Genomic DNA, 72,089 nt, shown 5'->3' with positions numbered 1-72,089 from the left:
CAACACCGGAATGTTACCCTTAAAATACCCTACAGCTGGATACTAGACATCACCTTCTAACCTTTACCTGACCCTTCCTATCATGCAAAGGCGAATCCCTTAGTCCTGGAACTGTTTAAACTGTTAATACTCGCTGATGTGGTGTAGGGGAACTATGTGTACAAAATGCACTATTTGGGTTAAATATGTAATGTTCTAATAACCCTCTACGCGCTCACAAACTCCGCCGTAAATACCCATACCACGCGCATGATCGCAGGAGTGATCCTACGCAAATTGCAGATATGTGCACGCACGGCGGAATAAGTGCATGCGCAGTTGGCATGTGTATGGGGTTAGTACATGGTGTATGCATTTACAATATTTTTCGACTTTGGCAGTCAACAATAACTGCAACTATCTAAACATTAAACAGAAAAATATACAATACAATATCTACAGATGATTGGATAAAAATATACAATACATTATCCACAGATGATTGGATGGTAGGAGGAGAGGTGTAGGTGGGAAATGTATGACCTAGTGGGATAGTAAAAGCATGTATGTATGAAATCCATGTCTGAGGGGCATGTATCATCGTGCCGTATATGTTCTAGATAAGCTTCGAGGTATTGCGAAGTATACATTAAATCCTTCTTATCCCGTATTAAGGGTCTGTAAGTGGGCCAACAAACACTACCGAGCTCTTTTCGGCTTCTTGTTCCAACAAATGGTGTGCACGTTTAGTTGATGATACATGGAGGGGGAACACATGTGAATGCTAATATGTGGATATCACCTGTCGACTATGTGTGTCACTACCTGAAGGTTGTAGAGATGAAGATAAGAAACATATCGAAAATACATTCACATAACATTTGCGTAATCATTCTTGGGTGTTGATTGAAGTCTTCTCCGGATGGGTGTATTTTTGCTGAGGGAAAACAAAGGAGAAACAGGTGAAAGAAACGGACCGTGGAATCACGTCTTATCACAACATTGTCTCTATTGATGAGTCATAAATTAAATCAGTTGCTGTACCAATGCCCCCGCTCCTCAAACTCATCACTTTGGTACTGCGCTTGCGCCGCGTTAAAATTCGAGCACACCTAAATATCAAGCCAATCATTATGACAACTCCCAGGATACAAAGGAGAAACTTTCCTACACTCACGATAACATTTTGAGCCCATTCTCCTAAACCTGAGAACCAATTGCGTGGGTTCAACCATGAGACCCAGCCGGTCAGTTCATTACTCACAGCAGTAAGGGTAAGGTTGTGTCTCCTCCGGAACTCCCACTTCAACTGCAAGATATCGTCCATCTTTTGATCTATGACCTCGGTTGGGTCATCAGTGCTGTTTGTAATGTACGTGCAGCACTTCACACCATACTGAGTTGCCAAAGTGACACAGTACCCGCCTGTCACCGCTGTGATATAATTGAGGACCATCCTGTGCTGGATCAGTTCCATTTTGTAAGCTTGCAACTCCCTCCCTGTATACCTGAAGGTGTCATCATACATCTCGGTGATATTATCTATTAGGTTCGCTAGCGCGTGGATATACCTATAATTTATAATTCCTCTGGCGGTACGGGTGATGTCTAACGCGAGTAGGAATTGAATCCCGGTGGATTCGTGGATCAAATCAGAGGCTGCGTGCTCTGTCCTATCTATAAGGTGTCTCTTAACGATGTGTTCATAGTGAGTATGAGTGTAGGGAGCTTGAGCATTGCGGTGAACGTCTTTCATCTTATCATGGGTTATGGTCATAACCTCTGGCAACACTCTTCCAATGTAACACAATCCGTCTGAGTTTGGGGCAAGCCACTTATACGCCTTCCTCCCGCATATGAAATAGGCATCATCGGGGAGAACATATGGGACAGAATATGACATTACCATATTGCAAACCTTCCAAGTGAAAAATCCTATCCCTAACTCTCTCATCTGTTCAGTACACGTATCAGGCTGTATGATATGCGCACAGTACCCTGGTGATACTTCTCCAAACCGCATGGTCCTACTTCCTAGAGTATACCTATACCGAAAATACCTTCCACCGTCGGCTATTTGGCGTATAAGTTCAGAGTGTACGGGTATTCTGTCGGCTCTGTGTGAAAACGCCATGGTTTGGTTATTCCATGTCACCTCCCAATTTCCCGGCTTTCGGGAATTGGAAATGTTGAAACATACTAAGGATCTATCTACATGGTACTGGTGGAGCTTCAAACTAGGGGGCCTAGAAATATTAAATATCTTGTCCTCCGGTCTCCCACCCCGTAATTCAAGTACCTCATCTATTGTTAAAGGGTATGGTACTAGTCCTGACTTGCTCTGACCTTGAGGTACTTGTGAGCACACCCAGCATTCTGTTTGGTTTAAAACCTTACCCACTAATGAGTGATAATCACTCAATGGATGACGGTCCATGTTGATATTAAGGCTGGACTGACATCTCTGGATGCACCCGTCCTCAACTATGTTTTCACAGTTTCTACAAATACAATTTTCCTCAGCCAATAACCCTTCACAGTGTCTCCTAGTTTTCTGACTACCAGATCGTTTTCTGATACTCGCCTTTGCTCGGTGGATGTGTTGCTCCTGGAATTCTACAAATCCGTCCTTGTCATCAGAACCCATTCCAGATCCTTTCTCGACCTGTCTGGTACTCTCACCGAAACAGACTGCTCTGGTCAACAACAGGGTCAACAGGAAAACCCAGAACGCAGTCTCTTGGGGTAAGTCCATCTTGTTAAGGGGAGAGAAAAAGGAGCAAGAAAGGGGGGAGAGGAAGGTAATGGGAGATGGAGAAAATAATAAAAGGAAAAAGAAAAATTGGTTCGACAACCACCTCTGGTCTTGTAGTTCTCCGTGCTCAGGTGTCGTGAATACAGTCCTGCCTCTCAACCTTCCCGGAACAGGCACTCCAGTGATACGATTTCCTCTACACTCTGCTCTTTGTCACGGGTTTTCTCTGGGTCAGCGACCTTCTTACAGTGGGACGAGTGGACCCAAGTCTCTCTTTCGGCAACCTTTAATGTTGTCGTGCTGGTTAGTAAGACTTGGTACGGTCCTTCCCACCTGTCAATGAGGCAACCTGAGCGTAGAAAATTTCGAATCATTACATAATCCCCAGGTTCAATGTCATGACAATTACTGTTTGGTAGGTCAGGAATCACCAGTTTTAGATTTCTGTTTTGATTCCCCAACTGCTGGCTCGTCTTAACCATATATTTTACAGTCACCTCATTATTGCATTTCAAATCATCCTGGGGGTCAATCATTACATGGGGTTGTCGACCAAAAAGAATCTCAATGGGTGATAGGTTAAGGGGGGACCTGGGAGTGGTTCTGATGCTGTACAATACAAGTGGCAAAGCTTCTGGCCATAACAATCCAGTTTCAGCCATCACTTTGCTCAACTTGTTCTTAATAGTGCTGTTTACTCTTTCCACTTTCGCACTCGCCTGTGGGCGGTACGGAGTATGCAGCTTACTATTAATTCCCATCAGTTTGCACATAACCTGAAAAACTTCACCTGTAAAATGGGTACCCCTATCGCTTTCAATTATCCTAGGGATACCATATCTGCACACAAATTCCTGCACAATTTTCTTTGCAGTAAACGTAGCAGTATTTGTGGCAGCGGGGAACGTTTCTACCCAATTTGAAAACACATCAATACAAACTAACACATATTTTAAATTTCTGCAGGGTGGCAACTGTATGAAATCAATCTGTATTACCTAAAAAGGGCCGTCGGTTGGCGGGATATGGGATGGTTCTGTTGGTATTGACTTTCCAATATTCTTCCTCAAGCAGATAAGACATGTCATTGCTCTCTTACCCGCATGAGAAGAGAATCCTGGCGCACACCAGTAGGCTCTCACCAACTTACACATACCCTCTTTGCCCAGATGAGTCAGACCATGTGCCGCCTCAGCTAAGCTTGGAAGATATGCTCTGGGGGCTACTGGCTTACCTTGTCCATCTGTCCAGAGTCCTGAGGACTCCTGGCCATATCCTTTTGACCTCCAGACTGCCTTTTCCTGTGGAGAACACAAATTTTGCATTTCACTTAATTTTTGTGTGTTGACGGTATTGAATACCATCAGTTGTGTGATATCTGTCTGTATGGGGGTGCTGGCTGCTGATTTAGCAGCTTCGTCTGCCCGGCTGTTACCAAGTGACACTGGGTCTTGACTGTAAGTGTGTGCTTTGCACTTGATAACAGCCACTCTGTCAGGTTCCTGTATCGCTGTTAGAAGCCTTTTTATATGGGATGCATGCGCTACAGGTGTGCCAGCTGCCGTCATGAAATTTCTGAGGCGCCATAGGGCCCCAAAATCATGCACTACTCCAAAGGCATACCTAGAATCTGTATATATATTGGCTGACTTACCCTTAGCCAATTCACACGCTCTGGTTAGGGCGACCAGCTCAGCAACTTGTGCTGAGTGCGGTGGGCCCAGGGGTTCAGCTTCTATGATACCTCTGTCATCTACGACTGCGTATCCAGTACACAAGTCTCCCGAGTCCGTCTGTCTGTGGCAACTACCGTCAGTGTAAAAAGTAAAATCTACGCCTTCCAGTGGGTTGTCACTAATGTCGGGTCTTGCAGTGAAAGTTTGGTTCAGATATTCCATACAATCATGTGTGTCAGTGTCTATACTAAATCCTCCTTCACCATAATTCTCATCCTCCACCCTTTGTGCCTGTCCAGGCACAACCGGGAGATAAGTTGCAGGATTTAGTGCGCTGCATCTCTTTATGGTGATGTTTACAGGGGCCATTAGTGCTAATTCCCACCTTGTAAACCGTGCTGATGAGACATGTCTGGTTTGGGCAGAGTTCAGTAAGGCTGACACTGCATGAGGTGTATAGATGGACAGGTTGTGTCCTAACACTACGTCTTCGCTTTTACTCACTAGCAAAGCTATCGCTGCAACACTTCGCAAGCATGTGGGGAGAGACCGTGCTATGGTGTCCAACTGTGCACTGTAGTAAGCTACCGGCCTGCTGGCATCACCATATCTCTGGGTTAGGACACCTGCCGCACACCCAGCACTTTCCGTACCGTACAACTCAAAGGGTTTCCCATAATCTGGCATGCCTAATGCAGGTGCCTGTGATAGGCATTGTTTAAGTCTCTCAAATGCCAGTTCGGACTCATCTGTGTGAGAGATCCGATCTGGTTTGTTCGAGGAGACCATTTCCTGCAAAGGTAAAGCCAGTATGGAGAACCCTGGGATCCAGTTTCGGCAGTACCCACACATTCCAAGGAAAGTGCGGATCTGCTGCTGGGTTTGTGGCAGAGTCATGTCGCGAATCGCCTGTATTCTATCAGCGGTGAGGTGTCTAAGTCCTTGTGTCAAGCAATGTCCCAAATATTTTACCTTGGTCTGGCACAACTGTAACTTATCCTTTGAAACCTTGTGTCCCGTATTAGAAAGGTGAAACAGAAGCTGTTTTGTGTCTTTCAAGGACGACTCGAGTGAATCTGAACACAGCAGTAAGTCATCTACATACTGTATTAAAACTGATCCGCTCTCAGGTTGAAAGGATTGTAAACAATCATGCAAAGCCTGGGAGAAAATACTTAGGCTGTCAATGAAACCTTGGGGTAGTCGAGTCCAGGTGCATTGTACTCCCCTGTATGTAAATGCAAACAAATATTGGCTGTCAGGGTGCAGAGGGACCGAAAAGCAAGCAGAACAGAGGTCAATGACAGTGAAAAATTTCGGAGTAGGGGGAATTTGCATGAGGATGACAGCTGGATTTGGCACTACGGGGAATTGGCTCTCAACTATCTTGTTTATCCCCCTTAGATCCTGCACTAGCCTGTAACCCCTCCCCCCACTCTTTTTCACAGGGAAGATGGGACTATTTGTAGTGCTGGACATCCTAACTAGGATGCCCTGTTGTAGCAAGCGCTCTATGACTGGGTACACTCCTAATTCCACCTCTGGCTTCAGAGGATACTGTGGGATTTTTGGAGCTATCCTACCATCTTTTACTTGCACTACTACAGGAGCTACATTTGCCATCAATCCAGTGTCTTGTCCATCTTTGGTCCAGAGGGATTCCGGTATCTGGGAGATCATTTCCTCTACCTTGGATGGACACTTGTCTATAACAGTAGAGTGTGACATTAACCTTTGTGGGGTGTCTAACATATCCTGCACTTCCTGAACGTGATTCTTGGGTATATCTAAGAAGACACCCTCAGGAGTACAATATATGACACACCTCATCTTACACAATAAATCTCTCCCAAGTAGATTAGTCGGAGCCGATGCAGCCAGCATAAAGGAGTGCTTGGTCTGCAAAGGCCCTATCGTAATCTCTGCTGGTCTACTTAAAGGGTAGTGTTGCACTACTCCTGTTACCCCCATTGCTGAAATTGTTTTACCCGTGGTTTTTATACCTACCATTGAATTTAACACTGACCTGGCCGCCCCTGTATCTACAAGGAAAGGTAGTGATCTACCAGCTACATCAACTGTGACCTCAGGTTCACTTCCAAGGCTAGCAATCAACTTCACTGGCTGCAGACTACAGGTGTGGCCTAACCCCTATTGTATGTTGTGACCCTCCCACAGCACGCTGGCAGCTACAATATGTGAGGGGGGTAGCTGAGAATTTCCAGAGGTCTGCCAGTCCCTCCTAGGTGGGTACCTCCTTGTTTCCCCTGCGTGTGGCTCATAATTCCTCCTATGCGATCCCTGATCCCAATTACGTGTGTTATGCTGTGAGTCATGTTCTGGTCTAGGGGGTCGATATACGTTATGTGTGCCTTTATAATTACAGCTCCGTGCGTAATGTCCTTCCCTCTGGCAATTATAACATTTTACTACATACGACTTACCATCAGGGGTCTGGGGTTTTGGCTGATGTGGCTTCATTGTCATGATAAAGCTAAATATTTATCGTGTATATAACCCTTTATGAGGTCTAAGAACACTGTACGCTATCTACGTAAGAAGTACCGTAAGGGTAGGCAAGTAGCGTATCGATCGCTTAGCCGTGATGGAGACGCTCAGGCGTCACGTTCACTCACGGCCAAGTGATCGCAGGCAGGCAGACTATTGGCTGTTGACTTATCGTAATGATTCGCTATAGCGTAGCAGCGCTCGGGACCACGAGGAGATCACCAGCGATGCAGACGCTCACAACGTTAAACCTTTATATCTATACCTCTAACAATGAAATACACAGTAAACCTTAGTGTAGAGACAAAGTGTAAGTGCAACCTTGTGTAACCTGATTAACTACAAAGCTGCTTGAGCGTCACCGACGCTCAGAGAATACTTAACACTATAAAGAATACACAGATACCTGGGCTTAGGGTCCGAAACCTATTATGTGTATTATGACTATTACTTGCAAAAAGAATCACAGTACAAAGCATACACTACAGTATAACATAAACCAACTAACCAGATAAACTACACAGGAAATAAAATACAATACAATTTAAGGAAAATACGAGAGAAAGAGTAGAGAGAGAGGGAGAGATAGAGAGAGAGAGAGAGATGGCTCACAGTAAGACAATATGATTACGGAGAAAACTTACGCACAAGGGGAACGATCGCATGCGCCTCGATATCCAGCTCCCGATTATCAGCAATGAGAACCGTTGAAGAGAGTGGAGTTGGATATGGTCGGCCCGCTATTTATGCCCCACACACAATACAATTCAATGGTCCCTACAATCTCATTGTTCATTGGACACAGGAATTCGGCTTCGCATTATAACAAAAGGTCATAGGTTGATTCATACAGGTGGGCTGTGACTATTTCCAACTGCTCAGGTGGGAGGGAAACTGGGTTTCCCGCCGCATGGGTAATAAAGTGCAAATAAAGTAAATGTTCATAAACTTCTTATGTCCATAACTATTCGCACGAGCGATTGATCTGCTTCAAACCAACACCGGAATATTGCTAATTAAATACTCTTCCGATGGATACTAAACACCACTGTATTACTCCTATCTGACCCTTCGTATCAAACAAAGAGGGATTCCTCTGTTCATGAACATTCTATATTAACCAAACTTTCAGATTCTATCAAAGGGACCATAATCTACAAAATACATTATTAGTGAAAATATGTAATGATTGAGTCGCACGCTACAACCACATAAACTCTTTACCGTAAATACGCATACCGATGCGAGCGGGTGCACGCATCAGCGGGTATGCGCTATCACGGGAAAGCGCACGCATGCGCAGCGCGGACCTGTGTGAGGTGCAAATATGGTAGTGTGCATAGAGATATTTTTCTGACTTTGACAGTCCACCCTTTGGCAGTCAATAATAACTGCCACTTCCTGAAAACATTTCAAAAGGAGAAAAATATATGTCAGGGGTTAATTCATTTCCATGGTTGGGTGAGGGAGGAGAGAGGAGTAGGTGTGAAGAGGGTATGACCTAGTGTGATAGCAGAAGCATGTGTGTATGAGTCCATGTTTGGGGGGTCATGTATCATCGTGCCGTACGTGTTGTAAATCAAGCTTCGAGGTATTGCGAAGTATACATTTGAATTCCTTCTTATCCCGTGGTACAGGTCTGTGGATGGGCTGTCAAACTTTACCGAGCTCTTTTCGGATTTTGAACAAAATGGGGAGCACATTTTAGTTGATGATACATGAATGGGGGAATATGTGATTGCTGATATCTGTGCCTGTATTCCCTATACTATGTGTGTCATTACCTGAGGGTTGTAGAAATGAAGAAAAGACATAATTACGGTAAATGCGGTGGTATTCTATGTCAGGTTAATGTACATCTGTCGGTTGAAGTTTTGTTCGGTATCAGTTGAAAGTCGTCTTCTTTGCGCTGTTTTGCTCATTAAGCGTGAGCATTAAGCTTTGTCAATGCCATTAGATTTACAAAAAATGTTGGGCTAGCGTAAATTTAAGAATACTAGGGAAACTGGGGATCCATGGCAAAGTTCATCAAATGTCCATTTCTCAAGTGGTCAAAACTTCGTCTTTGGTCTATCCGTTGTCTGTATAGCGTCTCATCAACTTCCTCGTCCAAGGGGGTCTTGTTATCTTGGAGAAAAACCAGAAAAACAGGTGAAAGAAACGGACCGTAGAAATCGCATTTTCATCACATCATTGTTTCTATCGTTGGGTCGTAAATCAAATCCAGGTTAATTACAGTTTCCTCACTCCTCAAACTCATCACTCTGGTACTTTGTTTGCACCTCATTAAAGCCTGCCCGCATCTAAATATCAATCCAATCGATATAACGACACCTAAGATACATAGTAGAAACTTCCCAACATCCATTATGACTCCTTGAGCCCAGTCTCCCAAACCGGAGAACCAATTTCGCGGGTTCAACCATGACACCCAACCAGTCAGCTCATTACCTACAGCAGCAAGAGTGAGATTGTGTTTTCGGCGAAATTCCCACTTCAATTGGAGAATATCGTCCATCTTTTGGTCTATGACCTCGACCGGATCCTCGGTGCTATTCGTGATATACGTGCAACACTTCACGCCGTACTGTGTTGCCAATGTAACACAATATCCGCCTGTCACTGCTGTGAGGTAATTAAGAACCATTCTATGCTGTACCAGTTCTGTTTTATAAGCTTGGAGTTCTCTTCCAGTGTATCTAAACGTGTCATCATACATTTCAGTGATATTATCTAACAAATTGGCGAGTGCGGAAATGTATCTATAATTCATCACTCCTCGAGCGGTGCGAGTGAAATCTAACGCCACCAGAACCTGAATCCCGGTGGATTCATGGATTAGATCAGAGGCCGGATGCTCTAACCTTTCTGACAGTTGTCTTTTAACGAGGTGCTCGTAATGAGTGTGAGTATAAGGAGCTTGGGCACCACGGTGTATGTCTTTCATTTTATCATGTGTTACAGTCATCACTTCAGGCAATACTCTTCCAATATAACACAATCCTTCAGAGTTTGGGGCAAGCCACTTGTACGCCTTTCTCCCGCATATGAAATATGCATTATCGGGGAGAACATATGGGACGGAGAAAGACATTACCATATTACAAACCTTCCAGGTGAAATCTCCTAGCCCTAATTCTTCCATCTGCTTAATGCACGTATCAGGTTGTACGATATGTGCACAGTATCCTGGTGATACTTCTCCAACTCTAGTAATCCTATTTCCTAGGGTGTATCTATACCGGAAAGATTTTCCTCTACTGGCTATGTGGCGTACAAGCTCTGTATCTGTAGGCATTCTATCTGCTTTATGTGAAAAGGTCATGGTGTGGTTACTCCATGATACTTCCCAATTTCCCGGCTTTCTGGGATTGGAGATGTTAAAACATAATAGGGACCTATCCACGTGGTATTGGTGGAGCTTCAAACTAGGAGGGCTGGAGATATTAAACCTCCGGTCCACCGGTCTCCCACCATTTAACTCAAGTACCTCCCCTATCGTTAAAGGAAATGGTACTAGCCCTGATTTGCTATGACCCTGAGGTACTTGAGAGCATACCCAACAATCTGTTTTGTTTAATACATTACCCACTAAGGAGTGATAATCACTCAATGGATGTCGGTCCATATGGATATTAAAACTGGATTGGCATTTCTTAATGCACCCATCTTCAATGACATTGTTACAGAGCCTACAGATACAATTTTCTTCAGCTAACAATCCGTCACAATTTCTTCTATGGTCAATGCTATCGGATCGTTTTCTGATACTCGCCTTTGCTTGTTGGTTAGGTTGATCTTGGAAAACTACGCCTCCATCTTTATCATCAGAACTCATTCCAGAACCTCTATCGACCTCCATGGTACTCTCGCCGGAACAGACTGCTCTGGTCAACATCATGGTCAACAGGAAAATCCGGATCACAGTCTCTTGGGGCAAGTCCATCTTTGAGGAGGAGACGAAGAAGAATGAGAAGGAGGAAAAATACATTTGAGGGAGAGGGGATGGGAAGTGGAGAAAAAAACAATAAAAGGGAGTGGGGAGTCGACAACAGCTCTCGGTCTTCAAGGCTCAGGTGCCGCCTCAGTCCTCCTGGAACAGACACTCCAGTGATACAACCTCTACCGTCTGTTCCTTATCACGGGACTTCTCTGGATCAGCAACCTTCTTGCAGTGGGATGAATGGACCCAAGTCTCTCTCTCAGCAACCTTCAATGCCGTAGTGCTAGTCAATAAGACCTGGTATGGTCCTTCCCATCTGTCAATAAGGCAACCTGAGCGTAGAAAATTCCGTATCATTACATAATCCCCAGGTTCAATGTCATGACAATTACTATCAGGTAGATCAGGAATCACCAACTTCAGATTATCATTTTGATTCCTTAACTGTTTACTCATGTTAATCGAGTACTTTACAGTTACTTCATTGTTACATTTCAAATCATCCTGAGGGTTAATCATGACATGCGGTTGTCGACCAAATAAGATTTCAAAGGGGGACAGATTAAGAGGGGACCTGGGAGTGGTTCTGATACTGTACAATACAATGGGTAAAGCTTCTGGCCATGTCAATCCTGTCTCTGCCATCACTTTACTCAATTTATTTTTAATAGTGCTGTTCACTCTTTCGACCTTCGCACTCGCCTGTGGACGGTACGGAGTGTGCAGCTTGCTATCAATTCCCATCAACTTACACATTCCTTGAAAGACATCACCTGTAAAATGGGTACCCCTATCACTTTCGATTATTCTAGGGATACCATATCTACATACAAATTCCTGCACAATTTTCTTAGCAGTAAACATAGCGGTATTTGTAGCTGCAGGAAATGCTTCGACCCAATTTGAGAAAACATCTATACAAACAAGTACATATTTCAAATTCCGACAAGGGGGTAATTGAATGAAGTCAATTTGTATTACCTGGAAAGGGCCGCCGGCAGGTGGGATATGGGATGGTTCTGTAGGTATTGCCTTTCCAATATTCTTTCTCAAACAGGTAAGGCATGACATTGCTCTTTTACTCGCATGAGAGGAGAATCCTGGGGCGCACCAATAGGCTCTTACCAATTTACACATCCCCTCCTTGCCTAGATGAGTCAGCCCGTGAGCTGCTTCAGCCAGACATGGAAGATATGCTCTGGGGGCCACTGGTTTACCATGTCCATCCGTCCAGAGTCCTGAGGACTCTTGGCCACATCCCTTTGCCTTCCAGACTGCCTTTTCCTGTGTGGAACACAAATTTTGCATTTCACACAACTTCTGTGTGTTAATGGTATTAAATACCATCAGTTGTGTGGTGTCTGTCGGTATGGGGGTAGCAGCTGCTAACTTAGCAGCTTCGTCTGCTCGGCTGTTACCAAGTGATACCGGGTCTTGGCTATATGTGTGTGCTTTACATTTGATAACAGCCACTCTGTCGGGTTCCTGTATCGCTGTTAGAAGCCTTTTTATGTGAGCTGCATGCGCTACCGGTGTACCAGCTGCCGTCATGAAATTTCTGAGGCGCCATAGGGCTCCGAAATCATGGACTACCCCGAATGCGTATCTAGAATCGGTGTAGATATTGGCTGACTTACCCTTAGCCAATTCACATGCTCTGGTTAGGGCGACCAGTTCAGCAACCTGAGCTGAGTGAGGTGGGCCTAGCGGTTCCGCTTCTATGGTGTCTTGGTCATCTACGACTGCGTATCCAGTACACAAGTCTCCCGAGTCTGACTGTCTGTGACAACTACCGTCCGTGTAGAACGTGAGTTCTGCATCTTCCAGTGGGTTGTCACTGATGTCAGGCCTTGCGGTAAAATTTTGGGTCAAATATTCCATACAATCATGTGTATCTTCCTTTGTATTAAATCCTCCTTCCCCAGCACTCTCACCTTCCACCCTTTGTGCCTGACCAGGCACACCTGGGAGATATGTTGCAGGATTTAATGCACTGCATCTCCTTATGGTGATGTTTACGGGGGCCATTAGTGCCAATTCCCATCTTGTAAACCTCGCTGATGAGACGTGTCTGGTTTGGGCAGAATTCAATAAGGCTGATACTGCATGTGGCGTATGGATTGTGAGGTTGTGGCCTAGCACGACATCTTCGCTTTTTGTCACTAGCAATGCTATCGCAGCAACGCTTCGCAAGCATGTGGGGAGGGATCGCGCTACCGTATCTAGCTGAGCGCTGTAGTATGCAACTGGCCTGCTGGCATCACCGTGTTTTTGGGTTAATACACCTGCTGCGCAACCAGCACTTTCTGTTCCGTATAGTTCAAAGGGTTTCCCATAGTCTGGCATACCTAGCGCTGGCGCCTGCGTTAGGCACTGTTTGAGTCTCTCAAATGCTGTTTCGGATTCGTCTGTATGCAAAATCCTATCAGGTTTGTTTGAGGAGACCATTTCCTGCAAAGGTAGCGCCAATATGGAAAACCCTGGGATCCAATTACGGCAATACCCACACATTCCTAAAAACGTTCTGATCTGTTGCTGGGTTTGTGGTAGAGTCATGTCTCTAATTGCTTGGATTCTATCAGCGGTCAGGTGTCTCAGTCCTTGTGTTAGACAGTGTCCCAAATATTTTACCTTAGTTTGGCATAATTGCAACTTGTCTTTGGAAACCTTGTGACCTGTGTCTGAAAGATGAAACAGGAGCTGTTTCGTATCCTTCAGAGATGCTTCCAGTGAATCTGAACACAGTAATAAATCGTCCACATACTGTATCAATACTGATCTACTGTCTGGTTGAAAAGACTGTAAACAATCATGCAAAGCCTGAGAAAATATACTTGGACTATCTATGAAACCTTGGGGTAATCGAGTCCACGTGTATTGGACTCCTCTGTATGTGAATGCAAACAAATATTGGCTGTCAGGGTGCAGAGGTACCAAAAAGAAAGCGGAGCAGAGGTCAATAACAGTGAAAAATTTGGCAGTGGGAGGGATTTGCATTAGGATGACAGCTGGATTTGGCACTACGGGGAACTGACTCTCAACTATTTTGTTAATCCCCCTTAGATCCTGCACTAGCCTGTAACCCCTCCCCCCACTCTTCTTAACAGGGAAGATGGGACTATTGGCAGTGCTGGACGTTCTTACCAGAATGCCCTGTTGTAGCAAGCGCTCTATTACTGGGTAAACTCCTAACTCCACCTCTGGCTTCAGAGGATACTGTGGGATTTTTGGAGCTACCCTACCATCTTTTACCTGTACAACTACTGGAGCTACGTTTGCCATTAATCCAGTGTCCTGTCCGTCTTTTGTCCAAAGTGACTCTGGTATCTGAGATGTCATCTCTTCTATTTGGGATGGATTCCTATTTGTCATAATGGTATGTGACATTAATTTTGATGGGGAGTCTAACATGTCTCGCACTTCCTGAGCGTGTTTCTCAGGTATGTCCAAGAATACACCTTCAGGAGTACAATAAATGACGCACCCCATTTTACACAGTAAGTCTCTTCCCAGGAGATTGGTTGGTGCCGATGCAGCCAGCAAAAAGGAATGCTTGGTATGCAAAGGCCCTATTGTAATCTCGGCTGGTTTGCTAACAGGGTAGTGCTGGACTACTCCTGTTACTCCCATGGCTGGAATTGTCCTACCAGTGGTTCTCATGCCCACTGTCGAATTTATCACTGACTTGGCCGCCCCTGTGTCTACAAGAAAGTTTAAAGTTTTACCAGCTACATTGATTGCGACCTCGGGTTCACTTTCAAGGTTGGCAATCAATTTCACTGGCTGCAGATTACAGGTATGGCCACACCCCTATTGGGTATGGTGACCTCCCTGAATCCCGCTGGCAGCAACTATTTGTGAGGGAGATAGTTGGGAACTACCAGAGGCATGCCAGTCTCTGTTTGGGGGATATCTTTTTGTTTCCCCTGTATGTGGCTCATAACTCCGTTTCTGCGGACCTTGCTCCCAATGTCGTGTGTCGTGTCGTTGTCTAGGGGGTTGGTATGTGTTTCGTGAATTCTTTACTCTACAATCTCGTGCCATGTGTCCCTGTTTGTGACAAGAATAACAAGTAACCATACTTGACTTACCCACAGGATTTGGTGATACAAACAAAGGCTGCCTTGTGGTCAGAGCCTGTATACTTACTGACATTAATTTGTCACCTTGTTGTTCCCTGTGTCTGGTGATGTTTCTGTCGTGATCAATAGCAGCCTCTCTCAAAGTAGCCACAGACAGACCTCGCCAACATGGTTGCGTGGTCTGTACCCTAGTCTTCAATGACTCTTTTAAACCATCCATCAGTACCGATACTGCTACTTCCCGATGGTTTGTGTCTGTTTTAATGTCCTCTATACCTGTGTATTTTGCCATTTCTAATAATGCTCTGTGAAAGTACTCTGCAGCTGTCTCTGACTCCTTCTGTTTAATGGAGAATATCTTATTCCATTTAGCTACTGCTGGGAAATACTCTTTTAGCTGCAAGTTTATTCTTTTCACATTATCTTGGTTGTACACATCTGTAAGAGGTACATCATGATCTAGTCCGCAATCAGCTAAAAATTGAGTTGCGTCGACATTTGAGGGTAAACATGCTCTCAGCAATATCTGCCAGTCTTTATTGTTGGGCTCTACAGTGTTACCTAAGTCTCTGATGTATTTTTGACTGGCAACTAAGTCTTTTCTAGGGTCAGGAAATTCAGACACTATGGTCCTTAATTCCATTCGGGAAAATGGAGTGTACATGGCAATGTTCCTAATGGGAGTGGCTCCTGATGCGTCTGTTTTCCCATTTGGCACTGCTATTACTCTAACAGGTGTAATTCTAACAACCTCATTCTGTGTAGATTCTACAGGCTGTGGTGAAATAGTCTCAGCATAATGCATGGTGCCGTACTTACCAGTTGATACGACCTCACCTATCCCTCCGCTAGGGGCCTTTACTAATCTCGTGGGTGGAGCTGTGCCTACTGTGGTCTCTGCTATGGTGGCTGCTAGAGAGAGCGCTGAAATCGTTGCCGCTTCGTCCTCTTGATCACACTCCTGAGGAAAGTTCAAAACAGGGTACAACTTGCACGGGTTAATACTTGCATGGGTTAATGGGTTAACATTATCATTAACATTTACACAGTTACTAAGTGATTTTGTGTTACACCTTAGTGCGTCTTTCTCCGTAATCAACTTCTCTCCTGATATATATGGTGGCGGCGGGGCCGTGGCAATTAGTTTTCTGTTAGAGCCAGATCCCGCCGCCTGAGCCAAACCTCTCTGTATCTCACCTTCCTGTTGCCACAACTGTAAATAATCATAATGCTGAATTCGTCTCTTTGTTGATTTTATGAGACATATCCTCCTCCTTAAATTTTGTAACACCTCTGAGCTGAAGCTCCCTATTCTTGGGAATTTCTCCCCGTCATGCACAGTCATTCTCTCCCATTCATCACATAAAGTTTCTGTGTGACTTCCATATTTCTCACACATGATATACCTGGCCGACCCAATTGGCCGGACCACTGAATCAACCCGAACCGAGGTTGATCGCCCCCTACCTGAACAAGTGGCCCCCATAGTTCGAAAGTGTTGCTTTATTTAGCCAACCCTTTACGAAAAACCAAATGCCAACAATAGGCTGACGGTGGCGGTTTACCGAGTACCCCACTCACTCGCCCACGCCGACCTATACGACCTGATCACACCGATATGGTGCTGGCGTACTCGACCTAGGGCCCCTGCGACCTGAACCTCTATTTACTGGAACCTGTGAGGGTTATCCGAAGAACACTTACTCTTTCCAGTAACTATTGGTTGCTGGATAGTTCCTGAGTGAGCAGCGAACTTCCCTTAAAATAAAAAAATTACACAAATCACGTTAGAGTGTACAGATAGCGTTTGTGACCCCTTTACTCTAATGGTACTAGGTCAGATTACTAACTACTGCACACACTTACGTGCGGTCCAGTCGTTCAGTACACAAACAACTAAGCTTATGTACGGAAAGACCAATGGAATCGAAACTTACGACTGCGAATTCCTTCAGCCAGAGCTTATATGGCCTATATGGGTGTTGCACCAACCCTTTTCGGTGTTGTGCCTGTGAACTGTATAGCGGACTTCCTTGTCGGCTGTACCTGGACCTCCTGGTCTGTTATGACCTCCTGGTCTTGTTACAGTACGACCTCCTGGTCTTGTTACAGTATGACCTCCTGGTCTGCTATACTCTAATGCTCAAAATTGTATATTTAACCAGAGATGCCTCCCTAGCCACCGTGCACGTCACTTACACGCATGTACCTCACGAGTACTCGACTTTTCTTGTGGTTCAACCTTTAAAAATTGTAAAAACACTCACTCATCACATGTACACTTTTGTTTCTATTTCTATTTCTGCGCAGAAATTTTCTTTAGCCCAGCTGTGTTACCAATTAGGAGCAGGATCTGTTAAACTAAATTTCAGACTTTCCAAAAATAGACTTGCGTTATTTATCGCCTTTTGCGCTATTTACCGCTTAGCGCTAACTATCGCCTTTGCGTTAATTATCGCTTTGCGCTAAAATTCAACTTTTCGTGATTTGAGCTACGTGGGCGTAACCGGACGCTCCGTTGCGTAATGTACGCTGCGTGCGTCGGCCTTTGGATTGCGTACGCTAGTCTTTGTTAGAGACACGTGTACGCAATGCAAAGATCCACCGTAACACAATATACTTTTATCAATGTAGACGATCCCTGATCATCTACCGCGTACCCCACTGGCTTTGCCTTATCTCCCAGGCAAACCTGTGTGTTTCTCTACACTTTTAACTATTACCTCTATTCTTAAACTATGAAATAACAGCAAGTCTCTTTTAGCACTTTTCTATCAACTATAAAATTGGCAAACAGGATAGTGATATACGAAAATGAAAAAGAAAAAGAAATGCAGATATATATGTATGCGTGCGTGTTTACGCAAGACAGAAAAAATACAGTTTTAAAAGACACTAGCGTTTTGTTCTTACCTCCGGTTCCCGGATTCCTTCAGCACTCTTTATCTAAGCGAAGCAGACGCTTATCCCGTCAGCACTGCGAGACAACCTCCCACCCTTTGCTGGGGGATAATGTCTGCTGATCTACCTAGTGCAGATATGTGAAGGACAGGACGAGCCGCCAATTGATAAAGCTAAATATTTATCGTGTATATAACCCTTTATGAGGTCTAAGAACACTGTACGCTATCTACGTAAGAAGTACCGTAAGGGTACGCAAGTAGCGTATCGATCGCTTAGCCGTGATCGAGACGCTCAGGCGTCACGTTCACTCACGGCCAAGTGATCGCAGGCAGGCAGACTATTGGCTGTTGACTTATCGTAATGATTCGCTATAGCGTAGCAGCGCTCGGGACCACGAGGAGATCACCAGCGATGCAGACGCTCACAACGTTAAACCTTTATATCTATACCTCTAACAATGAAATACACAGTAAACCTTAGTGTAGAGACAAAGTGTAAGTGCAACCTTGTGTAACCTGATTAACTACAAAGCTGCTTGAGCGTCACCGACGCTCAGAGAATACTTAACACTATAAAGAATACACAGATACCTGGGCTTAGGGTCCGAAACCTATTATGTGTATTATGACTATTACTTGCAAAAAGAATCACAGTACAAAGCATACACTACAGTATAACATAAACCAACTAACCAGATAAACTACACAGGAAATAAAATACAATACAATTTAAGGAAAATACGAGAGAAAGAGTAGAGAGAGAGGGAGAGATAGAGAGAGAGAGAGAGATGGCTCACAGTAAGACAATATGATTACGGAGAAAACTTACGCACAAGGGGAACGATCGCATGCGCCTCGATATCCAGCTCCCGATTATCAGCAGTGAGAACCGTTGAAGAGAGTGGAGTTGGATATGGTCGGCCCGCTATTTATGCCCCACACACAATACAATTCAATGGTCCCTACAATCTCATTGTTCATTGGACACAGGAATTCGGCTTCGCATTATAACAAAAGGTCATAGGTTGATTCATACAGGTGGGCTGTGACTATTTCCAACTGCTCAGGTGGGAGGGAAACTGGGTTTCCCGCCGCATGGGTAATAAAGTGCAAATAAAGTAAATGTTCATAAACTTCTTATGTCCATAACTATTCGCACGAGCGATTGATCTGCTTCAAACCAACACCGGAATATTGCTAATTAAATACTCTTCCGATGGATACTAAACACCACTGTATTACTCCTATCTGACCCTTCGTATCAAACAAAGAGGGATTCCTCTGTTCATGAACATTCTATATTAACCAAACTTTCAGATTCTATCAAAGGGACCATAATCTACAAAATACATTATTAGTGAAAATATGTAATGATTGAGTCGCACGCTACAACCACATAAACTCTTTACCGTAAATACGCATACCGATGCGAGCGGGTGCACGCATCAGCGGGTATGCGCTATCACGGGAAGGCGCACGCATGCGCAGCGCGGACCTGTGTGAGGTGCAAATATGGTAGTGTGCATAGAGATATTTTTCTGACTTTGACAGTCAGGGCTTTTATACTTACTGTCATCAGCTTATCCCCCTGTGACTCCCTGTGCTTGATGATGTTCCGATCGTGCTCGATAGCGGACTTTCTTAATGCAGCCACCGAAATACCTCTCCAGTTAGGTTGAGTGGTTTGTACCCTTGTTCTCAACGTTTCTTTTAAGCCGTCCATTAATACTGACACAGCTACCTCTCTATGATGTACATTTTCCTTAATGTCCTCGACCCCAGTGTATCTAGCCATTTCCTGCAGTGCTCGATGGAAATATTCAGAAGCAGTTTCACCTTCTTTTTGTCTTATGGAAAAGATTTTATTCCACTTGACAACAGTAGGGAAATATACTCCTAATTGTAGATTGATCTGTCGTACATTCTCCTGAGTGTATTCATCAGTGAGAGGTACTTCTACGTCTAATTTACAATCAGCAATGAATTTCACAGGGTCAATATTGGAGGGCAAACATGCCCGTAGCACTGTCCGCCAATCTTTGTTTGTGGGTTCGGTGGCATTACCTAATTCTCTAATAAACCTCTGACATGCGGCTAGATCCTTTCTGGGATCGGGAAATTCAGACATAATTGTCCTCAATTCTGTCCGGGACCAAGGACAATGCATAGCAATGTTCCTGACGGGAGTGACTCCCTGAGCGTCAGTCTTCCCATTGGGGACTGCGATCACCCTGACAGGATTTAGTTCAATTACATCATTCTGAGTTGCTTCTACAACGTGAGGTGCAATTGTCTCTGCATAATGTACTGTATCGTACTTACCTGTGGACACGACCTCACCTGTCCCTCCGCTAGGGGCCTTTGCTACTGCTCTTACTGGTTGGGCCGTGCCCACTTGTGTGTCTTGTATGGTGGCTGCTAGAGAGAGTGCCGATATCGTGCTGGGCTCATCTTCTTGGTCGCAGTCCTGAGGGAAGTTTAAGATGGGATACAACTTGCACAGGTTAGCATTAATACATTTATCAAGTTCACTCTTATCATATATTAGTATGCCATTGTCTGTAGCCACTTTCTCCCCTGTAATATACGGTGGTGGTGGTGCATTTGCTATCAGTTTCCTGCTAGGGTTGGAACCGGCTGCGTGAGCTAGTTCCCTCTGCATATCACCCTCTTGTTGCCATAAATGTAAACAGTTTGCGTGTCTGACAATTTGTTTTCGGGATTTTAACAGACATATCCTAATCCTTAAATTCTGCAACACCTCTGGATTAAAACTGCCTACCTTAGGGAATGGTTCCCTATCTTCCGCAGTCATACGTTCCCATTCATTGCATAAAACCTCTGTGTGTGATCCATACTTTTCACACATTATGTACCTCGCTGACCCCTTGCGCCGAGGAACATCAACCTGTACCCTGGTTGAACGTCCCTTACTTGAGCAACTGGCCCCCATATTTTGCAGGTATTGCCTTCTCAGCTAATTCCTACAAAAAAACAAAATACTCAATATAAGGCAACGGTGAAAGTTCAACGAGTGCTCTCACCCACTCACGCCCACGTTGGCCAATACACCTAAACACTGTCGTCAGCGCCGGTACGTACCCAACCTAGGGCCCCTGTGTAACCTCTATTCACTGGAAGTATATGGGAGTGACTTACCCTTCCCAGTAAATATTGGTCGTTGGAGATTTCCTGAGTGATCAGTGAAACTCCCTTAAAACCCAAAAAAAATTTTTTACACAAATCACGCTTTGTATGCTACACCCAGAGCTAATGAATCCATGATTTTACGCAAAGCTCGTAAAAAGGGGATCACGTTGCGCTAAGTATTGCACTCACGAACGTGCGGTACAATCGCACAGTGTATAAGTAACTATTACTTATCCGCCGTACGACCAATGGAATCGTTTTTCAGGCTGCGAAACCTCAGCCGGAGCGTATCTGAACGGGCCTATATGGGTTCTACGCCAACCACTCTCTAAACAAAAACCTCTCTGACCTTTGGTCTGCTGTACTCTATACCTTCGCTGACCTTTGGTCTGCGATATCTACTACTTTGCTCCTTTGTACTTTAATCAATGTTAACGTGAGCAAGCCACTCTCACGCCACCAAGTGTCCACTCACCTGGTGTGGTCTCCTATGGGATCCCGAATTCCTTGGGTCCACAAAACCTTTATTGTTTGTACACTCACGCTCATTCACTCATATACACTTTGGTTTTTCTGTACAGAAAATTAACTTTCATTCAGATAAAACAGCCTTAGTTCCAGAGGTATTACAGTAAAAAAGGTTTTTAAACTAAATATTGGAAATTGATCAATTTGTGCTATTATCGTGTGGCTACCGTCTCGCGCCTAAACTAAAACAATGCTATTGTGTGATTTGTATTTAGCGGTCGTACCTTTACGCACGTTGCGTAGACCCGCCACGTGTGTATGCCTTTACGTTCGTACGCAGTCCCGTACTTTATCCGAGACACGTGTACAAAGGCCGTACGTCCGCAGTACTACAAATCCCACACTTCTTAGAAATGTAAGCGATATTTAACTATAATTGCTCACTTAACACAACACACAGTTTCTTCTGTATAAACCTTTACAACTAGGCCAGGCTGCGTGTGCATCTTACACTTACTTCCTTAACTATTAACTCTATATTTTACCTTAATAGCAACAAATTTTCTCAGTACAGGTCAAAATGAATCTAATAATCGCTACTTATGGCAATAATGCGGGCAGATATGCAAAGTACAAAATACAGGTGTATGTGTGTGTTGTGTGCGCATTTGGCGCCAAACAGAAATATGCAGACTTTTAAAAATAGCTTTGCGTTCTTACCTTACGGATCCCTCCAGCATCCCTACAAACCATGCAGGGCAGATGCTTATCTAATTAGCACTGGTATATCCACCAACCAAGAAAAGGCATACGGGGAATACCTTGCCGCCCTTTGCTGATAGATAAAGTCTGCGTAAACCTGCTAGGCTGTGGGTATGAGGAAAAACCGGACGATGCCCCCAATTGATAATGTCGATATTATCTTAAACCATAAAGCTCTACCTCTAGATACACTTATATCGTGGAGCCGCTATGACCGTTAGACTGAATACACGTGCTACGCACTTTGTACGCTATTTTCATACAGAGTCCCGTACATGGTACGTACTTTGCGTACACACGCCGCGCTGAGTGTACAGAGTACGCACAGCGCACGCACACACAATTGATAACCTTTAAACCTAATTTTTTAATACAATGCAATGTTATTCTTACACTCTAAATCCTTAGCAGCAAAGTACTGCAACGATGTTATACCTTAAACCTTAAGTAGCGCTGACGGTATAAAGTACCTGCAGTGCGTACACCTTATCAATACTTATAAACCTTATACAGTTAAATATGCTTTTAAACCCTTGCAGGAAAGTGAGGACACAACACCGATTTGTAGTTAAAACCACAGGGTTCTAAGGCCACGGTGGATTATTTCAAAAGGTAAAACAGTACAAATCATACACTACAGGCTAACAAGATAAATCTAAAACAGAATAATGGCTACAGAGAATGTACATACGTGAGAATGTTCGCAAGCGCAACCCGGCCGGTCCTCCGTTTGTCAGGTAGAAAGCGTTCAGAGTCTTCTGACTGGCCAGGCAACAATGGGCTTTTTATACACAATTTACATACACAGTACAATGGTCACTGTAATCTCATTGTCCATTGGACACAGAGATGTGTCTTTACATTACAGGAGAGGTCATAGGTTGATTTGAAAATGTGGGCGATGTCTTTCTCAACTGCTCTTGTGGGTGGTATCCTCTGGATTCCCGCTGCATACATAATATACAGTAAATACAGTTAATATCTATATTCTACTTTTGCACATAACTATACGCTGGAACATGCGATCTTTCTCTAACCAACACCGGAATGTTACCCTTAAAATACCCTACAGCTGGATACTAGACATCACCTTCTAACCTTTACCTGACCCTTCCTATCATGCAAAGGCGAATCCCTTAGTCCTCGAACTGTTTAAACTGTTGATACTTGCTGATGTGGTGTAGGGGAACTATGTGTACAAAATGCACTATTTGGGTTAAATATGTAATGTTCTAATAACCCTCTACGCGCTCACAAACTCCGCCGTAAATACCCATACCACGCGCATGATCGCAGAAGCGATCCTACGCAAATTGCGGATATGTGCACGCACGGCAGAATAAGTGCACGCGCAGCGGGCATGTGTATGGGGTTAGTACATGGTGTATGCATTTACAATATTTTTCGACTTTGACAACTTCTAAAACTGTAAAGAACTGTTCATACACATCAATAACAGTACTACTGTATAGTATAATGTATAATATTCTACATTAACTTACAGAAAATAAAGTACAGAACTACATATTTGTGGCTTGACCATTTCTTTCAACTATACCAGGTAATACTTTATACAGGTGATTTATATAATTATTACAATGTTCAAGTGTGAGTACTTCTAGACCAAATTTTTGGATCCCATTCAACAGCTGCTGTTTTGTTGTTGGCTTCGCATTACTCCTAATGTATCTCTTCAGTTGAGCCCATGAGCCCACACTAATTCAATTGTTTTCATGTCCGGTGATCTAAAAAAAAAATAGTACAGAAAAAAATGTTTGTTAATTAATGAAGTTAAAAAGAGAAAATAAAACATACAGTATTGTACTGTTCATTAAACCAAAAAATACATTTACAGTACTAGAGTGCTATCCAAAATTTTATTTGTACAGTATTAAAACAATACTCACTCTGGTGGTGTGCATTCCCAATTGATACCTTTCTCTTCCATAAATTTGGCTGAGGCAGAGTGTTTAGGATCCTTGTCTTGGAATATCCTGTAATGAGATGGGTAATATTGACGGGATCCGGTCTGAAGATCGACAGTGTCTCGGTCGACAATGTTTAGGTCGACCAATATAGGTCGACAGGGTCAGAAGGTCGACATGTTCTAGGTTGACAGGTCAAAAGGTCGACATGAGTTTTGCAATATTTTTTTCTTTTTTTTACTTTTTCATACTTAGCAATCCACGTGGACTACGATTGGAATGGTTATCTGTGCCAAGCGAAGCGAGGCACCTTGCCCGAAGCATGGTGAGTGAAGCGAGCCATGTGAGAGGACACGGTGCACTAATTGGGGTTCCCGGTTACTCTACGAAGAAAACGACACAAAAAAACAACAAAAAAACCTCATGTCGACCTTTTGACCTGTTGACCTAGAACATGTCAACCTTCTGACCCTGTCGACCTTCTGACCTTGTCGACCTAGTGACTGTTGACCTATAGTGGTCGACCTAAATATTGTCAACCTAGACACTGTCGATCTAATGATCCACACCCAATATTGACTCACGAATGGCACCATACATCCCTCTACTATTTTTTCTTGGAAGAATTGCTTATCCATGATCCCTACAGAAATAAGGAAATGTTGTTCATTAATAAGCAACTCATTTTATTGTGCATTTACATGTATTGTACAGTACAGCATGTATTTTTACAGAACACATGCACAGAATAAAGTACAGTACCTTAGAAAAATAGTAGGGGACCAGCTTCTAATCATAATATGCCTCCCCATACATGGACCTTCAATAGATACTTTGGGCTTGGCTTTAATGAGATATGGTGACGTTTCCGGAATTACATTCGGGAGAACCTCTCAAGAGCAACAGACAATTCATCTGTGAAAATGACATCTTGAAATGTTTTACCACTCTCAATCCATCGCTGTGCCTGTTCAACTCTCTTTTCTTTATTCACATCTCTTATCATGGGAGATATCCTGTGAAGAGCCAAATATAATTAATCATATACAGTAATGAAATAGATTACAGTATATACAGTATACTGTATGTACAGTATACTTTACTGTATATATACTGTATATATTATACTGTATATACATTACAGTATATACACAGTACTGTATATATATATAAATATATACTGCATATATATACACAGTGTATATAGATATACTGTATATATATATATATATATATATAGATGTGGGTTCACAGGCGGCACTCAAACAGACTTTGTAGCTGTGTTAAATCATGTCATTTTATTTGCCAACATGTTTCGGGGACAGCGCCCCGTCCTCAGGGCCAGACAAGCCAAATGAGACAAACATACAACAATTTATAAGACACAGACAAAGACATTAAGGCAGAACATACTCACCTGCTCCACGGCGCGACCGCCCGCCAGTTCGAGTGGCCCCACTTCCGTGTTGCTTCCGCTGACGTCACGGTGCGCCGCGTCGCAGGGAGGTAACCATGGTGACTGTAAACAGAAACAATGCGTCAACCATGGAGAAAAAATACACATACGATATCTGCATAACGGTTAAAAAACATATATAAGAATGCATCAAGATTAAAAGCTCAGGATGCACCACGCTTAGTGTGAACAGCTGGAACCTTATCATCTATTACTCTCATTATATCTAGACATAACACCCTATGCTTCATAGAGATAATAACTAAACATGTATAGAAGGTACTTAATGCCAAGAGAACAATATATGTGGGAAAGAAGTAGTAGGCTAGAAACAATTATGTGTTAGTATAACTGCTATTTTTCTACAGGAAACACTGTAAACCCAGGTTCTCATTCCGCCCAAAATACAAGCAATAGCCCCCCGATCACAGTTTGATCCTCAGAGTCTCAACCCATCTATTCGGACATTCTCACGCATGTTGGAATTGGAGGGCAATAGTCAAATTCAGCACCAGAGACATAATAACATGACTAGATGTGAGATGTCGGTTCTAAAGGAATTGTCTAATAGGACTGACATAGTGATCAGAAAAGCTGATAAAGGGGGTGCTATAGTGGTCCAGGACCTTGGGGATTACATTAAGGAAAGTGACCGACAACTTAATGACCCTGCTGTATACAAGAGGTTAACCAGTGATCCCACAAGGGAATTTAAGTTAGAATTAGATCTCCTATTGAAAAATGCCGTAGAACAGGATATTATTGACCCACAAATTCATAAGGCTCTCACAGTAGATTTCCCTAAAGCCCCGCTGTTTTATACGGTCCCGAAGGTTCATAAAACCATGATTGACCCGCCTGGTCGACCTATCGTATCAGCCAGGGGGTCACTGTTCCAATCCATATCTGTCTATTTAGACACTTATCTCAACCCATGCATACAATCCATACCGTCTTATTTAAAAGACACCACGTCACTACTTACACAGTTACAGGATCTGGGCCCATTGCCGGAGGGATTGGTCCTGTGTAGTGCGGATGTCACAAGCCTCTATACCTGCATCCCACATGATGCAGGTATGGAGGCAGTTAGGTTGTTGATAGATAACAATATGGAATATAAAGGGCCTGAGGTTCCTTTTTTCCTGTCATTATTGAACAAGGTACTTAGCCGTAATTACTTTGTCTACAATGGTAAATTCTGGCTACAATTGGCAGGTGTAGCGATGGGGTCAGCAGTGGCCCCGTCATATGCAAATGCATTTATGTATCAATTAGAATGTAAAATGTTTTCCCTGGACCCATTGGTATCCAGGCAGGTTTTTTATTACAGGCGATACATAGATGACCTCCTGATTCTATGGCAGGGTCCGAAGGAGGAGTTGGAGTCTCTTCTCAATAATCATAACTCTACGGGACATGTTGTACAGTTTACGTACACATTACATGAGAAAACTATTAATTATCTAGACGTAACCATTACTAACAATGATGCCCAATTGGTTACCTCCTTGTACGTCAAAACTACTGATAGGAACACTCTATTGAAATACCAGAGCTTCCACCCAGCTCCCCTACGCAAAGGGCTCCCATACTCGCAATTCCTACGAGTGCGGCGAATCACCTCAGACCCGGAGGAGACCCATAGGGCACTGGAGGAGATGAAGCACAAATTTGCAGAGCGAGGGTACCCCATTAGGGAACTGGAGCTCTCCAAACAACGGGTACTTGGTATGACTAGACAACAGGTACTGGAAGCTGGTCCTAAAAAACGGAAAACTAGGGATATCTTTCCCTGGATTAACAAGTATACCAATAGGAGTCAGGGAATAGTGAAGAAGGCCAAACAAATGTGGCCGATCATACAAACAGATGGTGCTTTGTCATCTTTGGCCAATACAGCCTTACTACCAAGTCACACTAGGGGGCGTAATATCAATGACCACATAGTGAAACTTGATATAACAGAACTGGCTAGAAATAGGGAGTCTCATTTTTTGCGACCTAAAAATGGATGCTTCCGTTGTTTAGGATGTGCCACTTGTAATACCCTGACAGTAGGCACCACATTTAACCATCCTTTAACAGGTCGTAAAATTCCCATTAAACACAGAATGACGTGCACTACCACACATGTGGTTTACTTACTCACGTGTCCATGTGGTCTTGCATACGTAGGCAAGACCATAAGACAGTTCCGTGAGCGTATGGCACTCCATAGGAGTGCCATCAAGAAGGCATTGGAGAAGAGGGAGAGCGAACAACCCTTTGCACGCCATTGTATGCAATATGGTCATGGGGTGGCTAGCATTAGGGCCATTCTTATTTACCATGTCCCCCGTAAACTTAGGGGGGGTAATAGGGATAGGGCCCTGTTACAGTTAGAATCCAGATGGATTTTTAATTTGGGAACACTGTCTCCCAGGGGACTTAATGAGAACCTGAGTTTACAGTGTTTCCTGTAGAAAAATAGCAGTTATACTAACACATAATTGTTTCTAGCCTACTACTTCTTTCCCACATATATTGTTCTCTTGGCATTAAGTACCTTCTATACATGTTTAGTTATTATCTCTATGAAGCATAGGGTGTTATGTCTAGATATAATGAGAGTAATAGATGATAAGGTTCCAGCTGTTCACACTAAGCGTGGTGCATCCTGAGCTTTTAATCTTGATGCATTCCTATATATGTTTTTTAACCGTTATGCAGATATCGTATGTGTATTTTTTCTCCATGGTTGACGCATTGTTTCTGTTTACAGTCACCATGGTTACCTCCCTGCGACGCGGCGCACCGTGACGTCAGCGGAAGCAACACGGAAGTGGGGCCACTCGAACTGGCGGGCGGTCGCGCCGTGGAGCAGGTGAGTATGTTCTGCCTTAATGTCTTTGTCTGTGTCTTATAAATTGTTGTATGTTTGTCTCATTTGGCTTGTCTGGCCCTGAGGACGGGGCGCTGTCCCCGAAACATGTTGGCAAATAAAATGACATGATTTAACACAGCTACAAAGTCTGTTTGAGTGCCGCCTGTGAACCCACATCTGTATATCGGGGACTAAGTATCTCCAATCGGGAGGGCACCGCAGCAAGTTGCCTTGTTTAGAGAGTGGAGTGCCGGGCACGTTGATTCTTGTATATATATATATATATATACATATATATACTGTATACAGGGTATACACAATACAGTATATGTTTTGTTCATATGTTTGTAAATCCAGTCATCAGGACACAGAGTCATGTGAGTTCACTATAGCTAAAGAAAGAAAAGTATTCCGTACTAGGGCACACTCAAAAACAAATACACTGATATATCCTGAAAGTCATTATCAATATTATTTTTTTACGTGCACATATTTCGTAAGCTTTAACGTATATCAATAAAAGTTATATTTTAATTATCATTGGTCCTCTCCCCTAAGGGGCGTTGACTTTCAGGATATATCAGTGTATTTGTTTTTGAGTGTGCACTAGTACGGAATACTTTTCTTTCTTTAGCTATATTGATGCCAAACTTTATTCCAGGAGCACCTCCCCCGGTCCACAATATTGTAATATCCATTTAATGATAAGCGGGGATAGAATAAACACACATAATTGATTCATAAATTTATTCCGTCTGTGCGACCATTTCTTTTTATTTTTTCTGTGGCATGTGAGTTCACTGCTGTGCTGTTTTATTCCATCACCAACTCCAGGCACACTGCACACTGGACCACCTACTTCCCAGCATCCCCCTGGTCCCAGGGACCATCACTGAAGATTCAGGCTTACACATATTAGTAAGGGAGTGTCTACAAATATTAAGCATTCTAATACACTAACATCACATCCTATTTTCTTTAAAGATAAGCCCTGTACGCTTCAATGCAACAATTAACAACGTCATATTAAGAACATCATCTAACACATTTCAATGACGTTTCAGGTTTGCGTATTTCCCTTTTGGGTCTTTCATACACAGTCTGTGTTTCATCGACCATGTTGGACCTTTCTAGAATCGTGGTTTGTTCACCATTATCAGGATCATCATACATGTCAGATGAAGGGTATTCTTCAGTCATGTTGTCTTCATTATGGTTAGGTTCAGATCTTAAATCCACCCGATTTCTTCTTTCTTCCGTTCCACGCTCTGTACGTATAGTATAAGATCTTGGTGCTACTTGTGCTTGCACAATACCTTTCTGCACCCAAATACCTTTCTCGTGATCTCTGAGACGGACTTGGTCACCCGATTTTAGATCAGATAAGCTTTTTGCTCGCCTATCATGGAACAGTTTCTGTTTCGCCTGTTGACGTTCCTTACTCAGTCTGACCAACGCTGAGTTATGTGTATTAAGCAATTCATCATGTATCGGAAGATTTGCTCTAATCCTCCTTCCCAGCAGCATTTGTGCAGGAGAAAGTCCATTCTGTAAAGGTGTACTGCGGTAGATTAAAAGACTTTTGTAGAAATTTTCTTTACCTTCTTGAGCTTTTTTCATGAGACTCTTTACAGTTTTTACTGAACTTTCCACCAACCCATTTGAGAGTGGATAGTGGGGACTTGATGTAGTATGGACAAATTCCCACTCATCAGCAAATTGTCTAAATTCAGCACTGGAAAACTGAGGACCATTGTCAGTGAACACTTCCATAGGGACACCATGCCTTGCAAAGATTGACTTCATGCAATTGATTATGGCTTTACTAGTAGTTGTATGTAGTGTCTTCACCTCAGGGTAGTTAGAGTAATAATCAGTCATGACAATGTACGTTTTCCCATTCCAATCAAACAAATCTGCGCCAACTTTCTGGTACGGTCTTTCTGGCACTGCGTGAGGACTCAGTGGCTCGACTTGTTGTTTCGGTCTATACGTAAGACATAATTCACATGTAGCTGTAGTCTGTGCTATGTCTTGGTTCATTCTTGGCCAATACATAACTTCATGCGCTCTCCGCTTATATTTTTCTTCTCCTAAGTGGCCTTCATGTATCTTGCACAGCATAGTTTTTCATAGTCGTACAGGTATGGCAAACCTATTGCCTTTGTAAATAATACCATCAACAACTGTAAGGTCACTGCGGTACATCCAATAATCATGGATAGACAGCGGGCATGCATGTTTATCTGCCGGCCAACCTTTCAGAATTATATCTTTCAACACTTTCATTGTGTCATCTGTCTCAGTTTCATTCCTAATCTGTTCTTATCTTGCAAGAGACACTGGTAGAGAAGCTACGATCAAATTAACATAGGCTTCTATCTCTTCATCCATCAGACTTTTGGAACCTTCACTTTTGTCCACAGCACGAGAAAGTGTATCAGCAATGTACATGTATTTGCTGGGACAGTACAGCAAGTGTACATCATATTTCTGTAGTCTGATAAGCATTCGTTGAATTCTCATGGGACAGTCATGTAATGATTTAGTCATGATAGCTACCAATGGCTTGTGGTCAGTTTCCACTATAAATGTTTGACCATACACAAACTGATGAAATCGCTCACATGCATATGTGATTGCTAGAAGTTCTTTTTCTATCTGAGCATACCTTGTTTCAGCACTTGTCAGTGCTCTTGATGCATAGATTACTGGTTGCCATGTATCCTCATGTTCTTGTAACAGCACTGAGCCTAGGCCAAATTGCGAAGCATCTGCTGAAATTCTTATTCTTTTTGCAGGATCAATGAATTTTAGCACTGGTTGCTCTGTAATGATCTGTTTCAAGTTTTGCCAACTTTCTTTTTGTTCATGTGACCACATCCACTCTTTGTCCAACAACCATCTAAGAGAGGCTGTTCTTTCAGAGAGTTAAGAAATAAACTTTCCTAAGTACGTAATCATTCCTAGGAATCTTCTGACGTCGTCTTTGTTGTTAGGACGTTCCATGTTCACTATGGCTGATATTTTCCTTGGGTCTGGTGTTACCCCTTGATCCGAGACCACGTCGCCCATAAAGGTAAGTGTATTCACGGCAAATTCACATTTGTCCTTGTTTAGCTTTAGATTCACTTTCTTGACAAGTTCCATTACTTGTCTCAATCAAGAATCATGTTCTTCCTTTGTAGATCCCCAGACAATAATGTCATCCATCATTGTTTCAACACCTGGAATATGTTCAAAAATCATGTGTATCTTTTTGTGATATACTTCTGGAGCAGACAATATTCCATATGGTAGTCGAAGAAATCTGTATCGACCTTCTGGTGTATTAAATGTACAAAGCTTTGAGCTGGCCTCATCTAGTTTCATTTACCAGAATCCTGAAGATGCGTCCAATTTACTGAACCATTTTGCTCCCGCAAATTGCGACATGATTTCATCTCTGGTTGGTAGTTTGAAATGTTCTCGTTTAATAGCTTTGTTTAATTCTCTGGGGTCTAAACATATTCTGAGTTGTCCATTTTTCTTTTCAACAATTACTAAGGAGCTTACCCATTCAGTAGGCTCATCAACTTTCTGTATCACACCCAAGGCTTCCATGCGATTTAACTCTTGTTTCAGTTTTTCTCTCAGCGCAAACTGTACTTTTCTACAGGGGTTTATCACTGAAGAAACTTGCGTGTCTATATTTATGTTATGCTCTCCAGGCAAACAACCTAGACCTTAAAACAAGTCTCTGTATTCTGTAAACATCAATTTGCAGTCATCTTCTACTTGTGATGTCACCATAAAAACTTTCTTTAGCAAGCTTAGTTTCTCACAGGAACTTAATCCTAGAATCGGTTGCACATTTTTATCCACAATCAGTAGAGATGTTTTAAACTGTTGTCCCTTATATTTCAGTGTCACTAAGCATGTATCTTTCACAGGAATTTCCTCCCCAGTGTACCCTGTAACTTTCACTTTGGCTGGATGAATTTTAGGTTCTTATAGTCTTGAAACGATATTAAATTCACCTGCGCGCCAGTATCAAGCTTAAAGTGAATGACGATCTCGTTCACAGTTAAAGGGACAATCCATTCTTTCTTTTCTGCACTGCATAGTTTAATGCAATCCACAAAGAATTCCTCTGTTTGTTTAACAGCATGCACATTGGTTGTTTCACTTTTAATTTTACAGCATTTGGCAAAGTGATTAAGTCTACCACATTTCATTCAGGTTTTACCATAAGCCAGGTACATTTTAGGATTGTGAGCATTTCCACATCTACTACACATTTCCTTATTAGACTGTGGCTTAGACTGCTTCATTCTTGAGAATGGAAGTTTGCTTGGCTCTGTTATCTGCACTACATGAACAGCACCATCAGCGTCCTTGTGTAACTTTTTGGCTTGAAATCTAGTTATTTCTGCAGATCTACACATAGTCACTGCCTTGTCTAGTGTTAGGTCTTGCTCTCTCAGCAGTCTCTCTCTGAGTCCATCATCAGGTATTCCACAGACAATACGATCTCTAATCAGTGAATCCTTTAAATCACCAAACTCACAGGATTTACTGAGTGATTGCAGCTCTGTAACATACTGATCAAATCCATCTCCAGACTTCTGATCACATGTGAAAAACGTATATCTTTCATATGTCACATTTTTCCTTGGCGCAAAGTAATCTTCAAACTTTTGCATTATAAAAGATAGCACCATATTCTGCCCCTCAGCAAACTGAAAACTATTATAAATGTCCAGCACATCCTCTCCTATCACATGGAGGAAAATGGATGCCTTAGTTTTGTCAGCCTCTGTATCAGCTCCACATGCAACAAGATATATATTAAACCTTTGCTTAAATCTTTTCCAGTTTTCAGACAAGTTACCAGACATCAGCATGCCGGTTGAAGGAGCTAGTTTATCCATGGTTACTCACTGTTTGAAGAAAGGAGCACACGGCAGGCTTTGCAGACACTGAGTATCACAGCCTTACAGACTGCTGCAGGATTCATTCACACTCTGAGAGCACTAGCAGTCCAAGTTAAACTTCTTCTGACACCATGTTTTGTTCATATGTTTGTAAATCCAGTCATCAGGACAGAGACATGTGAGTTCACTGCTGTGCTGTTTTATTCTATCACCAACTCCAGGCACACTGCACACTGGACCACCCACTTCCCAGCATCCCCCTGGTCCCAGGGACCATCACTGAAGATTCAGGCTTACACATATTAGTAAGGGAGTGTCTACAAATATGAAGCATTCTAATACACTAACATCACAGTATATACCTGTAAAGTACAGTATATGCTGTACTGTATACTGTTTACTATATATATATATATATATACACAGTATATACACTGTATCTCAACAGTCAGGTGGCACTCAGATTAATAAACAGGCAACAGACAGTTGTAAATGCAACGTTTCAAAGCAGTTTGCTTCAACCTGATGATGCAGTAAACTGCTTTGAAACATTGAATTTACAACTGCCTGTTGCCTGTTTATTCATCTGTGTGCCGCCTGACTGTTGGTATAAATTGGACCCGCTGTGTTACCTACTGTAGGAAGGCACCAGCTACGAAGGCACCAGCTACTGTATCTGATTATTAGGAGTACTGCTTGAAACACACATTTAGTTCCTCCACAATTTCTTGCACTCTCCTACAGTAAAATACAGTATGAAAAATACGAATTAATTAACAGGACAATCACAGGAAGATAAAGTGTTCCCTTTTTTCTTAACTATTACAACAAAATTGACTATTGTATACAGTAAGTCAGTTAAACATTACAGTACTGTACAGTACGTACCATGTGCATTTTGTAGGAAATGCAAATCTGGGTTGTTGTTCTCTCAAAAGCATGATAGCTCACCGTTTCTAAAGTGACTATAATGCCACTTTCCTTAAGCCATGCATGGATCTCTTTGATGCTTTTATTTTATTTTTTCATGTTGGCAATTATCTTGCTCATAGTTTTGTTGATAGTTACTAGCATGTTGTCCAACCGTAACTCCTGTATGGAGAGAAAAACATTTGTGAATACTGTAGTCTAAAATTTCCACATTTGAAAATTTGCATCGGTTTTATGATAAAAGCTAATACAGTACATGTTTACTATACAGTACCTGTTGTACAAATTTAAGTACTGAATACTGTAATGTACAGTACTTTACTGAAAAAAACACATCAGTGAAATGGACTGCAATTACTGTCCTGTATAAAACAGTTGAATAAACCTCATTGGAAGTGCATGGGCCCTGTGAGACTTACAGTGCTGTACAGCATAAGGGACGGCTGACATAAGGTACCAGCATTACATAGAGTACATGTCACTACTGTATGTAAATTCTTCAATTATTGCCTACCAGCAATGCTGCTTACTGTATATTAAATACTGTAGGCCTAGAAATGTGCGTCTCAGTACAGTAGTTAAAAAACAGGGGGCTATGGGGATAGGCGAGCTCAATGCACCATAAGATACTATACACCAGACTTAGGGGCATAGCCAGAACTTTATGGGACCCATAGCAACATTTTAAAGGGGCCCCCATCTCAATGCTTCTATGCAGCAGTTTTTTACTTTATGCCAGTATAATAGTATCCTGCAGTACTGTACTGTAGTTCATTTTCTGAACCATAGCAGAGCGTTATTTAATGTTATGCCCCATAGTAGTGCCCTAGCTTCTTTTCTGAATCATAGTAGTGAATAAGTTCACCTTACAGTACTGTACTGTATGTCACATTTCAGAGCTGCCAGTACACATTATGCCACACAGTACCCCCAATTCACATTATTATGTACTGTATAGTGCTCCCCGTTCATATTGGCACTTTGGGAATCGAACCCAGGACTCTCAGCGTGGGAGGCAAAAGCCTTCACCGCTTGCCCACGTTGCTGCATGGAAGATACACAAGTTCATGTGTAAAAGTACTGCGAGCAGCGATTTCTTCCCATTGGTGTTCGTTTATGCCGTTAGGGGACTCGGATGCTCATATAGCAAAACACGGTATTTACTACCACCTCCCCCTACCCCCATTCCACCTCCCCCTTTTCCCTTGGGAGCCTATACAGTTCATACAGTAGACAGGGAGGGAGGTCAGGTTACAATAAATGTACAAAACAATACTACAGTACACTGTATATGAAAATTAGATAGAGAACTGCAGTCGCTTTGATAGGTGTGTAAATGGTACAGTAGCAGTGATCCCTTCTCATAAATTACAGCATAGATTCTCTGACACTGATGATCTACAGTACTGTGTTGCTTGAACAGTTAATTGTATCAGGATACACTCATTTATATTTATTGATATGTCTACCGGTGCTCATTACCGCTGTGTATTTTAGATAGCAGAATCAACCGCTCCTGCAAACTTACTCTGACTTATGTGAAACATGTGTGCACCCTTCCATTGAATGTATTACAATGGATTACAAAGACTAAAAAAAAATGATCACGGGCGGCAGCCATTTTGTCAACTTGCTATGCGATCGAGTCCAATATATCGTAATGTGCATAGCGCTCGCCTATCCCTATCGCCCCAGCTTTGGCCTGCTTTATGTAAAACTTGTGTGCACACTTCTATTGAATGTGAAAGTATAGTACAGTACAATAGATACAAAAATAAAAAAATTAATAAAGTTTCTGGAAAAAATTAACATGCATTTGCACTTTGGGAATCGAACCCGGGACTCTAAGTATAGGGCGCTGCACACTTCACCACTCGGACACCTCGCCTAATAGCAACTACACAAGCTCATGTGTAAATGTACTGTAAGCAGTGAGCCCTCCCCCTTGGTTTTTGTGCAGGGGACTTGGACGCTCATATTGGACATGTCATCATACTGTATCCTTATCGTTAATGGACCATACTGTAGTTTGTAACACGTTCTACAGTATATCATGATTTGCGTCTATATAAACTACAGTATTGCTTATTGCGTCTGAGTCTGTATACACTAACACGGCAAAGGACAAGTGTTTTAACACGTTCATTTGCATCTCTATAAACTTTTTTCTTTTTACTCTCTCCATCTGACCATTGGTCTGTGTGTACAGTATGCAGTATGTACATTCATCACTGACCATTTGCAAAAACTTGTAGATCAATCCGCCGCTATTTGCTCTAAAGTACTGGATTAGTGGAGCACTAGCCACCCAGTGGTGGAGATGTGTATTGCATGCTGAGTATGTAGTCGTGCCTCAATGCGCCTGTCCGTGATTGAACTCAGCAACCTAAGCTATCACCTAGGCGTGACTAAACCTCCGTCTAGGCGCAGAGACAGCCAAGATAACAGAGGACCCATCTGTATATATATATATATATAGATAGATAGATAGATAGATAGATAGATAGATAGATATAGATACAGTTGTGCTCATAAGTTTACATACCCTAGCAGAATTTGTGATTTTCTGGCCCTTTGTCAGAGAATATGAATGATAACTGACAAACTTTTCTTTCACTCATGGTTAGTGGTTGGGTGAAGCCATTTATTGTCAAACAACTGTGTTTACTCTTTTTAATTCATAATGACAACAGAAACTACCCAAATGACCCTTATCAAAAGTTTACATACCCCAGTTCTTAATACCGTGTATTGCCCCCTTTAACATCAATGACAGCTTGAAGTCTTTTGTGGTAGTTGTGGATGAGGCTTTTTATTTTCTCAGATGGTAAAGCTGCCCATTCTTCTTGGCAAAAAGCCTCCAGTTCCTGTAAATTCTTGGGCTGTCTTGCATGAACTGCAAGTTTGAGATCTCCCCAGAGTGGCTCAATGATATTGAGGTCAGGAGACTGAGATGGCCACTCCAGAACCTTCACTTTATTCTGCTGTAGCCAATGACAGGTTGACTTGGCCTTGTGTTTTGGATCATTGTCATGTTGGAACGTCCAAGTACATCCCATGCGCAGCTTCCGGGCTGATGAGCGCAAATTTTCCTCCAGTATTTTCTGATAACATGCTGCATTCATCTTGCCATCAATTTTGACCAAGTTTCCAGTGCCTTTGTAGCTCACACATCCCCAAAACATCATCGATCCACCTCTGTGTTTCACAGTAGGAATGGTGTACCTTTCATCATAGGCCTTGTTGACCCTCTCCAAATGTAACGTTTATGGTTGTGGCCAAAAAGTTCAATTTTGGTCTCATCACTCCAAATGACTTTGTTCCAGAAGTTTTGAGGCTTGTCTCTGTGCTGTTTGGAGTATTGTAAGCGGGATGCTTTGTGGCATTTGCGTAGTAATGGCTTTCTTCTGGCGACTTGACCATGCAGACCATTTTTCTTCAAATGCCTCCATATTGTGCCTCTTGAAACAACCACACCACTTTTTTTCAGAGAGTCCTGTATTTCAGCTGAAGTTATTTGTGGATTTTTCTTTGCATCACGAACAATTTTCCTGGCAGTTGTGGCTGAAATTTTTGTTGGTCTACCTGACCGTGATTTGATTTCCACAGAATCCCTCATTTTCCACTTCTTAATTAGAGTTTGAACACTGCTGATTGGCATTCTCAATTGCTTGGATATCTTTTTATATCCCTTTCCTGATTTATACAGTTCAATTACCTTTTCCCGCATATCCTTTGACAATTCTTTTGCTTTCCCCATGACTCAGAATCCAGACACGTCAGTGCAGCACTGGATGAAAGATGCAAGGGTCTTTCAAGAGTCCAGAGACTCACTGACCATTTATACACACACACTGATTACAAGCAAACAGATCACAGGTGAGGATGGTTACCTTTAGTAGCCATTCAAACCCGTTTGTGTCAACTTGTGTGCATGTTAACAGGCCAAAATCTCCAGGGTATGTAAACTTTTGATCAGGGTCATTTGGGTAGTGCCTGTTGTCATTATGATTTAAAAAGAATAAACACAGTTGTTTGACAATAAATGGCTTCACCCAAACACTAACCATGAGTGAAAGAAAAGTTTGTAAGTTATCATTCATATTCTCTGACAAATGGCCAGAAAATCACAAATTCTGCTAGGGTATGTAAACTTATGAGCACAACTGTATATATATATATATATATATATATATATATATATATATATATATAGATATGTAGTAATTACAAATGTACCTGATGACTGCGCTTAATAGGGGCTGCACCCCTAGAATAACCATTTTGCCAGTTCAGGGTTCAAAATAAACATACACAACAAGATTCAGAGTGCGCACAAAAACAATATAAAATTAATTAAAAACAATATCCAATTGTCATTAGGAATGAACCAGCATTCATTGTAACTAAATACAATAATTTATTATAAACAAATTGGTAAGACAAATATGACCCCTATAGGGTCATATTGGGTGATATTGCAAATCAACTGGAAACCCGCTTGACAATCCATGATATTTATGATCCATTTCAATCAGGATTCAGGAGAAGACATAGCACTGAAACAGCCCTGGTGTGTGTGTTAAATGATCTTCTGATGGCAAAAGACAGAGGTGACTGTTCAATATTAATCCTTCTGGATCTCTCTGCAGCATTTGATACCGTGGACCATGGGCTTCTGATTGAGCGACTGATACATTTCTGTGGTCTGGATGGCACAGTCCTAAGCTGGTTCAAATCATTTCTCACAGGCAGGTCACAGAGAGTATCATCTGGATTATACTCATCACCACCAGTGCCATTGCCATGTGGTGTCCCACAAGGTTCTATACTATGCCCCATGCTTTTTGCAGTATACATGCTCCCATTGGGCGAAATAATCAGGTGCCATGGCCTGGTCTACCACTGCTATGCAGATGATACACAACTGTACTTGTTCTTTGCTCCGGGCACTGATAACCCAATAGCAACCCTAAATGGCTGTCTAGCTGAACTACAGGAGTGGATGAGCGCCAGTTGGCTGCGACTGAACCCGGATAAAACAGAGGTCCTTGTGATACGACTGCAACATCAAAGGACAAGACTGCAGCATAGCCAACCAACTGGAATGTATCTGTTAAGTGCCTTGAGTCCTATTGGAGAAAGAGCGCTATATAAATAAAATTATTATTATTATTATTATTATTATTATTATTATAACAATATTTCTGGGGCTTGTTGTTCTTAAAGAAGATAGTTCTGATTCCAAGGCGTTTTGTCCTTAATAGGAGTTCATCAGGGGATGCCAAAAGTGAGTCATTAGAAAGAAGGTGATCAGGAAATTCACAAGGAACTCAATTAGTTGATCAATTCCCAATAAGTGAGGCAGTCCTTATCTTTGAATAGTATAATATACCAACGGTACAGTTTGGTATAATGAAGTACTCCTTGGGGAGAAGATGGTCAAGAAAGTGACCTCTCTTCAATTGGTGACGGGTTTCGTAATCAGTATGATAATAGTCTAGCTTCCCAAAGGTGTATATCTGTCTCCTCCAAAATTAAAAGTCAATACTATTCAGAGATAAGGACTGCCTCACTTATTGGGAATTGATCAACTAATTGAGTTCCTTGTGAATTTCCTGATCGCCTTCATTCTAAGGACTCTCTTTTGGTATCCCCTGATGAAGTCTTATTAAGGACGAAACGCATTGGGATCAGAACTATCTTCTTTAAGAAAAACAAGCCCCAGAAATATTGTTATAGGGGTCATATTTGTCTTGCCAATTTGTTTATAATAAATTATTGTATTTAGTTACAATGATTGCTGGTTCATTCCTAATGACAATTGGATATTGTTTTTAATTATTTTTATATTGTTTTTGTGTGCACTCTGAATCTTGTTGTGTGTGTATATATATATATATATATATACAAACAAGATTTATCAGTCTTTGCGCACCATGTCCATCCGGATTTAGAGTATGTCTGTTTCTCACTGTGCCGCTCAATCCTGCTCCGAGCCACCAGAGTGAATGAATTGGATGCTAAACAAAGGGTCGGAGAGCGCACAATCAGTATATGATTTTATGTAAGAAATAAAAACGGTACATATCCACATACATTGAGGTTTAAAAGTAACTGCTCAGGACACTGTTTAGTCCAGGACCAGACCATCACTCCTCCGATCACATGGGGAAACTCTCTCACCGGCTCCGGACCCAGCGGATGACGTCACAACGTCCACATTGTCTTAGCCACATCCAACGCGTTTCGTCCTATCGGCACTGACGAAGTCCCTGATAGGACAAAACGCGTTGGTGTGGCTAAGACAATGTGGACATTGCAACATCATCTGCTGGGTCCGCAGCCAGTGAGAGAGTATCCCCGTGTGATCGGAGGAGTGACGGTCTGGTCCTGGACTAAACAGTGTCCTGAGCAGTTACTTTTAAACCTCAATGTATGTGGATATGTACCATTTTTATTTCTTACATAAAATCGTATACTGAATTGTGCGCTCTTCATCCCTTTGTTTAATATATATATATATATATATATATATATATATAGTCCACAGCAGCCGGCACTCCTACTCTTAGAAAACAGCAGGTCCCCGTGCCAGTGTAATCCAGCATACACTCCTCAAAAATCACGGCACTGGAGACTGATTGAATGAAGCAACATCACTTGTATTATAGGTAGACGCACATTTCGGAGCTACAGCTCCGTCCTCAATACCATACAAGATAAGAATACCAACAACAAACATACATTTAAATACCTGTATAGGTCCCACCGATCACCACCGCCATCCACCTGGATCCCGTTCACGGCCGCCGCATTCCCTTCCGCTCCTGACGTCATGTTGCCATGGCAATGCACAGCTTGCGCGTCACCAGCCCCACTGTCTACGGAGCAGGAAGCGCCCGGTGCTTCAGCTCCAGAACCGGTTCCTACGGTGCTTGCAGCTAGAGCCTGGCAGGGACCAATAACAAAAAAACAATGACAAAACCATAACATAAAACATAAACAAACACTTGAAATGTTTAAGAAACACTTGAAATGTTTAAAAAAACATCAATAACAAACTACCACTACTCTATATAGACCACTCAAAACTTGTAATAAATATTATTAGATACAGTTCCCATGTACAGAAAACTGCACCCCGTAACCGAATTACAACCATCGTAGATAAGAGTTGGATGACAAACACATGCTGTCCAGTTATTTTATTGTAATGCTTGGTCTATTGATTGATTTATTTTGATCACATCTGTTCATCACTATGGAAACAATAATGACTAGTAACAGAGCAGAAAGAGTGCACTGTACAGTAAAATAATTGTGAAGTCCAATCAGCTTACTTGGAGTTCAAAAGTCCAAAGATTTATTTGTACAAAGAAATACAAAGAGTACTGCCAATACAATGCTCGTGCGCTCTTGGCACCAACACAAGGTTTCAATTCTGAACACACTGACTTCCAAGGCCCTGTGCGGTACAATTTACACATATTAAACAATATAGGAGTAACCTTAGAAACACACCATGCGGCTTAGATAAACTGGTCACTACACAATAGCTTACAGGTAAAAACAATGCATTAGGTCAAACTTACAACCTCTTGCTTGTCATCGCTGTCGTATCCATGTGTGCCTACAGTTACATACATTTACATCGATGCCCCATTGTGTACAAGTCACAGCATGCGAGTCATGAGAAACCAGGGGCATGTGTATGTTCGCACCTGCAATTCATATGCATTGTATTGGAAACCTGCTGGGGCGAGCATACGCAGCTTGTCACAGCATAGCGTTGCTACGATTCATATGACCATGCATATGCAGTGTGGCAATGATGTTACAGGACACATCTATATGTCCTCAGCAGGGGCATTTTAAAAGAGGATTGGGCCCCTGTTTAGTCTCCAGGTGGGCTCCCTCCTCGGCGTTGTGCTGGACTCTACTGTGCATGCACAGGTCTCTGGAAACATAGCGTCCTCATGTTCCGGAGACCAGTTTCACTACTGCGCATGTGTAGCAGCTATTTTGGCTGCGATTTTTGCTGCAGCTGCAGCGCCCAATGTGGGACTCCAGAAAGGTGAGTATTAAAACATGGGTGCAGTGTATGCGGTGTGAACCCCCCCCCTCCCCCCCCCCCCGGATCCAGGGGTCCCTATGCACCGCACACATTGCACCCATTATAGAAATGCCAATGTTCCACGTGATTGCCACTCAATGGCAAAGTGGCAGGTACAATAGTTTACCATTGAATACAGGTTCTTATTGGAAGCATATGCATGTAACAAACAAGCCGCAACTACAAGCGGCGTTGCATAAAACAAATCAGCGTTTACTTACAATATCAAATATATTTTCGTACAAGAAATTGCAGTTCGTTATTTGCGCACAGTGTTACTGTATGTGGCAAGTTGCACAATGATCATAAATAGGGCCGGCGCAAGATCTCTCTGCACCCTAAGCAAAGCTTCAGCCTAGCGCCCCTTAACCTGCAAACCTCTGCAAATTTTTTCACTTTGTTCACAGTATATTTAACTTTAAAAGTACTTCAGTGCCGTCTATTCTTTATATACTGTAAAATACTGTATATGGGGTCTGGTGGGGATAATTAATTGGGGTTGGGTATGTGATGCCACGGTCAAAATACCGACAGTGGCATCCTGACCACCATAATACCAACATTTTCAATGAAATTAATTAACCTTACACTAACCCTTCCTCCCCACAGCCTAACCCTAACCCTCGCCAGCATATTACAATTCAGGATGCCGACTGTTGGGATTCCGGCGTCAGCATTCTGAATGCTGGTATGCCAACATCCCTTTAATTGCATGTGTATACATACATACTGTATATACGCACAGACATACATATATTTGTATGCTCCTTATGGTGTTCCGTCCCCCCATCTGTAAGTTCATTACTGACCTGCATACAGAGAAATCCTTTAGTTTTTTGCTGGATAATTTCAGTGGTGCTTTCCAGTGGTCGGCGCCCCTAGGCAGCCGCCAAGCTGTCTAATGATAGAGCCGACTCTGATCATAAAGAATACAAACGCTAATATACAATAATGGGTGATATTTAAAAGGAGTATTCAAGTGCATGGAAAATGATAAAATATTATTTAAACATACAGAGAGGTTTTTTTATTATTGTACTTCAGTTTTTTTTTAAGTAGAGTAATTTTTATTCAGAAGAAAATGTCAGATACAGATAACGCATGATGCACAGAACAACAAAGATATCAAAGACTCGTAGTACCACAGTGTGGAGCAGACACAGATTATAGACATTACAGCGTATCATTGAAAGTATCATATAACAAACATTACATCCAGAATGATCCATAGGACATAGACTACCACAATCAATATAAAGAGTTAGCGAAATCTGTATGCAATATATGAAACAACATTTAACATTTTATGTGTTATACATTCACTTGCGTATTGTACTTCAGTTTTAATATTTGACTTAAACAAGTGTACTGCTAACAGAGTGCAATGTCTTCCCTACCCCTACATCAAAGAAAGACCCTCCACCAATCAGCAGAAAGCTTGCTTCTTCCTAATCGTACTAAACATGAGTATCAGGTTTAGGAATTAAAGAGGATGATTGTTATTGGTGGAGGGATTCCCTTTGATGTAAGGGAGGTTGAGATGCTCTCTGAACAGAACATGACTAAGAGCACTGTCATGGACCTGTCTCAATAGGAGGATATGTGGAGTAGTGTCAGCATGTTTATGAGGTTGCTGACAGATAGACCATGATGGAGAAAGTATTTAACTGTTCATAAAAAAGGGAGAAGAACATAATATGTAATATACGTTACATACACACAGGCCACAAAAAATGCAAACAATCATTTTTCTATGATACAGAACCTTTAACTTAACTCTTTCCATGAAAGAATAATAGGGAAATCCAGTCAGGCTGTTGAGTGCAAGGTGTCTTTTTGTAGTGTTAAAGTGGGTACACTCTAGGCGTTACACACCACGAGCGATATTGCCTAGTGTTTCCCTTCCTTTTCTGGGCCACTGACAGTGTGCATACACACTATGCAATATCGCAAATGATATTGCACAGTGACGTCATGACGCAGCCGGCCCGAACATGCAACTCCTGACAATTTTTTCAGATTGAGCTGCATGTACAGCCAACAGTAGGGTCGTTAATGAACCCCGGGAGTGCACATCATGCATTGTTTGCAGCATACACACTGGACCATATTGTAAACAATATCACTCAGGAGGGTAAAAATGAGCGATATTGTTGACAGTATCACCCAGTGTGTATGCACCTTTAGTATTACCTTCTTAAGTCCTGAGCATAACGATTCAATGGCAATTAAATGGATCTATGCAGAGAGAAAAACATTTCTTGTGCACTTGGGAAATAATGAACAACTGGGAGTCTGGAAATTAGATGCAGCTGAAAACTATTTGAATTATGAATAATATTAAGTTATTGGTCAGCACTTCACAAGTAACTAGTAATAGTCTCAAAAATAGCAGTGAGAATAACATTATAGCCATTCCAAATGGACGCATGGAGAACCTTAGTGAAAATGACAAATGAGAGTAAGCGCTGAAACAGGATATACATTAAGGGCCTGATTCGAGTGTATGCCCAAAGGAACTGTTGCAATTGTTAGAGACGGTATTATAAATGTGGCAGAAAAGTGCTGGGCGCTCCTGGGTGGTGACTGGAAGATGGCTACTAGTGCATGAAAGGATGGTCCTCTCAGTGGGCGTGTTATGGGAGTGTCACGGGCACATCAACACCACCGACAGCATTCCGAGGTGTACACAGACGCAGACATAGGAGGCCATGGTCAAACAGAAAAACTGCATCTGCCATAGGGCTGGTCAAGTTTTAATGATGTGACCTATGGTGGTGTACATGGGCACACCAATCTTTATTACAGGGTATGGCCACTAAAGTGGCCATCTCAGTCCTTGCATATTCGGCCGAACAAATGTACACTTGCAGATGGGAAACCGCCAATAGATGCTGCTGAGTGCGCTTTTGTGTGTGACGCATAATCAGCCTCTAAGTGCTGAGGATATACTACAAACTTAGTATCTCCTAACCTGAAGTTGCAGAATTGTACTAAATGCTAATAGCACTAGTAAGTATAAAACTGCAAGTGTCATCTATTGTCAGATTATGACTCTGCAATGGCATTTCACTGCATATAAATGTGCAGCTTTGTTGTAGACATTGACTAAAATATATTTAATCTGTGCTAAATAAAAATAAATCACTATTCCAGAATGGATGCCACTTGAACGTAAAGCTGGAGACATGTTTAAATTTATAGTGACCTCAAGACCAAGGGGTTGATGTATCAAGCAGTGAAAAGAGTGGAGAAGTGGGCCAGTGGAGAAGTTGCCTTTAGCAACCAATCAAATTTGAGGAAGCATTTGTCAAGTACATTCTATAAAATTACATGTAGACACTGATTGATCATTTTAAGTAGCTTTAAGGTTTAACTCTGTGGTGCCGGAAAATAGAAAAATTGAATAGTCTGTACTTCAGAAAGAGGAGTTTAACAGTCCTTACATGCCACCATCGGCCACACCATCAAAACTTGGACCAGTCCAATTGCAGGTGCAGGTTATTCATCTAACCATGGCCAGTTCTGCACTGCCTCTTATTTGTCCAGCTATGGAGTTCCCTGGCTATGATTCACTATTAATCTCAAGTATTTAGCTTCTTGCATACCCAAAGCACAATTATTCTGGTTAGCACTTAAGCCATTAGCAGGTAATGTTTCTAGTACAGCCTCAACCTTTGGGAAATGAAATTCCCAGTCCTGGGTATGGATGATAACATCATCCAAGTAAGTCGAGACACAAGCACTATGATGTTGATGAACCTTGACCATGACCCACTGGAAAGTAGCCTGAACCTTGTGCAAAGCTTGTTCAGGGTAGTGAATGCTTTTATAAGTTCAAGGGTGGTTAAGTAATGAATGCAGGCCAGATTCTCAAATAACTCATTGACCCAAGGCATGGGTTAGCCAGCAAACCAATAGACCTCATTTAGTTTGTGGAAATCATTACAGAAACATATGCTTCCATCGCTTTTGGAAACCAATTCAATCAGACTGTTCCATTCGCTGCTGGATTCTTTCACCATATCCAACTCTAGCATTTTCTGCACTTTCATTTTAACTGCCATCCATCTCAATTTAGGGATACAATATAGTTTTACCTTAATGACTTCTTCAGGAGTGGTGATGATGTGTTCTATCAGAATGGTACAACTTGGTTTTGTTGTACCATTTCATCAGCTTGTTGTCTCTGATCAGAAGAGTTGACCCTATCAGCATCTTTGCCTGCACAACTACGGTGCACCAGAGTTCAGAAGATTGACATGGTAGATCTTTTTTTTCCTTCCTACTACCAACCTGCCTGATTTTGACTGGCACCACAGCTTTGATTATTTCATACAGATCTTGCCAGCAATACAGCAAGAGGGTGTCCCAGTCTATTTTCCTTTGGACCACTGCCTTCCTTTTCGTATGCTTCAGTGTTCTATTGATGTGTTGCTCCAGATCACGAATCTGTGGCTTGTAAACTGATATCTTCACCTTTAACAACTTATCAACTTCATAAAATTTTACATAAAGGGGGTACCTTGGTATGTTAGTATTTCCTTTGGATTTCACAACGATAAATTCCTTAGCAATTGTGCTTGTTTTAATGTCTAGGTATACTAGGACATACTATTATCCCCTAGCTACCTTTATTATTGGGCCAACTAAATCCATGCCTATACATTAAGTGGGAACTTGATTAAGGACAAGGGGTACTGTTAGGGTCTCCTGCTCTGTGCTGCCACGTCGTCATGGCAACCGGGAGACAAGTGCTAGCGGAGTAACCTGAGCGTAGCTGATACTCTGGTTCGGGTCTTTTGCTGTGCAGTGGTTACAGGCTCTGTGCACGGCAGGGGATCCGGTGCTGGTTTTTGTGCTCACAGTCTGTGAGGTCTGAGTGGGGCGTGGACAGCACCTGCTATATAAACCCTCTTCTCAGGTTAGGCAGATGCTGCTGAATCTTTGTTGGTTAGTCAGTTCCTGAAAGCTAGCTAGTACTGTGTAAACTTTGTATTTGTTTGTTGCTTACTGCAAATAGGCCTTGGGATTTGGTATTACACTCTGCCAATCCAGACTTAGCAGTAAGACTGGAGTCAGTCATTTAACCTGCTGGGGTTCTTTTGCTACTCTGTGAACCTAGCAAGTTTGCGGCTGTATTCTCAGACTTGCCTGCCAAAATCCTTTCTCACTGTGCAAGGTGTTCAGGTGTCAGTTTAGTGGCAGTAAGCTGAACCAGTGCACTGCAAGTGAAGACTAGGATTGTGGAGACTCTCCTTGTGTCTATTATTCCATCTCTGACCAAGGAGTTTACTGCCACACCCGTTGGTAACCCTTTAGGGTTTTGCTGTTGCCCTTAGCAACAGCATTTCTCGCTTCTTTCCATCTGAGCATTCCTAATACTAGGGAGACACCCAGTTTCTTAGCCTTTGGGCTTCTCTGTTCACTTTGTGTTTATTTTGTTACCCTATCACCTTCTGTGTATGTAATGTCATATTCCCCAGTCTGTCTGTGAGTTCATTTGTTTTGCATCCCTCTCCGTTCAGACACCAGTACATTCCTGCTGACACTGGTGTGCATAACATATTCAGCAGCCTAATACTCCTGTTGAAATTTTGTGGGAATATGGAGCATACCCCTCAAAATACTTTGCAACAGGTGGTCGATCAGGTGCAGGTCCTGACTCGACAATTTAATGATTTGTCCATTAAAATGCACACCTCGCAGGCCGCTGGCGGAGCTCCCGCAGCAGCAGTACCTTCAGGGGTTAAGGAGCCGAAAGTAAATCTCCCGGATCGTTTTTCTGGAGATCGCTCGCAGTTCTTTTGTTTCAAGGAGAGCTGCAAGCTATATTTCCAGCTTAGGCCTCAGTATTCTGGGTCGGAGATTCAGCGGGTGGGCATAGTGATTTCCTTGCTACAAGGAGACCCACAGGTCTGGGCATATGGGTTGCAGCCTGACTGTCCATCGCTTAAAAGTGTTGATGCTTTTTTTACGGCACTGGGCATGTTGTATGATGACCCTGACAAGACGGCCTCAGCCGAGGCTCAGATTTCGATCCTTAAGCAAGGGCGAAGGCCAGTTGAGGTTTATTGTATGGAGTTTCAGAGGTTGGCCCATGATACCCAGTGGAATGACCCAGCCCTGAGACACTAGTACCGAAGAGGTCTTTCTAACCAGTTAAAAGACCAACTGGTACAATATCCCTTGCCTGATAGCTTGGATCAGCTCATGCAGTTATCCATTCGGGTGGATAGACGGCTGAGAGAGCGCAGGCTTGAAAGGGAGACCGAGGTTTCCTTCTTTCCCAAGGGAACCTCAGACTCTGAGGAATTTTCCGAGGAGCCTATGCAGATTGGGGCTACCCGCCTCTCCTCGTGTGAGAAGACGCGGAGGAGACAACAGGGGTTATGTTTGTACTGTGGGAATAAAGGTCATGTGGTAGTATCATGCCCAGAAAAGCCGGAAAACTTCAGGGCCTGAGGGTGATGGGAAATATCCTGTCAGGCCAGAAGTCAGAATTTCCCAAGAAGACTTTTATCATTCCGGTGACCTTGAAGATCCTCGGTCAAACTGTCAAGACTGAGGCCTTTGTGGACAGTGGGGCCGACGGGGTTTTTATGGACCGCCAATTCGCCCTGAAACACTCTGTTCCCTTAGTACCCTTGGCATCGGAAATTGAGATTTGTGGGTTAAACGGGGAACCATTATCCCAGGGTAAAATTACCTCTTGCACTAGCCAGATTTCTTTGTTTATTGGAGCCACACACTCTGAAAAATTGTCCTTTTATGTGACTGTCTGTACTTTTGCCCCATTGGTGTTGGGGTTACCCTGGTTAAGGGCCCACAATCCTCAATTTGACTGGGTCTCTGGGGAGATTCTTAGTTGGGGTACTGATTGTTTCAGGAGTTGCTTGAGCCTTCCAGTCAGGCTTTCGCAGCTAAGTTTGCCAGGATTGCCAGAATGTTATGCAGATTTTGCGGACGTGTTCTCCAAAAGAGTTGCAGAGGTACTACCTCCCCATCGCCCCTATGACTGTGCCATTAATTTGTTGCCGAATGCTAAGCTTCCCAAGAGCAGGTTGTACTCCCTGTCACGTCCTGAGACTCAGGCTATGGCAGAGTACATTCAGGAGAACTTGGCTAAGGGATTTATCAGACCTTCACAGTCTCCAGTTGGGTCGGGGTTTTTCTTTGTGGGTAAAAAGGACGGTTCGTTGCGACCCTGCATCGACTTCAGGGAATTGAACCGTATCACGATTAAAAACTCATACCCACTGCCTCTCATTTCGGTCTTGTTTGACCAGCTTCGTACGGCCACCATTTTTTCTAAGATTGACCTACGTGGTGCGTACAATCTAATCCGAATAAGAGAGGGGGATGAATGGAAGACTGCCTTTAATACCCACTCAGGGCACTATGAATATTTGGTGATGCCTTTTGGGCTCTGTAATGCCCCGGCAGTCTTCCAGGACTTCATGAACGATGTGCTCAGGGAATATTTGGATAGATTCTTAGTTGAATACTTAGATGACATCCTAATCTTCTCCCATTCCCTGGAGGAACATCGGAAGCATGTACGCTTAGTCCTCCAGAAACTCAGAGACCACCGGTTTGGGGCGAAGCTGGAGAAGTGCGAATTTGAAGTTCAGCAAATCGCATTTCTAGGATATATTATCTCTCCAGAAGGTTTCCAAATGGAGGGTTCCAAGGTACAGGCAGTCCTGGATTGGGTGCAGCCCACTAGTTTGAAGGCGCTTCAGCGTTTTCTGGGCTTTGCGAATTTTTATAGACGATTTATCGCTGGATTTTCGTCTATAGTGGCGCCCTTGGTGGCACTCACTAAGAAAGGGGCGGATGTTGCTCACTGGTCTTGTGAGGCCAAAGCGGCTTTTGCCCGTCTCAAAAGGGCATTTGTCTCGGCCAAGGTGCTGCGACACCCAGATCCAGAGCGTCCTTTTGTGGTGGAGGTGGATGCCTCTGAGATGGGTATTGGGGCAGTGCTCTCTCAGATGGGGGTGTCTGATAATCGCCTTCATCCCTGTGCTTACTTTTCCCGTAAATTTTCGCCTGCCGAGATGAATTATGACGTGGGTAACCGGGAATTGTTGGCTATTAAGGATGCACTCGAGGAGTGGAGACACTGGCTTGAGGGGGCTAAGTTTGTGGTCTCAATTCTCACCGACCATAAGAATTTGGCATATTTAGAGTCAGCGAAGCGCCTCAATGCCAGGCAGGCACGATGGGCTTTGTTTTTTGCTCGCTTTAATTTTTTGATAACATATCGCCCTGGGTCAAAAAACATCAAGGCTGATGCGCTCTCGCTGAGTTTTGCTCCAATCCAGGAGACCACCGAGGAGCCATTGCCCATTGTGTCCCCATCATGTATTAAAGTGGGCATTACCCAGGACCTCTTGTCATTAGTCCTTAGAGCACAGGAGCAGGCTCCTCCAGACCTTCCGGTAGGTCTTTTGTTTGTGCCTCCTAGGTTAAGACAGCGAGTGTTCCTGGAATTCCATGCCAAGAAGTCGGCAGGTCACCCGGGTATTGCCAGAACTCGGGAGTTGCTATCTAGGGCGGTGTGGTGGCCCTCGGTGGCTAGGGATGTGGATCAGTGGGTTCGGGAATGTGACATCTGTGCCCGAAATAAGACTCCTAGAGGGGTTCCTGTTGGCCCATTACATCCACTCTCTATTCCATCTAAGCCACAGACCCACATTTCAATGGATTTTGTGGTGGACTTGCCCAAATCCACGGGGATGACAGCCATCTGGGTTGTCGTTGACAGGTTTTCGAAGATGGCGCACTTCGTTCCATTGGTTGGGCTGCCATCGGCCAGATGCCTGTCTGAATTATTTATGCTGCATGTTGTGCGCCTCGACGGGTTGCCACTTGATGTGGTCTCTGACCGCGGATCCCAGTTTGTGGCCAAATTCTGTAGGGCATTTTGTTCCGATCTCCAGATTTCTGTCAGCTTGTCGTCAGGCTACCATCCGCAGTCTAATGGGCAGACTGAAAGGGTGAACCAGTCCTTGGAGCAGTTCCTCAGGTGTTATGTCTCCAAGTGTCAGACTGACTGGGTGGCTCATCTGTCCATGGCGGAGTTTGCCTATAACAACGCGGCTCACTCTGCTACAGGGATCTCTCCCTTCCTTTGTGTGTATGGGCATCATCCTAAGGCCAATTCTTTTGACCCCCTGGACTCCACGCCTGGTGGTTCCTCTGTGGTTTCGGTCCTTAGAGGTATTTGGAGGAAAGTGAAGAAAGCCCTTGTGTCTGTGTCATTAGTGACCAAAAGGGTTTTTGATAAGCGGAAGAGACCCTGCAGCTTCAAATTAGGAGACTTCGTCTGGTTGTCTACCAAGAATTTGAAGTTGAGACAGCCATCTCATAAGTTAGGCCCCCGGTTCATCGGTCCTTATAAGATCACTAGGGTTATCAAACCGGTGGCATTTCAGTTAGATCTACCCCGTTCTTTGGGTATCAATAAAACATTTCATTGTTCCCTTTCAAAACGGGCGATTAGTAATCCTTCTTCCAGTGGAAGACCTTCCCCTCTTCGGATACGTGGCCAGAGGGAGTTTGTTGTTGAAAGGATTCTTGACTCCAAGATGGATCGGGGTCGGCTGTCATTTTTGGTGCACTGGAAAGGGTATGGCCCGGAGGAGCGGTCGTGGGTGCGCAGTTGTGATCTTCATGCCCCCAGACTGTTACGCTCTTTCTTCTCGCAGTTCCCCGATAAACCCGGTGGTAGGGGTTATTTGACCCCTCGTCAGAGGGGGGGTACTGTTACGGTCTCCTGCTCTGTGCTGCCACGTCGTCATGGCAACCGGGAGACAAGTGCTAGCGGAGTAACCTGAGCGTAGCTGATACTCCGGTTCGGGTCTTTTGCTGTGCAGTGGTTACAGGCTCTGTGCACGGCAGGGGATCCGGTGCTGGTTTTTGTGCTCACAGTCTGTGAGGTCTGAGTGGGGCGTGGACAGCACCTGCTATATAAACCCTCTTCTCAGGTTAGGCAGATGCTGCTGAATCTTTGTTGGTTAGTCAGTTCCTGAAAGCTAGCTAGTACTGTGTAAACTTTGTATTTGTTTGTTGCTTACTGCAAATAGGCCTTGGGATTTGGTATTACACTCTGCCAATCCAGACCTAGCAGTAAGACTGGAGTCAGTCGTTTAACCTGCTGGGGTTCTTTTGCTACTCTGTGAACCTAGCAAGTTTGCGGCTGTATTCTCAGACTTGCCTGCCAAAATCCTTTCTCACTGTGCAAGGTGTTCAGGTGTCAGTTTAGTGGCAGTAAGCTGAACCAGTGCACTGCAAGTGAAGACTAGGATTGTGGAGACTCTCCTTGTGTCTATTATTCCATCTCTGACCAAGGAGTTTACTGCCACACCCGTTGGTAACCCTTTAGGGTTTTGCTGTTGCCCTTAGCAACAGCATTTCTCGCTTCTTTCCATCTTAGCATTCCTAATACTAGGGAGACACCCAGTTTCTTAGCCTTTGGGCTTCTCTGTTCACTTTGTGTTTATTTTGTTACCCTATCACCTTCTGTGTATGTAATGTCATATTCCCCAGTCTGTCTGTGAGTTCATTTGTTTTGCATCCCTCTCCGTTCAGACACCAGTACATTCCTGCTGGCACTGGTGTGCATAACAGGTACCATATAGTCTGGTTTTGGACAGGACAGGACAGCACTTTATTGCCATGAAAATCCTTGACCAATTAAACCTCAGTATTATCCTCTCATGAGTCTTATCTTGCCCTATGTGTCCTCCACAAAGATGTGTATGTGCACCCTTTACGATCAATGGTATAAAAACTGTCACCAATGATAGCTGGACAGTTTTATTTTGCACATTACTCTATAAGTTGTTTTTGATAATGTAAAATGGTAAACCACTTGCTGGGTGAGCAGTTTTCTCAATCCCATTAATCTGCAACACATTTTTAAAGACATTTTCAAGTGTGGCTTCATTAAGTTGATAAAGTCCAAAGTCTTTTAATGAAAACCCCAGTGGATGTACTAACCACTCCTCATCAGGGGCTGGAGAACCTCATCCAAGCCACACCTGCCAAAGTTGCTGTAACTTGGTTTATTCCCCGGAGCTGTTGACACTTATTACTCTGAAGCTTCCAAGAAGACTTTGAAGGACCACATACATTAAGGATAACAGGTTCATTTTGGTGTCCACTTATTCATGACCCTCAAGCAGTTCTTTCAAGATAGGTCTTTCAATCTGTGTTTTGATTGTCAACCTGTCCAATTGTCTTGGTGGACCTTTTTAAATAGAAGAAAATCTCTGTTAATATAGGAGTTTGGGAGCAATGGGTGGCCACCTCCATGTGACTGTCTCCTCCTTGATGATGACTGTCAGGAGAGTTAAGAACCTGTACTTTGGGCAACCCAGTGGCTATAGTTTTGGGAACAACTGAGCTGGAGACCAAATTCGGCATGTTCTCATAATCTATCAGAGACAGGACTCAGAGCCGGCCCTAGGTATAGGCAAACTAGGCAATTGCCTAGGGCATCTGGTATGCCTAGGGGCATCAGCAGCTTCTGCTGATTAAAATGATATGCGGCATGCCTATATTCTGTGTGTAGCATTTCGTACGCAGATACAGCCACAGTCGCACACAGCATATAGGCATGCTGCATATCAGTTTAATCAGCAGAAGCTGCTTGTGTGTCCTAGCCACATAGCAATGCAAATAAGATGCATTTTCATTAAAAATAGGCACCCGACGTTAGCAGAGCTGCCAGTTGACTCACGCTGGGAACTACATGTGTAATTATGTGTATAAGGGCATTAATAATGTGTAACATATGTGTAAGGGGCACTATTTGTGTCATTATGTGTATAAGGGCACTAAAAATGTGCGGCATATGTGTAAGGACAAATGTGCACACTGTTCTTATTTAAATTACAGGGGGTAGGAAAAAAAAATAATGGACTGCTATGGGTGGGGGGTGATGGTGCTGGGAAAGGGGTGCAGGGTCAGAGGCGGAACTAGCGGTGGTGCTAGGGGGCACCAGCCAAAATCTTGCCTAGGGCATCATATTGGTTAGGGCCGGCTCTGACAGGACTAGTTGGTTTTCCACAAGGGCAGACATTCTCAAATAAGGTATGTCTCCACATCATCTGTCGGCATCAGTTTTTGCAGTATTCGAGCAGCATTTGTTGCCCGGACGCCTCTCACTTGTGACAACTTCTCTCACAGGAGCCTGGTACAATCTTCCTGCACTGCTATCACATTCACAAGAGCTCTCAATATATCTTCTACTTTTTTGATACAGTCATGACTTCCCAACAGTTGGACTCATTGTACAATAGCTTGAGAAACTCGGTCTCACCCAAGTTAGCAAACCGACCATGGACTCCTGTAGTGTAGGACACTGTGCCTGCAAATTTCCAGGTTCCAAGCCAGCAAAGCTTTTCCTACCTCTTTGTCCCCAGTGTCCCATACTCAGGATGGCAAAACAGACAGCATGCTTGTTCTACTCCAAACAGCAAAACATCAAAATCCTAAGACCATCTAGCTAGACAACAGCCACTAACCGACATCGGTTACAACCACCCCCAATACAACACTCTTAGGGTGGTCTTCTGTATGCCGGCGGTCGGGCTCCCGGCGCTCAGTATACCGGCGTCGGGAGCCCGACAGCCGGCATACCGACACTTATTTTCCCTCGTGGGGGTCCACGACCCCCATAGAGGGAGAATAAAATAGTGTGGCGCGCGTAGCGCGCCACCGTGCCCGTAGCGTGGCGAGCGCAGCGAGCCCGCAAGGGGCTCATTTGCGCTCGCCACGCTGTTGGTAAGCCGGCGGTCGGGCTCCCGGCGCCGGTATGCTGGTCGCCGGGAGCCCGACCGCCGGCCAGCCGTAGTGAACCCACACTCTTATATACCACCATCGAAGCACTTATTAATTACTGATTCCCATTTCCACAGCTCACAACATGTCATCAATTAACTATATGTATATATGTGTGTGTGTGTGTGTGTGTGTGTGTGTGTGTGTGTGTGTATTTTCTCATTAATACATTTTCAAAGCAAATGTTTAGTTCTTGCTATAGTCTACTCTGTCTTTCCCCCGTGCTACTGAAGCAGCTAATTTGTTTACAAATGATTTCTTGCGCGTTTTATGTGACATTCCAGACCACCTGAATCATTGCAAGAACACACCTGTCAATGTGACTCACCAAGCACTCTTCTAGGTCTGCCACAGACACTTCTTCAAACAAGATATCTATCCATCTGTCATTACACTGATACCATCTTGGCAGTACAGACCATTGTGTCTCTCAGAAGCTCATCTTTTTCATTCTACACTGATGCTTTTTCAAGCAGAGAGGTTGTTTTATATATATATATATATATATATATATATATATATATAATATATAGATATATGTTAAAATGTATATGTTGCTAACTGATAGCAGTACCAGTGTAATAAGCAACCAGCTCATGATAGAGAAGGGTTATTGAAATGCATCTGGAGAATACATTGACATTAATGTGGTTATTTCACCGACATAGAAGCCATGATCTGCACACATTCTTACGTGATACTTTGGAAGAAAATCTTTTGATCTTCTCAAATACTTGATATATAAAAATCCCTGTGCTTTGTCTGTACTGATTGCAAAGAGAATGTTATTATGTTTTGCTCCACAGTGCAGAATGTGCAGCTAGTAGGAGGCACTGTCATAAATTTATATTAACTGCATCAATAAAAATATAGATTTTTGAAGTAATGCAAACAGAATGTGCCCCCATTTTCCTCACTCCACCCAATAATTCCACCCAAAAATGATTTTTTTTAAATTCCGTTTTGTTGGAAAATGTGTGTACTGGCTTAATAATGGAGCAGTGCATCTATATACACCAGCGGGTGGCTTAAAACTATGAACAGTCACTCAGATACGCACTGGTTGGATAGAGCGGAGCATGAGTGAAACGGGGTGTCATACAGGTCGCCATGTGCGAAGTGCATGTAGGATGTGGGTAATTTTGCAGGATCAGTTTGTAAATGCTTTGGAGCAGGTATAGTGCAGGTCTCGCTGGAGCTTAGTGGTACACAGTGACAAGATGGTGCCACACATACGCAGTTCTGGGTTTGGTGGCCACCTTGGTTAGGGAATGAAACCTCCCCATAGGAGCCAACAGTGCAGTAGCGCACTCCACTCTCAACACATTTTATTCTCCCTCCAACTAGGGAAACTGTGAAAATCCCATTCAAGGGAAACTCGCAGCCGGTGCTTCAGTGCTGCTTTTCCCAACATTAATCTGGGAAAATGTAAGTACAAACATTACTATATTTTTTTTCTTAACTTCACATTCAGATGGCTTGGACTAGAGAGAGACAAGCAGTGGATGCCAGCATTGGTGAGTTTTCCTAAACTCTGGGGATCCCTGCCCTGGTTCTCCTAAGGTTATGCTTTTTGGAGGGAGGAAGATGTCTGTGAAAAAAATTGTTTTGGGTGGAATTCTTTAAATTACTCAAATTGTATTCTGAATATTTGTATTATTAATTGATTTTTTGTTTATGAATTATTTGTCTTGTTCTTTTTTATGTCAAAAATTCATGGGACCCGTCATATGGGTATGAGACAGCCAGGACCCCACCCGGGTAATAGGGATGGACAGGATGGGAATACTAATACCACCTAGTTTGGTCAGGTGTGGGTGTCCTTCCCCTGTCTCATTTATGGGCAAAAGAAGCTTGGATCCCATAATCAAAAGGAACCCTTAAGTAAAATGGCCGATGGACCTCCCGGGTATTACGGAGCACGATCGCATTTGTTTAGACCGTCTACATGAGGACCAAGCAGTATACGATGGATTAAATATACTAAATACCCAGCCTACATGAGTATCAATATCTGTGGAATGTAAAAACGGAGCAGCGCAGTGTGACGCGCAGCAGGATGTTGTCACTGGAACGCACATCCAGAACTTCCGGTACGAGAACCCGGAAGTGTGGCACCAGTAATTATTCAATCATTTACTTGATAAGAGTTTTTAGGAGGGGTAAAAAAGGACTATCTGGAGACAACTCTCCATCCAATCTTGAAAAAGGTCGACATAAGGACCGAAATGCATTGTTTGGACGGAGGAGTTACACACAGAAAGACTCTGGTGACTGTATGCTGATTAAATCTACTGCGGTGGTGCCAGGTTATTTAGCCTTGTACCGTATCTGCTAACTAACAAGCTAGCCCACTGCACCTTTGGAACATGGTGAGAGATCCCCTTTCCTTTTGACGCTCCAGTCACTTTATTGGGACACTTCAGTAAATTTGTATATTGTGTTTTTATTGTGATGTCTAAATAAATTATTACCCTCCTGTTACCATTTTATCGTGGATATTTATCCCATTGATATACAGATTTACAGGGTTAATATCACCTCTTAAATAAGGAGCTATCCATAAGGACCCAGTGCCCATGGTACCCTCTATACTGTTTATAGATCCATTTAAAGGAAATTGGTGGTTTTTCCCTCTCATTTAGAGGTGTACCAAGGCAGCTTCTTCCTTTTCACTGTGCAATTCTGAGATTGTATGACCATATTTCTATTCTGAATATTTGGCAGAGCTGCTGAACAAACAGATAAGTGTATCGTTTGCAACATGATTCAGTGTTAAGCTGACATTACACGTCAGCTCTGTTAAAATGTAAGATAATAGAGATGTGCAATTTCTGTGTTGCTGTGACATTTGTAGCCTGGCCCATGTGTTTGCAATAAACTCACATTTATCCACAAACTTTTATCTCTAATTCATTCCCTCTCATTTGCCATTTCTGAAGCATAAATACTGTACCTACTGTGTTCTCATGCAATAGCATAACTAGAGGCTTGGAGGTACTGGGTAGACTCTCAAGGTGGGCCTCCTATTTGATTTCTATAAAGCCTTAGGACTACATGTGCAGGTAGAGCTGTGTAGGTACCAACATAGCCAAATAAGGAACCTGCAGACGAGGAGGTAACTGTACAGAATGTTCGTCAGAGGCACTCCCTGGGGAAAGACACACCAAAGGAAAGCCATGGGGGTACCCGTGGGCATTGTAACCTCCGCAGTCTTGACAAAGTCCTGAGATGAAACGGGATGAAACGCGTTGACGTCATCCCTAACTGGAGCTTGGTCTTCACATGAGCACTTTACTACGGACACCAGTACCTTGCCATTTGTGGCTGAATATTCTTCCCGGTAATTAGAGCTTCAACACTCCCGCCCGCCAGGACAGATTATCTGAACCAACACCAGTGCCAGTGGTGACATTATACTCCGCACTCACGCTGACTGTCCGCTTGAAGGGGTAACTATCATCTGACAGCACATGTTGATTTGAACTGTCCCTGCTTGTTTGGCTCTACATACTGTTGGGATCTCACCTTATGACAGAAACATAGGGCGATTGGGCACAGGTCACAAAAATGTAATAAATTGAAAAAAACAAAATCGGACAATTAATTACCCTTAGTAGCGGGAGCGAGAAAATATCTATGATTTTCTCCTATATGCTGTCCTCATTGGTGGTGCGCCCAGAGCCAGAAAGTACACAGACTAACAAGGGAGAAAAAGAAGGCTCTTGTGTGGGCGCACTCTATACAGGAAAAAAGTTCCTATAATGTATATCAGAGAATGTTAAAACATAACTTTTATTGGTAATAATATAAACACATTTTACCCATCTAAACGATCCATGAAGAAATAAAGAATTGGGATAAAATGTTCTGGTCTCTTTATTTAATGAATGATTGGAAAGGTTTGTAGACACAGGATTGTCATACCACCATTTCCCCTGACCAGTACAGATAACTGTATTGATAGGACCGAGGAGTGGTCAAAGCATTAATATATAAATATCAAACTATGATCACTTAAATTAAGTGGATATATAGCTGTTTAGAGGTCACCAGACTCTAGCACCTGAATCATTCGACAAATACCATAATTGTAAATGGAAAAACATTGATCTGCACTGAGCATTCACTGACTAGATGAGAAAATATGAGAAAGAAATAGTGGTGATACTGCTGTTGGCGTGTTCTTCTCACACAGAGAGGAAACAATTCCTACTCTACAACACCAGGTATTCACAGGTAGTCTCCTTTCCTGGTACTAACCCGGCCCAACGCTGTTTAGCTTCCAAGATCGGACGAGATCGGGCGATGGCAGCGTGGTATGATAGTAGAGGATAGTATGATCAGCACGTCAATGAGAGTGCACCTATATAAGAAATAATTCAGTAGGAAAAGATAGAAAGAAATAGAAAGAAGAGAGAAAGTGAAAAGATAAGTAAGAATAGGTGGATCTGCTTTCCACGTTAGGCACGGTTCAACAGCACCCACCTTCATGGATCTGTGCTCCTTGAATCGAGGATGAGAGTCCACGAGACAGATAAGGAAGTGGAATTGATTCTAAATTGGTGTTCTCGATAATTGGGAGTGAAATCCAAAATTAGAAATACAATTAATAATGCAGAAAAATGCTGTGGATAAAGTCAGTCTCAAAAAATGATCACCACAGTAAACACGTAAGATGGACAGTCGGACTGCAATACTGTCATTGAAATCCCCTTAGGGAGTATAGGTTATCACAAAGTACAATAGTATCGCAGGGAAAATTATAGATAATAAATGAACATAGGCATATATATTATATGCACAGAGGATCTTCTTAACAATGCTAAGACAGTGTTTACATGTTAGCAAATCCGCAAGCTATGTCGATCGAATGTTTGAACAGAAACAATATGTCATAAATTTCTGATCCAGAATATGAAGAGAAAAGCAGCTAATCTGTGATTTGGAATGAAAATGACAGACGATATCTGTCAGGTACCACACAACAAAGTAATGAATGAGAGCACAAATGCTAAGAGATAGTAATGTGCTGGCCACTGTTGGGGACTAAGATTATAGCCCGTATCAGAGGGCAGAACTCACATAGAAAGAAAATAATGAGCTCTAATCAGCAATTAATACATTTGCATTAATGAGATGCCTGAGTGTGATATTGCTGCCTGTGTGACCACAGAGCAGTGAGGGCTTACGACACTCCAATCAGTGGGCAGAAGAATGGATCAGTGCATAGTCAGGTGCAGGGAGCTGGCGCCGTGCAGTCACTCCATGTACGGACCCCCGTGTGGAAGACGCGTTTCGCCCGTTAGGGCTTGTTCACTTCCGGGTTCAGAGGTATGGGCAGGGGGATGAATATTTAAGGACAGTTCTATTGGTGCGTCAGACCAATGGCAGGCGTGGCGGGCGGAGACGCTGCATGAGCGGTCCCGCCTGCCGTCGCTATGGGGGAATGCGGCGTATTGCGCATGTCTGTCTGTAGCTGACGGAGCTGGAAGCGCCATATTGGAAAAGGGATGGGGTTGATAGAGATATGGGCATGTTTGGGAACCTCGGGCGAGGCCCAGGACGCCATATTAAATGAGGGATAAAGTAATCCTAGGTATATTAAAGTATGGACAGGCAAAGATGCCCTTTAGAAACAGGTTACAAAAGGATGGTAATACAAAAAAATAGCATTAAAAAGACGGGTACCTTAATTATTAACATAGGGGGATATTGATCAATCAGAATCATAAAATATGATGATGTGTAATGATTGTAAAAGATGACTGTTATAAAATGACGGGACTGGCATGTGTAGGGAAACAGTACAGGAGATAATGAAAAAAGGAGAAGAAGGGGAGTGGGTATGGGGGTAAAGGGCATTGGGATGAACAAAAATTAAATAAAAGGCAAGGGACAAAGGGGCAGATAAATAGGAAGGGATAAGAAGGAGGATAGGAGAAAATAGTGATAACAATCGGTGCATAGTGAGGAGGAAATGAATTGGAAATGGTGATATTGAATGTGGGGACACCTTTGATAATGCGGAGCGAATGCGGCGGGCGGCAGCGCTGCTCAAGCGGTCACGCCCGTCGTCGCTCGGGGAGAGGTTATACATGTTGCGCATGTCTGCCTGTGGTTGGCGAGGCCAGGGACGCCATATTTAGAAAGGGATTGAGTTGGGAGGATGGGGACGTGTATGAGAACCTTGTGCGAGGCCCTGGACGCCATGTTAACTAGGGGATGCAGTGGTCCTGATTGTGTTAAGGTGTGGGCAGACAAAAATGCCCTAGAACAGAGTGTTAAAATAGCATGACAAGGAGATACCTTGCATGTTAGGAGGGAATATAAAATACTATGAGACTTGTGTAAAGAACAGAAATTAATAGATGTCAATAAATGACTGTGTTAAATTGTGAAAATAAGTATGTGAGGCTGTGAGAAGGAACATAACGGGGATAGCTGGAGATGGAATGATTTGAAGGTATTGGAATTATAACATTAAAATAATGACCATTATGGAAGGTGTGAAGGCGTGCAAGAAATAATGAGATTGCAAGGATTTTGAAGGTGTATAAAGAGGAGTGAAAAATGGAGGTGGAGGTAATAATATGGTGATAAAAATAACATAGAGTGAGTATGAGGTGAAGGATAATAATGAATGTGTGCTGGGTGGATAGGAATGGGTGGTAGAAAATGAATTATGCCTGGTGGTATGGATTGGTCGTGGAGGCCGATTAAGAAGTACTGATTGGTAGTGGTGGTGCCAGATATCACTGGGGACATTGTGTGAGTGAATGAGCAAGGGTCTGTGATTGGGTAGGATGATTGCGGGCATGAGACTGGGGGGATAAGAGGGGTGTGGGTGCGGTGAGGGAAGGGGCGTAAAGAGGAGGAAGGGTGAGTGATGAGGAGAGAAGGGATGGAATTAAATGTGGGGCATTACTGGGTTATAGGGGGGGGAGGGAAGAAGGGGGGGGGAAAGGGGGGGTGGATGATGTGGTTATTTTATGGACATTGGAGTTGCAGGGTGAGGCAAGGGTATTGAAGGTGATCGGAGGTGGTGAGAGAGTTGGGAAGGAGAAAGGAGGGGTGGGTGGGAGATGGAAGTATTATATTGACGTACTAGTCTACAGGTATGTGCCACAGTTGGGGAGCTGATAATTCACAAAAAAACTGCATAATTGATATTTTCGTTCAGACCAAAGGGCTTAAGAGTGTTGAGGCGAAAGATCCACTCGCTCTCTTTCTTGTAAAGTTCCTTGGTGATGTCTCCTCCTTGTATGCCCAAATGAACACGGTCCAAACCAATAGCCTTAAATTCTTTAATGGATCCTTAATGGTGAAAATGAAAGTGCCTGGCAACCGAGGTAAGCTGTTCCATGCGTGCTAGATCTTTAGCTGCGTTGCGAATGTTTCCCAAATGTTCCAGGACTCTTTCTTTTAATTTACGTGCGGTCATGCCAATGTATTTAAAATTGCACCCACAAGTTATGCAGTAAATCACTGCTTGGGTATTGCAATTGAAAAAATGTTGTAGTGTTATTATTTGCCCATATCTGTCTATGACAGTATTGGTTTGTAATATCTGTGGGCATGATTTGCATTGGCCGCACGGGAAGGAGCCAGAAATGGAAAGTTTTTTGGGGATGGATGCAACAAAATGACTGCGCTCCAAATGGTCTTTTATATTCTTGGATCGGCGCCAGCTCATCTGTAGTGGAGAATCCAAGAGCGGAGATAGGTCTGGATCCAACTGCAGGATGCGAAGGTGTTTAGTTAGAACATTTTTCAACATCCTCCATTCAGGGCAAAAAGTCCCTTTGAATCTTAGGATGTTATCTGGTTGGAAGAGGAGACTATTAGTTGCAGTTTCCTTGCGATATAATTCAGTTCCCAGAAACCCTGTGTCAGATTTGTAAATATTGAGATCGAGAAAGGGGACCGTCTCTGAGCTGATGGTGTGGGTCAATGTGATATTAAGATCGTTGGTGTTGAGGAGTTTGATAAAGTCCATGAGGAGACCACGTTCTCCGTTCCAAATGATGAATATGTCATCAATATACCTTAGCCACATTGTTACATGTGTGGTGTATTTCTCATTGGTAGTATTGAAAACAGAGAGGTGCTCCCACCACCCCAAAAAAAGATTTGCGTAAGTGTGTGCACAAGCAGCACACATTGCTGTTCCCCTTACTTGAAAAAAGAATTGATCTTGAAAAACAAAATAGTTTTTGGAGAGAACAAAGTGAAGTAGTTTTAGGAGAAAATCTGAAAAGTCCTTTTCTCCTCCTTGGTCCAGACAGTATTTGACTGCTGTGAGACCATGGTGATGATTAATACTTGTGTAAAGCGCCTCCACATCTAGAGTCACTAGGAGAAAATCATTCTCAAAGTGTATATCATGAATTTTGCGTAATAAATCCGAAGTGTCTTCCAAGTAGGAGGGATCTCACCTTACACTGGGATGCTAGTGACTGGTGAGTCGGATTTATTCCCACAAAGCCTAACTCAGTACTGTATTGCGGGAATGCACCATTGCTATCGGTTACTTCACAATCGCATACAGTATTGACAGTCTATTAAATTAACAGTGGCACCGCTGGTGGCTTGATTGATTTTGATCTATCTACTACACTGTAGATTTCATATTACTGACAAACTTTTCAAAGTTATAAAATGCATTAGCAATTATTTTCAAGTGTTGCCGATGTCATTAATAGCCGTTTGAAGCTCAACCCATATTTTGTATACCAGCTCCTATTCAGTTTTGTGTATCTTCTACAGTTAAAATTATATGTGAGATTGTTGTTACAATTTGTACCAGATGAGTGATCATTTGTTGCAACTGTCTTATTTTGTTTATATGTAATACTTTTATTCAATGAAGTAAATAATATCCTTGTATTTTTAAGCTAGTCTCTTGTGTATTTACTGAGTGAAAGCAAAGACAGATATATTTAATTTATAGTAATTACTTCTTTTATCAGTACACCAAGCGCAGTAATTATTTGGTGTTCCTCAATTAAGTGGCAGACATCGGTGGGATCAGGCTAGCCCAGCAGGCAGTAGTGTTGGAGTGGCCACGACATTGTTCCAGAAGTCCGGAAATCCATGCTGCGGCTTCGGACCTATCCAGATGCTGGAACTTAGATGGCAAAGATCAGTGGGTGCTCTTCACCTTGTGGGCCCCTGGACATATGTCAGTCTAGACACCCTGTAGTTACGCCACTGTTCTCATGTTTTTCTATTGCTGCTGTATCCTTTGTGGGTGGCTGAAAATAAGAATTTACTTACCGATAATTCTATTTCTCGTAGTCCGTAGTGGATGCTGGGGACTCCGTCAGGACCATGGGGAATAGCGGCTCCGCAGGAGACAGGGCACAAAAATAAAGCTTTAGGATTAGGTGGTGTGTACTGGCTCCTCCCCCTATGACCCTCCTCCAAGCCTCAGTTAGGATACTGTGCCCGGACGAGCGTACACAATAAGGAAGGATATTGAATCCCGGGTAAGACTCATACCAGCCACACCAATCACACCGTATAACTTGTGATCTGAACCCAGTTAACAGTATGACAAACGTAGGAGCCTCTGAACAGACGGCTCACAACAATAACAACCCGAATTTGTTTGTAACAATAACTATGTACAAGTATTGCAGACAATCCGCACTTGGGATGGGCGCCCAGCATCCACTACGGACTACGAGAAATAGAATTATCGGTAAGTAAATTCTTATTTTCTCTAACGTCCTAAGTGGATGCTGGGGACTCCGTCAGGACCATGGGGATTATACCAAAGCTCCCAAACGGGCGGGAGAGTGCGGATGACTCTGCAGCACCGAATGAGAGAACTCAAGGTCCTCCTCAGCCAGGGTATCAAATTTGTAGAATTTTGCAAACGTGTTTGCCCCTGACCAAGTAGCAGCTCGGCAGAGTTGTAATGCCGAGACCCCCCGGGCAGCCGCCCAGGATGAGCCCACTTTCCTTGTGGAATGGGCCTTGACAGATTTAGGTTGTGGCAAGCCTGCCACAGAATGTGCAAGTTGAATTGTGCTACAAATCCAACGAGCAATCGTCTGCTTAGAAGCAGGAGCACCCATCTTGTTGGGTGCATACAATATAAACAGTGAGTCAGACTTTCTGACTCCCGCCGTTCTTGAAATATATATTTTCAATGCCCGGACCACGTCCAACAACTTGGAATCCTCCAAATCGTTAGTAGCCGCAGGCACCACAATAGGCTGGTTCAGGTGAAACGCTGACACCACCTTAGGCAGAAAATGAGGACGCATCCGCAGTTCTGCCCTGTCCGTATGGAAAATCAGATATGGGCTCTTATATGATAAAGCCGCCAATTCTGATACTCTCCTGGCTGAAGCCAGGGCCAGTAGCATGGTTACTTTCCATGTAAGATACTTCAACTCCACCGATTTGAGCGGCTCAAACCAATGGGATTTGAGAAAATCCAAGACTACATTAAGATCCCACGGTGCCACTGGGGGCACAACCGGGGGCTGTATATGTAGTACTCCTTTTACAAAAGTCTGGACTTCAGGAACTGAAGCCAATTCTTTCTGGAAGAAAATCGACAGGGCCGAAATTTGAACCTTAATGGACCCCAATTTGAGGCCCATAGACAATCCTGTTTGCAGGAAATGTAGGAATCGACCCAGTTGAAATTCCTCCGTGGGGGCCTTCCTGGCCTCACACCACGCAACATATTTCCTCCAAATGCGGTGATAATGTTGTGCAGTCACCTCCTTCCTGGCTTTTACCAGTGTAGGAATGACCTCTTCCGGAATGCCTTTTTCCCTTAGAATTCGGCGTTCAACCGCCATGCCGTCAAACGCAGCCGCGGTAAGTCTTGGAATAGACACGGTCCCTGCTGAAGCAGGTCCCGTCTTAGAGGTAGAGGCCACGGATCCTCCGTGAGCATCTCTTGAAGTTCCGGGTACCAAGTTCTTCTTGGCCAATCCGGAGCCATTAGTATCGTTCTTACTCCCTTTTGCCGTATAATTCTCAGTACTTTTGGTATGAGAGGCAGAGGAGGGAACACATACACTGACTGGAACACCCACGGTGTTACCAGAGCGTCCACAGCTATTGCCTGAGGGTCTCTTGACCTGGCGCAATACCTGTCCAGTTTTTTTTTTTTTTTTTTGAGGCGGGACGCCATCATATCCACCATTGGTTTTTCCCAACGGTTCACAATCATGTGGAAGACTTCTGGATGAAGTCCCCACTCTCCCGGGTGTAGATCGTGTCTGCTGAGGAAGTCTGCTTCCCAGTTGTCCACTCCCGGAATGAATACTGCTGACAGTGCTATCACATGATCTTCCGCCCAGCGAAGAATCCTTGCAGCTTCTGCCATTGCTGTCCTGCTTCTTGTGCCGCCCTGTCTGTTTACGTGGGCGACTGCCGTGATGTTGTCCGACTGGATCAACACCGGCTGACCCTGAAGCAGGGGTTTTGCCAGACTTAGAGCATTGTAAATCGACATCTCCAGGCTTGACCATACTCCCTGGAAGTTTCTTCCCTGTGTACCGCTCCCCAGCCTCTCAGACTGGCATCCGTGGTCACCAGGACCCAGTCCTGTATGCCGAATCTGCGGCCCTCTAACAGATGAGCACTCTGCAACCACCACAGAAGAGACACCCTTGTCCGTGGCGATAAGGTTATCCGCTGATGCATCTGCAGATGTGATCCGGACCATTTGTCCAGCAGATCCCACTAAAAAGTTCGTGCGTGGAATCTGCCGAATGGAATCGCTACGTAAGAAGCCACCATCTTTCCCAGGACTCTTGTGCATTGATGCACAGACACTTTCCCTGGTTTTAGGAGGTTCCTGACAAGTTCGGATAACTCCCTGGCTTTCTCCTCCGGAAGAAACACCTTTTTCTGAACCGTGTCCAGAATCATTCCCAGGAACAGCAGATGTGTCGTCGGGGTCAACTGAGATTTTGGAAAATTCAGAATCCACCCGTGTTGTTGCAGCACTAGTCGGGTTAGTGCTACTCCGTCCTCCAGCTGTTCTCTGGACCTTGCCCTTATCAGGAGATCGTCCAAGTAAGGGATAATTAATACGCCTCTTCTTCGCAGAAGAATCATCATTTCGGCCATTACCTTGGTAAAGACCCGAGGTGCCGTGGACAATCCAAACGGCAGCGTCTGAAACTGATAATGACAGTTTTGCACCACGAACCTGAGGTACCCTTGATGTGAAGGGCAAATTGGGACATGCAGGTAAGCATCCTTTATGTCCAGGGACACCATAAAGTCCCCTTCTTCCAGATTCGCTATCACTGCTCTGAGTGACTCCATCTTGAACTTGAATTTTTGTATGTACAGGTTCAAAGATTTCAGATTTAGAATAGGTCTTACCGAGCCGTCCGGCTTCGGTACCACAAATAGCGTGGAGTAATACCCCTTTCCCTGTTGTAGGAGGGGTACCTTGACTATCACCTGCTGAGAAAACAGCTTGTGAATGGCTTCCAATACCGTCGCCCTGTCTGAGGGAGACGTTGGCAAAGCAGACTTTAGGAACCTGCGAGGGGGAGACTTCTCGAATTCCAACCTGTAACCCTGAGATACTACCTGCAGGATCCAGGGGTCCACCTGTGAGCAAGCCCACTGTGCGCTGAAATTCTTGAGTCGACCCCCCACCGCTCCTGAGTCCGCTTGTAAGGCCCCAGCGTCATGCTGAGGGCTTTGCAGAACCCTGAGAGGGCTTCTGTTCCTGGGCAGGGGCTGCTTGCTGCCCTCTCTTACCCCTTCCTCTGCCCCGAGGCAGATATGACTGTCCTTTTGTCCGCTTGTTCTTATAGGACCGAAAGGACTGCGGCTGAAAAGACGGTGTCTTTTTCTGTTGGGAGTGGGTCTGAGGTAAAAAGGTGGATTTTCCGGCAGTTGCCGTGGCCACCAGATCCGATAGACCGACGCCAAATAATTCCTCCCCTTTATACGGCAATACTTCCATATGTCGTTTGGAATCCGCATCACCTGACCACTGTCGCGTCCATAAACTCCTTCTGGCAGATATGGACATCGCATTTACTCTCGATGCCAGAGTGCAAATATCTCTCTGAGCATCTCGCATATAAAGGAAAGCATCCTTTAATTGCTCTATAGTCAATAAAATACTGTCCCTATCCAGGGTATCAATATTTTCAGTCAGGGAATCCAACCAGACGACCCCAGCACTGCCCATCCAGGCTGAGGCGATGGCTGGTCGCAGTATAACACCAGTATGTGTGTATATACTTTTTAGGGTAGTTTCCAGTCTCCTATCAGCTGGATCCCTGAGGGCGGCCGTATCAGGAGACGGTAACGCCACTTGTTTTGATAAGCGTGTGAGCGCCTTATCCACCCTAGGGGGTGTTTCCCAGCGCGCCCTAACCTCTGGCGGGAAAGGGTATAATGCTAATAACTTTTTTGAAATTAGCACTTTTCTATCTGGGTTAACCCACGCTTCATCACATACATCATTTAATTCCTCTGATTCAGGAAAAACTACAGGTAGTTTTTTCACCCCCCCACATAATACCCCTTTTTGTGGTACTTGCAGTATCAGAGATATGCAAAGCCTCCTTCATTGCCGTGATCATTAACGTGTGGCCCTACTTGAAAATACGTTTGTTTCATCACCGTCGACACTAGATTCAGTGTCTGTGTCTGGGTCTGTGTCGACCGACTGAGGTAAAGGGCGCTTTACAGCCCCTGACGGTGTCTGAGACGCCTGGGCAGGTACTAACTGGTTTGCCGGCCGTCTCATGTCGTCAACTGATTTTTGTAATGTGCTGACATTATCACGTAATTCCATAAACAAAACCATCCATTCCGGTGTCGACTCCCTGGGGGGTGACATCACCATTATCGGCAATTGCTCTGCCTCCACACCAACATCGTCCTCATACATGTCGACACACACGTACCGACACACAGCAGACACACAGGGAATGCTCTTATCGAAGACAGGACCCCACTAGCCCTTTGGGGAGACAGAGGGAGAGTTTGCCAGCACACACCCAAGCGCTATAATATATATGGGAACAACCTTATATAAGTGTTGTTCCTTATAGCAGCTTAAATATATCAAAATATCGCCAAAAAATGCCCCCCCTCTCTGTTTTACCCTGTTTCTGTAGTGCAGTGCAGGGGAGAGTCCTGGGAGCCTTCCTCACAGCGGAGCTGAGCAGGAAAATGGCGCTGTGTGCTGAGGAGAATAAGCCCCGCCCCCTATTTCGGCGGGCTTTTCTCCCGGAGTTTTAGATATCTGGCATGGGTTAAATACATACATATAGCCTCAATGGCTATATGTGATGTATTCTTTTGCCATAAAGGTATTAAATATTGCTGCCCAGGGCGCCCCCAGCAGCGCCCTGCACCCTCCGTGACCGCTTGGTGTGAAGTGTGTGACAACAATGGCGCACAGCTGCAGTGCTGTGCGCTACCTTCATGAAGACTGAAGAGCCTTCTGCCGCCTGTTTCCGGACCTTCAATCTTCAGCATCTGTAAGGGGGGTCGGCGGCGCGGCTCCGGGACGAACCCCAGGGTGAGACCTGTGTTCCGACTCCCTCTGGAGCTAATGGTGTCCAGTAGCCTAAGAATCCAATCCATCCTGCACGCAAGTGAGTTGAAATTCTCTCCCCTAAGTCCCTCGATGCAGTGAGCCTGTTGCCAGCAGGACTCACTGAAAATAAAAAACCTAAAAACTTTTTCTAAGCAGCTCTTTAGGAGAGCCACCTAGATTGCACCCTGCTCGGACGGGCACAAAAACCTAACTGGGGCTTGGAGGAGGGTCATAGGGGGAGGAGCCAGTACACACCACCTAATCCTAAAGCTTTATTTTTGTGCCCTGTCTCCTGCGGAGCCGCTATTCCCCATGGTCCTGACGGAGTCCCCAGCATCCACTTAGGACGTTAGAGAAAAGGTGATGAAGTAAGCATTCAACTTTCCCCTGCCTGTTACTTGTTAATCATCCACCAGAACAGTCATTTTCCTTCTCTTCCTTCCTTTGTAGCCCAAACATGTCTTTTTTTCTCCAGTCCACCACTGCATTGTTGTAATCTATGACTCCCTAGTCCCTTTTTCCTAATTCATTAGCTACATTACAGGCTAGATTTCTCTCTTCCTTCCAACTGACCTAGCTACGCTTATTCTAAGAGATTTTAACATTGCCATTGACACCCTTACTGACACTGCTGTCTCTATCTTCATCAAGCTTACATTCTCCTGTCCCCTCTTCCATTGAACATAATAGTCCGCCAATCAGTGCCGTAACTAGACATTTTAGCGCTGTGTGCAAGAAACGGCATCGGCGCCTCCCCACCTTAACGTATACAGGCGGAAGTGCGCGGCGTAGGCGCGCGCAAAAATATAGGGGTGTGGCTTCACGGGAAAGGGGTGTGGCCACAAAATAATACCAATTCATATAATGGTGCACAGTAGTCTCCATTATTCAAATTACACCGCACAGTAGCGCCACTATACCAGGTAGAGCTGCTTTTTCACATTACGGCAGACAGCGTCCCCTTTTTACACATTATGGCAAACAGCATCCCCTCTTTACACATTACGGCAGATAGCGTCCCCTTTTTTATACATTACGGCAGACAGTGTCCTCTTTTTACACATTAAGGCAGACAGCATCCTCTTTTTACACATTACGGCAGACAGCGTCCCCTTTTACACATTACGGCAGACAGCGTCCCCCTTTTACACATTACGGCAGACAGCGTCCCCCTTTTTGATGAGGGCAGGGATGCTGAAGGTGTAGATACAGGGAGGGTGAGGGCTGGGACGCTGAGGGAGGAGTAACAGGGAGGGTGAGGAAAGGGGCACTCAGGGGGAGTTACAGGGAGGTTATGGGTGCTGAGGGGGAGATACAGGGACATAACACTTAAAATATGTTTGCAAGTATATACACATGATAAGTTACAATGTAACTTATAATGTGTATATACTTCCAAACATATTTTATCCGGCACTGAGTTACATACGTGGCTCAAAATCAAACTCCCCTCCACCCCCCTTTCCCCCCCCCAGTCCCATCACATATAACAATTACCTGGCAGGCATCCTAGGACTGACAGGAGGCGGCTACAGGAGAGAGCGCACATGTGGAGAGCCTTGGAACAGGAGGGGAGAGCGCACCGCAGGTTCGGGAGAGAGCTTCATAAAAAAAAGCTGGAGCAGGGGAGGAGACGTCAAGACGCGGTAAAGGAGGAGGGCGCACACAGCCTGGCGTCTTCACATCACGTGCAGGCGGGTTCCTATTAGGCAGGGGTAGGCGGAGCGCAGGAACGGCAGCTGTATCGGCTGTCAGTGGGGAGCACATTGCCGCACCACAGATCGGTAATAGAGATCCGATCTGTGGCGGGTGGCAGGGGGCCCTTTCAGACAGCCTCCTCATAGACGGGCAGTGGGAGCGCAGCCAGGGGGAATATGCGCTCTAACTAGGTGTGCGCTGTGGGCAATGTCCCTTCAGCACACACCTAGTTACGGCGCTGCCGCCAATCACGACGGACTTCCCCCCAATTGTTTGGCTCTTGTTACTGACAAAAATGGTCTTCTCTCTTTCTCTTCCCCCATAACCTGTCTTCTCTATCAAATTTACTCTCAAATCAAACTCACATCTTAACTCCAATGCTTGCCTGCACTTTGTTCACCTCATCTACCTGTCCATCTCCAATAGTACTTTACCCATACCTCCCAACATAAACCACCTTCAAACAGGTGCTAGTCTCTCCAATACTCAAAAAACTATCTCTTGACCTTACTTTTGTCTCTATTTAGCACCCCATTTTTCTCACCTGGGT

At 43.7% G+C, this 72,089-nt stretch overlaps 1 long non-coding RNA gene and 1 pseudogene across 1 annotated transcript; both read right to left on the bottom strand.

The window, feature by feature from the left end:
* Positions 1-24,835: 24,835 nt before the first annotated feature.
* Positions 24,836-60,556, bottom strand: LOC134948810 (uncharacterized). The gene is made up of 4 exons (XR_010183037.1): positions 60,480-60,556; positions 41,077-41,270; positions 34,278-34,481; positions 24,836-25,167 (listed from the first exon to the last, which is right to left on the bottom strand). It is a non-coding gene; the product is annotated as an uncharacterized LOC134948810 (long non-coding RNA).
* LOC134948884 (5S ribosomal RNA) lies at positions 59,502-59,620 on the bottom strand (annotated as a pseudogene).
* Positions 60,557-72,089: the final 11,533 nt, after the last annotated feature.

The sequence above is a fragment of the Pseudophryne corroboree genome, chromosome 1 (assembly GCF_028390025.1).
Source record: "Pseudophryne corroboree isolate aPseCor3 chromosome 1, aPseCor3.hap2, whole genome shotgun sequence".
In the NCBI taxonomy this organism is placed as follows: domain Eukaryota; kingdom Metazoa; phylum Chordata; class Amphibia; order Anura; family Myobatrachidae; genus Pseudophryne; species Pseudophryne corroboree.
The sequence above is the reverse complement of the archived record's forward strand: the minus strand, read 5'-3'. Positions and strand labels throughout refer to the sequence as shown.